Source organism: Salvelinus alpinus, chromosome 13 (assembly GCF_045679555.1).
Source record: "Salvelinus alpinus chromosome 13, SLU_Salpinus.1, whole genome shotgun sequence".
Classification (NCBI taxonomy): Eukaryota; Metazoa; Chordata; class Actinopteri; order Salmoniformes; family Salmonidae; genus Salvelinus; species Salvelinus alpinus.
In genome coordinates, this window is record NC_092098.1 from 19,930,705 (window position 1) to 19,988,321 (window position 57,617).

The 57,617-nt window shown below is 43.5% G+C and overlaps 4 protein-coding genes and 1 long non-coding RNA gene across 11 annotated transcripts; 3 read left to right on the forward strand and 2 right to left on the reverse strand.

The window, feature by feature from the left end:
- Nucleotides 1-3,071: 3,071 nt before the first annotated feature.
- Nucleotides 3,072-4,779, reverse strand: LOC139537297 (uncharacterized). 3 transcript variants are annotated; one of them, XR_011667499.1, is made up of 4 exons: nt 4,693-4,779; nt 3,925-3,995; nt 3,390-3,474; nt 3,072-3,295 (listed from the first exon to the last, which is right to left on the reverse strand). It is a non-coding gene; the product is annotated as an uncharacterized lncRNA (long non-coding RNA). The 3 variants fall into 3 exon arrangements; XR_011667501.1 differs by having other exon boundaries at nt 3,390-3,665; XR_011667500.1 differs by having other exon boundaries at nt 4,106-4,779.
- Nucleotides 4,780-4,785: 6 nt separating this feature from the next.
- On the forward strand, nt 4,786-12,294 carry LOC139537296 (RING finger protein 214-like). Of its 3 annotated transcripts, none has more exons than XM_071338444.1 (15): nt 4,787-5,047; nt 5,155-5,329; nt 5,425-5,484; nt 5,732-5,872; nt 7,530-7,663; nt 7,751-7,819; nt 7,930-8,026; nt 8,188-8,276; nt 8,384-8,474; nt 8,586-8,681; nt 8,799-9,070; nt 10,457-10,574; nt 10,916-11,065; nt 11,193-11,294; nt 11,515-12,294. In XM_071338444.1, the coding sequence occupies exons 3-15, from the start codon at nt 5,482-5,484 to the stop codon at nt 11,575-11,577; spliced, it is 1,425 nt and encodes a 474-aa protein (XP_071194545.1). In that variant the 5' UTR covers nt 4,787-5,047; nt 5,155-5,329; nt 5,425-5,481; the 3' UTR covers nt 11,578-12,294. The 3 variants fall into 3 exon arrangements, with proteins under 3 accessions (XP_071194544.1, XP_071194545.1, XP_071194543.1); XM_071338442.1 differs by having other exon boundaries at nt 4,787-5,038; XM_071338443.1 differs by lacking the exon at nt 10,916-11,065 and having other exon boundaries at nt 4,786-5,038.
- Nucleotides 12,295-21,474: 9,180 nt separating this feature from the next.
- On the reverse strand, nt 21,475-32,694 carry LOC139537299 (platelet-activating factor acetylhydrolase IB subunit alpha2-like). Of its 3 annotated transcripts, XM_071338445.1 has the most exons (6): nt 32,293-32,694; nt 31,660-31,741; nt 27,076-27,165; nt 24,240-24,356; nt 23,988-24,110; nt 21,475-23,307 (listed from the first exon to the last, which is right to left on the reverse strand). In XM_071338445.1, the coding sequence occupies exons 2-6, from the start codon at nt 31,738-31,740 to the stop codon at nt 23,029-23,031; spliced, it is 690 nt and encodes a 229-aa protein (XP_071194546.1). In that variant the 5' UTR covers nt 31,741; nt 32,293-32,694; the 3' UTR covers nt 21,475-23,028. The 3 variants fall into 3 exon arrangements, with proteins under 3 accessions (XP_071194546.1, XP_071194547.1, XP_071194548.1); XM_071338446.1 differs by lacking the exon at nt 27,076-27,165 and having other exon boundaries at nt 32,293-32,669; XM_071338447.1 differs by lacking the exon at nt 32,293-32,694 and having other exon boundaries at nt 27,076-27,203.
- Nucleotides 32,695-33,769: 1,075 nt separating this feature from the next.
- On the forward strand, nt 33,770-41,438 carry LOC139537300 (myelin protein zero-like protein 2). Its single transcript, XM_071338449.1, has 4 exons — nt 33,770-33,991; nt 40,168-40,337; nt 40,577-40,787; nt 40,960-41,438. Exons 1-4 carry the CDS (start codon nt 33,937-33,939, stop codon nt 41,316-41,318), a joined length of 795 nt encoding a protein of 264 aa, XP_071194550.1. The 5' UTR covers nt 33,770-33,936; the 3' UTR covers nt 41,319-41,438.
- Nucleotides 41,439-50,095: 8,657 nt separating this feature from the next.
- On the forward strand, nt 50,096-56,905 carry scn4bb (sodium channel, voltage-gated, type IV, beta b). Its single transcript, XM_071338450.1, has 6 exons — nt 50,096-50,298; nt 50,640-50,969; nt 55,506-55,669; nt 55,920-56,142; nt 56,350-56,479; nt 56,665-56,905. The coding sequence occupies exons 2-6, from the start codon at nt 50,891-50,893 to the stop codon at nt 56,759-56,761; spliced, it is 693 nt and encodes a 230-aa protein (XP_071194551.1). The 5' UTR covers nt 50,096-50,298; nt 50,640-50,890; the 3' UTR covers nt 56,762-56,905.
- Nucleotides 56,906-57,617: the final 712 nt, after the last annotated feature.

Genomic DNA, 57,617 nt, shown 5'->3' on the forward strand with positions numbered 1-57,617 from the left:
TTTGTTCAGTGTAGATACCGTCTGTAGAGGTGCTATCTTTATCATGACATCATCAGATATGGCTTGGTCACCAGGGAAACAGCAAACAACAGTAAGCAAAGCAGTCAGTGTCGGCTCCTCCTCTACATCTCCTTCATCTCTTCCTTCCCCTCTCTGGAGATCACTATCAGCATTTATTTTAGCCTATCACAGTAGAACCCCCCCCAAATGTATTTCTTCTGAAAACTACCTACAGTATGTCAATAATTTACATCTGATTTGTGGTCAAAAGATCTATATTCCATGTCAATCATTGTACGCCTATATCCTAAGCATATACTGTAGGCCTATCTACCCAACAGACAGTAGGCTATAACAGTGTTTTCCCCAATATTTAGTTAAGACACATTTTCCCAGAAGTGTTAGAACCGGGGAATGTGAAATAACATGAAACTAGCCAGAGAGGACACGAGAAGTTTTACTCTGCCCAAAATCTGTCCATGAACATATTTGTATGTAGGTCAATGACAGTGTTGAATTTGGTCAACAAAAATTATATTTGTAGAGATTATGATTTTCATAATCTAGGTCAGGACATGAGATTAGCACTGGAGTCAGGTGGTGTAAGGAGTGCCTGGCTGTCTATCAATCACTTGTTCATGGACAGCAGTGTAAGTGTTCACTATGGTTCATTCATTTTAAACAGAAGTCAGAGAAAATAAATGATTGACAATAGGTTATGCCCTCTAGTGGCTGTGAGGTTTGCTAGTTTCTTTTACGCCTGCTACGTTAGGTCAGAAAGGGAGAGGCGAAGCGAGACGTTTTACTCAGCCCAAAATCTGTCCACGAAAATAAGCCCATGAAGTGAGGATTTTTTGTATGGAGTTCAATGAGTGTCGAATGTGGTCAACAATAAAAAAAATACTTGCTAATTTCCTACGTGAGGCCTATTTGATTAAATATAAGTTTCGTAATGGTTTGGTTGTTACGAATGCACTGATATAAGTGGACGCACGTGGCATTTTGGCAACTGTATTGTTGTCATAGAGAAGATAGAGGGCTCATACTGGATATCAACCACTTTAGGTATGGACATTGCCATTGATAGCTTCCACAATTTTTAAGGAGTCTACTTGGTGGGTATTCTTATGCGTTGGGAGCAATCAGCCAATGAAAAAGAAAATGTATTACTTGAAAATTGAGGGCCTCAATGGCGCTGCCTATGCTGTCACAGACGCTATAGTATAATGGCACCGATACAAAGTTGTATGTATCTCTATGGCCTGTTGGTCACACATGTATCTGCCCTCTCATTGGCTAGAATGGTCCCACCTGATCTATCCTCCTACTGCCTGCCTTCCATCTTTGAGGACATGTATTTCCTTTGTTAGTGTGGTCACTTGACTATCTTGTCAATAGACAATATTTGGTTAGGTTAGCTGTAGATATGCCATGTTCAAATGCATGTTGAAACTATGAGACGCTGAAATTTCCGACTTGCTGATTCGTTGAACGTGACACGTGTATAATGACAACTAGTTAGCAAGTCGAACATTTCCGAGTTTCCTTGTTCTGACTACCACTTGAACGCGGAATTAGATACTAGACAGTGTTGTAGTCATCCAGGGCCCTGTTTCAGAAAGCGGGTTTAGTGAAAACTCAGTTAGTTGACTCAGAGTTGAAGGAAACTGAGTTTTCTGTTTCACAAAGCTAGTACAGCTTAACTCTGAGTCAGTTACTATGGCAACATACTCTGGGAAGCTAACCTGCTCCCTGTAAGGTTTTCGACTAACTTTAGCTAAAGCCTGCAGGAGGTGTCATACATGGTGTGTCCTTTTCTTGAAGAGCTAGTTGATATTGAAGCACAAACACTGCAGAAATCACCGTAAGGAGAGGGTGATCAGACCCTGCTTGGATAATTTATCATTCCCTGATGATTATCTGTTTGAGTGTTTCTGTACAATCGATCATTCATCTGAACAACATTCTCAGCCCTCATGTTGTTAATTTGACACATCGTAGACATGCTCTCAGTTCTGAACAAATTCTTTGTGTTGCACTTTGTTTTTTTGCCGACGGGAGTTTTCTATATGACATCGGTGACGCTGAGCATATTTCCAAGGCTGTCAGGCTGTCACACATGTGACTCTTGCAATGAAACATTTACTGTACACTTTTGTGGTGTTCACAAGTCACAGACCCACAAGAATCAACAAAGAAGAATTCCACAGAATTGCAGGTATCAGTCTAAGCAATAATTAATTTATTTAGTATGAAGCTTTGAGACATGAAGCACTAATCAGTTAATTTTATATATTTTAGGGTTTCCAGATGTGATTGGCTGCATAGATGGCACTCATATTCCTATCACAGCTCCTTCAGTAAATGAAGGAGATTATGTGAATAGGAAGTCTTTCCACAGCATTAATGTGCAGGTAGGCCTAAATAGTAGCCTTTCGCATTCCAAATGAGAGATACTTCACAATACAGCTACTGCAGCTAATTACTGTTCTGCACTGTGAAGATCATATGTGATGCAGCCCACATCATCAGCAACATGGAAGCAAAGTGGCCTGGGTCTGTGCATGACTCGCAAATTTTTCATGAGTGTACACGGAGTTATATATAGCTATATCCTATTATAATCAATATTTTGTTTCTTTCTATTGCAACTAAAAATTAACTGTATCCTCGTATTATCATAGGAGAGTTCGATGGTTACCTGCTCGGTGACAGAGGGTACCCATGCCAGCTCTATTTGCTGAGCCCTTACCCTGATCCTGAGCACGGCCCACAGCAACGTTATAACTTGGCTCACTGCAGGACACGAGCCAGGGTAGAGATGACCATTGGTATGCTCAAGGCCCAGTTCCAGTGCCTTCGTAGGCTCAGGGTCACCCCAGAAAGGGCATGTGACCTCATGTGTGATTCTCCACAATATTACCACAATTAGAGTAGAACAATGTCCTACTCAACCAGTGAACGATCCTGACCACCCCGCTGACACACAAGAGACAGTCAGAGACACAATATGCTACCATCATTTCTGATTGACCCATCACCTCCCCAATGTCAAATAAAGACAATATGCCTTTCTTTTTATGAAGTCTTCTTTATTTCCTGCAAGTACAAATGCAGTACAGTAGTTATTTTTTATGTTGTTCAAACAAGTAAAATCATCCACCTCACCCACAAAAGCTGATGTTCCAGCAGTTGTATTTCTATTTTGCATCTGCAGCCTTATGTGGTCAATTTCTAAATTACATTTTTCAATTTGTTTCTCTAAGGACGCCTTGTACAGCTGCTTCACAGGGAGCTATAGGAACACAAAAAAATGACATTGAATTTCACAGTGCCAGGTCTACTTAGTTTCATTCTAAGTCATGGGCCAATGCTGAACAACATCTTACTGAGGTAAATGGTGCTGTGGAAGTGGATGGACCCCCCTCTTCCTCATTGTAAATTCCAGCATTGCTGTTAGAGAAAAAGAAGGTTCTAGAAGAAAAAGAAACGCACACCTATTTAGGCGAGGTGCTGGCTAGCGGAGTAGGGGTTGGGTCAGATGAGCTTCCTACACAGATGCCTCCAGCAATAGGTCGCCCCCTGTTTTGACTGAGGGCCATCTACTCAGCCTCTGTGGTGTTGGACCCTCACCTGTTTTTCATCCCTCAGACTTGTTCTATTGGCTATAGTGGAAGTCAAATTTGAACATGTCCAGTAAGCACAAATTTGGAGACTTGCAAAAAGGCATTTAGGTGTTACTTTCAATAGACAATATGAAATAGTGGCAGTGTTGGGATGGCTGAAAAATTTTATTTTTTTGTTTAGGCAATTTCACTAACTACTTAAATATATCACATGTTGAATGTAGCCACTGAATGCTGTTTAATTAGGTAGGGTAGGCTAAACAACATCACAATTGCTTGTAATGAAATGATACCTTACCTGTTTGAAGTATATTTTTATATTTCATCTTCAGTTGCTGCCAAGTACGTTTTGTGCCTGTTGGGTTGCACCTGCATAAATATTAACACACACACACACACACACACACACACACTATATATAAAATGTTGAATAAGTGGAACACCCGAGATAAAATTTCCTTTTTTCAATTAATACTCACGCATTGACTCGGTCAGCAATTTTCTGCCACGCCAGCTCACGTTCTTTTTCTGCTGCTACTGTATTGTTTTTTTTCTTAAATATAAACTCATTCTGCATACGCATTCATTCATATTTCTAACTCCACTGGGGAGAAGTAGGAGGTTCAAGCCCTTTTTTCTCCTGTTGCCTTGATGAATCATGTTATTTGTGTTCCATTGATGAGGGCTTTTTATCTCCTCATGCACATGCTTTACTCAGGGTTAACTTAACAATTAGTTCAATCAACTCTGAGTTATCACCTGTTCTGAAACTGAAAACTCTTGAGTTTGACAGCTCAGAGTTAGTCAACCCAGAGTTCAGGTTTAAACTCAGAGTTTGTTAAACCTGCTTTCTGAAACAGGGCCCAGGATATGGATTCCATCAGTGGTCTACCAACTACCAATAAATACATTAAATGCATCCTATGCCATTTTCACATGTAGGCCTAACACTTTTTACTATGACACTTCTGTAGTGGTCATGTAGGAATTACAATTGACATCATTTGAAGCTACATTATTTGTCTACCAATCATACCATGTTTGCATACCTTCACGATAAACTCACCTCTCTCTGGACAACATGAATCACAAGCATGTCAAACATAATGAATAAACTAATGTGGACGGCGCTCGCGCAAGCGTAGCAATGATCTGCGTCTGTTTACCCGGAAGTGCACGTCATCAAACGTGCAATGTTTATAATTTTCCAACATGGGATGAGGAAACAGACAATTCAAAATATGAATTGGCCGTTTTTGATGACTACTAAAATGTACATTGTCATTTAAGTTTCAGTTTCCTAACAAGCTTACCGCTGTTTCATTTTCATTTGAAGTCGAATAAACTAACTAACTAACGCTAACGATGGACGACATCGACTGGGGATTGGCGCTGGAGGAGGACATGGCGCGGTAAGTGCAGTGAGTGTTATCGTAGGGGCTGTTGTTTATGAGGAGTGGGTGATGACATGCTGGTATATCAAGAGCAGAGTACCTCACGAAATATTTACCCTAGCTCTGTCTCCCAGCGAAACCTCCGCCACGGGAAACCCTGAGCAGCAATACAACCCCTGGTCCAACCAGTCCAACCCCTGGTCCGAGCCTGGCTACACCTCGGAATCTGTAGGGGAGCTGGACAAGCTGGCCTCGGGAGATGGACACCATGTCACTCACAAGAAGAAGCAGGAGGGCCAAGGCGTTCAGGTAGTATACGTTGGTATAGAACAGCAGTCATTTACCGAAAGTGAATCGTGAGCATATGTGACAGCAAGTAATCCTAAGTGTTTTGTATCTTGCAGACAGACGCCTGGACAGCAGACAAAGATGTTAACACAGATCTGGATTGGGAGTCACTGATGGTAATGTGTTCACTCTGGGTGCATACCTGGGGCATGGGGCAATTATTGTGGTAACACACACACAACTTCTATCTGTGTGTCATAGACGTTGTCAACCTCTTTCATTTTTACTCTTACATTTCTCCTCTCTCTTTCTCCTCTTTCCTCCCTCCCTCACTCTCTTTTTCCTATCTTTCCTCCCTTCCTATTTTTCTCAACCCTCTCTCTCCCTCACGCTCTTTCTCCTCTCTTTTCTCTCTCTCTCTAGCGGTCAGTGGATGAGTACAGCACCCACCTGGCCATGCAGTATGAGGAGCTGATGAAGCACCAGGAGGAGGATGAGGCTGATCATGGCAGCCAAGTAGACAGCCTGGTGCAGAAGAAGGATGAGGGGGTCCACCAGCAGCAGGTCTGTTCACACACACACGTCTCTGTGCTGTAGGCTACATACAGTGCATTCGGAAAGTATTCAGACCCCTTGACTTTTTCCACATTTTGTGTTACAGCCTTATTCTAAAATGTATTAAGTAAATACAAATGATCAATTTACACACAGTACCCCATAATGACAAAGCGATAACAGGTTTTCAGAAATGTTTGCAAATGTATTAAAAATAAAAAACAGATACCTTATTTACATAAATATTCAGACCATTTGCTATGACATTCAAAATTTAGCACAGGTGCATCCTGTTTCCATTGATCATCATTGAGATGTTTCTACAACTTGATTGGAGTCCACCTGTGGTAAATTAAATTGATTGGACATGATTTGGAAAGGCATACACCTGTCTATATAAAGTCCCACAGTTGACAGTGCATGTCAGAGCAAAAACCAAGCCATGAGGTTGAAGGAATTGTCTGTTGACCTCCGAGACAGGATTGTGTCAAAGCACAGATCTGGGGAATGGTACCAAAAAAGGTCTGCAGCATTGAAGGTCCCCAAGAACACACTGGCCTCCATCATTCTTAAATGGAAGAAGTTTGGAACCACCAAGACTCTTCCTAGAGCTGGCCGTCCAGCCAAAATGAGCAATCGGGGGAGAAGGGCCTTGGTCAGGGAGGTGACCAAGGACCCGATGGTCACTGCAAAGCTCCAGAGTTTCTCTGTGGAGATGGGAGAACCTTCCAGAAGGACAACCATCTCTGCAGCTCTCCACCAATCAGGCCTTATGGTAGAGTGTCTAGACGGAAGCCACTCCTCAGTAAAAGGTACATGACAGCCCGCTTGGTGTTTGCCAAAAGGCACCTAAAGAATCTCAGATCATAAGAAACAAGATGCTCTGGTCTGATGAAACCAAGATTTAACTTGTTGCCCTGAATGCCAAGTGTCACGTCTGGAGGAAACCTGGCACCATCCCTAAGGTGAAGCATGGTGGTGGCAGCGTCATGCTGTGGAGATGTTTTTCAGGGACTGGGAGACTAGTTAGGATTGAGAAAAAGATGAACGGAGCAAAGTACAGAGTGATCCTTGATGTAAAGCTCAGGACCTCAGACTGGGGCGAAGGTTCACCTTCCAACAAGACAACACAGGAGTGGCTTCGGGACAAGTCTCAATGTCCTTGAGGGGCCTAGCCAGAGCCCGGACTTGAACCCGATCGAACATCTCTGGAGAGACCTGAAAATAGCTGTGCAGCGATGCTCCCCATCCAACCTGACAGAGCTTGAGAGGATCTGCAGAGAAGAATGGGAGAAACTTAAATACAGGTGTGCCAAGCTTGTAGCGTCATACCCAAGAAGACTAGAGGCTGTAATTGCTGCCAAAGGTGCTTCAACAAAGTACTGAGTGAAGGGTCTGAATACTTATGTAAATGTGATATTTCTGTTTGTTTTTTTATATAAATGTATAAATATTTAAACTGTTTTTGCTTTGTCATTATGGGGTATTGTGTGTAGATTGATTAGGGGATAAAACAATTGAATCCATTTCAGAATAAGGCTGTAACGTAACAAAATGTGGGAAAAATAAAGCTGTCTGGACACTTTCCGAATGCACTGTATAAGCCTAATTGTGTCATTACGTCTTTGGGCTTATAACCTGTGAGTGGCAACATTAATATTTTTAGGTGCTGATGGACAAAATTGAGTCCCTGCATGTGAAGCTTCAGCTGAACTGCTGCAAGACCACCCGCAAGAACTTTGCGGTCAAGAAGCAGGAGCTCAGCGTGGAGAAAAGCAAAATGGAGGAGGAGAGGAACAGGTAAAGGAGAGAAAGTGAGAAGGAGGAAAAAGACAACTGTGACATTATGTCCTGTCAGCCATGTTCCTCTGTCTGTCCCTTTACCAGACTGTCTCAGGAGCTGGAGGAGACCACCAGGAAGCTGGCTTTGCTGATAGAAGAGCAGAACCAGGAGAAGTAAGACACTGAGCCACACTCCTACCCCTACACTTATAACCTAACTATAGACAACACATACTAGTCCACATTATATTGCTATACAATACACATATTGTGATCATCTCCAGGCTGATGTGGGAACGGGAGCTAGCAGACCTGAACACTGAGATGGAGCGTCTACAGGAGGAGTCAGAGGAGACCACACAGAGAGCTCTACAGGAGGAGGTCAGTCTGTACATATTTATTAACTCAATAAGTCAACCATTACAACCCTATGACCCTGAACGTTCACTCTCATTCACCTATCCACACTTGTCTCCATGGAGTTGGATTTAAAGACAATCAGAGATTAATGCTGATTTGTATTCTGATTTATGTTCAAACAGATTGCAGCTCTGGAAATGCAGAGAGATGTGACCATGTCTGAGGTGGACGACTGGCTGAAAGAGGCTGACCAATATATAAACACACTTGGGTACTGTACTGAGCATGACCTTATGACTAAAGCTGGATATTGTCTGTATATTGTAACTTCTCCCTGTGCTGTGCTTCAGTGATTGGTTGTGTTCCCTCTGTCTGCAGATTAGACCCCTCCCAACAGCAGAACATGCACCACAGGCTGGAGTGGGAGAATAATGTGGCTGTGGTTCACAGCAGTTTGGCGGGACTACAGGTGAGGGACAAGAGAGCGGCTAGACTGCGTTAAGAACTCGACTAGGGGGTTGAACTGCCCCTAGACAACTTTATTGACTGTCCCCTCTCATCCTCTCTTTCTCTCTCCCAGAATCAGTTCAAGGATTACCTTCACTTGCTGCAACAGGGCCAACCAATGGAAAGCCTCCCTGGAATCACATTACCACCCTTACCCCAGGTCCCCATGGTGTGTATGTGTGTGTGTGTGTGCAAGCAATTGATTCTGACGAAGACAGTCAATGTCAGGTGGACTTGTTGATGAGTCTGATGATATGCACCCTGCCCCCCTTTTCAACATTTCCAGATGGGCCCTCCTAAAGCCATGGGGATGACCTTCCCACCCCAGCAGCACCACCATGCTGCTTTCACAGCCCCAGCCAGAGTAACCCCCCCACCTGCCCCCTCCTCCACTCCCCCTGCCTCCGCTCTAGCCCAACACCCAGCCGCCCCACCTGTCTCCCAGTCCACCACTACCATGGCCTACGCCCAGTCCCTGCCCTCCAATAACCCCCCCGCTGCTGGCAAACTGGACAATCTGCTGAAGAGACTGGGAGACAGATTTCCACAGTGCAACAGGTGAGATCAAAGTCTGTCACTTACTCTGAATGTACTGGTCAGTAAAAGATCTTGCAGACTATAATCAATACGGAGTGGCTGCGGTTCCAGTTTTTCCGTAACCTGACTTGCCGTGGCTATTGATACAGAGATTACGTAGCTGATGCACACTCTGCTTCTGCTCGATTTCAGGTAATTTTTTCAGGAGGTGTGTTAGGCTACATGCAGCTATCATGTTGTACACAGAATACATGAGCGACATGTTCGTACAAACTTTTTTGTCTGTTGTATATTTAGGCAAGCATATCAAACAAAAGCAAGACATACAGGCAGTAAAAATAGTGATTATTTTCTCATTATCATTGCAAACATTGGCTAGTTCTTTTTTCAGCAACTCTCGCTACGATAAGGCAGCATAACTATGGAGATAATCATCAGAAATCGTAGGCTGTCTAAAGCGGTAGTTAGGAATAATAGCGTGTTGGGCGACGCTAAACAAACCCATTGTCAGACTCTGGTTTCCGGTCCGGATACACATGCTCGGGTTGCCTAGAACGTTCGGCGGCCCAGAGGTGGAACCGATGGGTACGTGCTTCTGCACCTGCATTGCTTGCTGTTTGGGGTTTTAAGCTGGGTTTCTGTACATCATTTTGAGATATCAGCTGATGTAAGAAGGCTTTATAAATATATTTGATGCATGATCGTTGAGAAGCCAAGTAGCAGTTAGTAGGACTGTGGTTAAAACGCACATCATTTTTGGCCCCAACGCAAAACTCAAGTGGAGAGTTGCATTGTTTTTTCAGGAGCTCTGGCTAGTGGCTACGAAATGGCAGCAACTATAAAAATGTTCCTACATTATCACACACAACGCTGATTGTTTTTGCTCCGTTGCAATGTGTAGGGACTAGGGCTGACCTCAATTATTTGACTGGTCGATTGTTTGATCGATAGGCTGTTCGTCGACCAAGATTATTATTTATTTTTTAGTTGAGCAGTAGCAAATATATAAAAAAAATGTATGGCACACGAGACACCTGTCTTATTCCGCCCATCTCAGTGAACTAATCCATTGCGGAGGCAGAGACCGCGGGGATGGTACAGTCAAAGAAGGGGAGTGTGGCTGCACAATGCACTTCTCTCTCCAGAATGCACTCTCTCCCACCAATTTGTGCACATTCAATGTTTCATAACTTTATTGTATGAATTGTTTGCATTTGATTGTTAGTGTATATCAATTCTCCATTACATATATCACCAGTAGTACATTTACCGCTAATTCCTATAACACGTGCGCAGAACGTGATCCGGATCCTTACCTTTGACAAAGTTTTCCGGGAGTGGACGAAAACTCGGTATTGGCAGCCATGGTCTCATTCTTTCAGTTTACCTCCCTCTCTCTCCCTCCAGAACCCAGCTTATGTCAGTTCTGCAGCAGATTAAGAATTCTCGGGGCACCATGGCTGGCATGTCTATTGATGACGTCACAAAGCAGGTGGCACAGAGACTGGCACAAAATGAGAAACCGGTAGGACAGTCATTAACACTCACACTGAGACATACACACTTAGGGAGCACACACCAACACAGTCTAAACCAGGGTTCCCCAACAGGCCTCCACACAATAGTCTTTTTTTTTGGGTGCATTTTGCTTATGTGATCATATACAAATGTAAGCAAGGTTTGAAGTGAATGTTTTAATTCAAATATTATATCTGTTTGGTCTTCTTGCAGTCAATCTGCAGTCATAAATTATTTACAATTATGGTCCGGCCCCCCTACCCATCCGCTCAAGAAAAAATTGGCCCGCGTCTGAATCTAGTTGATGATCCCTGGTCTAAACCTTAACCTAACCCTTATCCTCTAAAGGCTCCAGGGCCTATCAGGCCTCCCTCTGCAGACAGGGGCATTCCTGGCCACCCAGGCCCAATCCAGCGCCCTCCAGGCCCCATCCAGAGGCCCACACATCCCCCTCAGAGACCTGCAGTGGCCCAGGTCTTCCAGACCAGGCCCCCACAGGTACAAACCACTACCAACCTGCAGAGGGCACTAACAACCATAGTTTGAGAATTTTAGACTTGGGTGACGAGATGTACATAACTCATGTGTGTTTGCCTATTGATGTACTACTTGTCTCTCTCGCCAGCCTGTGGCTGTCAGTAATCGTAAGCTGTGCTTGATGTGCCAGAAACACTTGGAAGCAGACAGCCAGCACCCCATGAGCTGCGCACACACTGTACATAAGGATGTAAGTCCTACACTAAAAAAACACCTATATTACTGCAAATTGCACAGTGTTGATGAGGAGGTGAGGCCTACCCTAAGACTTCCTCATATTGTACACAATACTGGGCACAATAAGATGATGCTTCATTTTACATTGCTATAACCCTGACTCTACATTCTTAAACTAGTGAGGCACTTTTAGCTGATGGAAAGCTGATGATTTGCCTCTGTCTGTGTTTCAGTGCATCAGTGTCTGGCTGCAGTCGAGCAAGTACAATGCCTGTCCCTTCTGTCCAGCAAAGTGAAAGGAGTAGCAGATAAGACCGAACGGAGAACACAACAGAAGACATGAAGGGAAAGAGGAACACTGATAACGTTCTGGTCAGCTTCACAGAACTGAAGTGGGAGATGGTGGAATATAACGTACACAGAGCAGTCATGGTGACGTATTACTATTCACCTATGTGACACAATAAACAGAAGTCATTCATATTATTCATCCCTATATCTATAGTTGACTTTATGTAAATAATTTAGTACATCTTGTTAAAACAACTGCAGTGATAATCTGGCACCGACCAGACCTTTATTTTCTCACTTTTTTTAACATTCCTGATTTAACCCATAGGGATATCATGTTTGTTATGTATGCCCTTTTGAACAAGCAGTGTGTTTCTTGTCAAATATACCTCTGATACCCTTTGACATAATTATATCAACTGTTACATGTATGTTATTTTATAAGTATGTTATTTCTAACTACCAAGCATTTTCTATGTTTATAATGTTTCTAACTTCCACGATTCTGTGTAAAATGTTTTTTTCTATTTCTAAAAATACACTAAAGTGTTATGTTAATAAGTGCCTTACTAAAAGTCACATGAATTATGACTCATTGAACTTAACTTGTTTGAATGAGCAGGAAATACTTCAGTGGAAGGGAAATGGCAATAACTATTTGGACTTGTTTAATTAACATATGTGATGAAAGAGAACGATAAAATAAAACCATTACACCAGTATTTTGGGGACCTTTTGTATTTCATTGACAAGATGTCATCTCTGGAGTAAAGATCCAAGAGCAATATGTTATCAGGTACACCAAGTTTCTTTCACCAAGCATGACACTGACACAGGCCATGATCATGTGGATGGAATCACACTGAAGATGGCCACTACGTGGAGACAATCTACAGATAGTGTGTGCGAGTCTTAGCACTTCTTGTTGTGAGGAGAGTGTGTGTGTGTGTTATACAGTTGAGGGGAGGGGAAATCCTATCTGACCAGGATCCGAGGTTTTTATGCCTTCATGGCCGAGGAGACGGTATCATAGAAGGTCATGAACCTGCTCTTCAGGTCCTCGAAGTAGGGCTTCATATCCCTATATGCCCCAATGTTGAACATCACACCAGTCATCATAAAGAATATTTGTTAGATCCATATACAACATGTTTACTAAGTACATGTAAATGGTTATGTAATCCGACTGGATAGGAAACTTGTCATATAATTTGATATTTGCATTATCCTATTGACAATGAGACCAGAAGTAGCCACTTGTGGCTATCTGTCCACTGTGGCCTTTTAATATTTCTGGCTACTATGTGTGACCCATAAAGCCATCATATGGCCATTAGATCATTGCCTCTAAAACCCTAAGGCGTAAAAGAAACGCCTGAACTGCGTTTCTTCTTTCTGTTCCTGACGAGAGAAAAGGTTTTGGGTGAGATTCTCATCTGCACTGTTCAACCAATCCAGTAAATGTGGAGGAGGAGTTAAGAAGGACTGTCGCCTTGTTAACAGTGAGGTATACGTTAACACCCAAAAGCAGAAGTCGTGTCACAAAACACATGAGAGCATCCGGTTATGTCCGACCCTGCTGAGGGTAATCCAACCCTATTGATTGTATAAACCTATTAGCCACTACACCATGTAGACTGGCTCCAGCCCCAGTTTGCTCTCAGTAAAACTGTGTGTGCGCGTGCGTGCGTGCCCAGTCATTGATGATGCCTCAGACAATGCGTGTGTGTGTGCAGTCATAGACTAGCTGGCACAGGACATACAGCTAGCTATACGTTCTCATAAGCAGTAAACTGGAGGCATGCTGTAACTCAGCCAGAACAGTGCATCCCTTATCACACATAGCAACATGTTGCAAACCTTGTCCCTCCTGTCCCATAAACAGTAATCTTTCCTTTTGGGTCAATGGGTTTTCTTTCTGGTGGATTGATGAGTACCGGCATACATTCAGTTGGCACATTCATTCTTTGCCATTTCAGTTCATGGTAGTCTCTCTTGATAGCCTAATTGAATAGCTGGCCAGTGTGCACACAATATTTATTTCCAGGGGCCACTGCCGATAAGTTCATACAGTGGGGTCTGGAATTATGATATGAAATGAATATTACAAATACTGAGCTATATTGTATTCTATAAAATAAATGGAAATGTTTCTTTTATTTTACTACAATTGCCCAGAGAAAGAGATTTTGTTTAGCATTTTAGAAAAATGCTCAGTGTCGTAATCCTTTCAAGGTGAGGGTGCTGGAGTATTGAAAACAGGGGATCCAACCTTTTGACTGATAGATTTTTTAGATAATTTTTTTTTTACTTAAACAAAATCTCATTCTCTGAGCAATTGTATTAGTATTAAGAATATAATTGTTCTATTTTTTTAGCATACCAAACATTAGGAACACCTTCCTAATATTGAGTTGCACCCTCCCACCCCTTTTGCCCTCAGAACAGCCTCAATACATGGGGGATGGACTCTACAAGGTGTTGAACGCGTTCCACAGGGATGCTGGCCCATGTTGACTCAAATGCTTCCCAAAATGAAGTTGGCTGGATGTCTTTTGGGTGGTGGACCATTCTTGATACACACAGGAAACTGTTGTGTGAAAAACCCTGCAGCATTGTAGTTCTTGACACAAACCGCTGTGCCTGGCACCTCCTACCATACCCCGTTCAAAGGCACTTCAATATTTTGTCTTGCCCCTTCACACTCTGAATGGCACACAAACAATCCATGTCTCAATTGTCTCAAGGCTTAAAAATCCTTATTTAACCTGTCTCCTCCCCTTCATCTACGCTGATTGAGGTGAATTTCACAGGTGACATCAGTAATGGATCATATCTTTCACCTGGATTTACCTGGTCAGTCTGTCATGGAAAGAGCAGATGTTCATAATGTTTTGTATACTCAGTATTTGTATTCATTATTTTACTGTCTTTTTTGCTCATCTTTATCAAGGGATCCAATCATTCTGGACCCCACTGAGTATGCTGGATCCTTTTCTATTTAATCTGTCCTGTGTGATTGGCCTATCCCACCCGTGTGTACTGTACCATGCAACATAGATGTAAACTTCGCTTAAAACCCTGAGTCGGCACCACTGTGCTTTGCCACGGTCATAGTCTGTCTGACACACAGTATTGATTGGCTAAATAGGGACCATTAATGTAATATGGTACTCCTCAGGGACCACTGACTAGATCTGAAACACTACTCTCATCCTTGGTGAATGGATGCTTCCTCTGTCTTCTTCTCATCTTGACCTTCTGCCTCTCGTTTCCCCTCACCACCTCCCAATACCCCCTGTACCCTCGGAGTTGTGTTGAATTGTACATGGGTCTAAACATGGTGATGAGGTGGAAACATGGATATGTTTTCTTGGTATCACTGCTGTGTCATAGGCCTTGAATAAGGTTAAACCAAGGCCTTATACCTTTTAAAGGGTAAATCAATTGTGTTATGATAAACTGTAAGGTCTCCTCTTCAGGAGACCTATGTGTGTGTGTTAAAACCTGTTTTGAAAAGCCAACTGACATTTACTCCTGAGGTGCTGACTTGTTGCACCCTCGGCAACTACTGTGATTATTATTATTTGACTGGTCATTGCTGGTCATTTATGCTGGTCATTTATGAACATTTTGAACATCTTGGCCATGTTCTGTTATAATCTCCACCCGGCACAGCCAGAAGAGGACTGGCCACCCCTCATAGCCTGGTTCCTCTCTAGGTTTCTTCCTAGGTTTTGGCCTTTCTAGGGAGTTTTTCCTAGCCACCGTGCTTCTACACCTGCATTGCTTGCTGTTTGGGGTTTTAGGCTGGGTTTCTGTACAGCACTTTGAGATATCAGCTAATGTAAGAAGGGCTTTATAAATACATTTGATTTGATTTTGAGTGTTGTGGCCTTCAGACACTATCAGAAGGCGTCTACATTCAGACTCCTCCTGTCTGGATCCCACCGTGGTTATCTGTTTTCCCGAGGACACAAAGCTGCCACAGACCTGATGAAACCAGCCACCTGTCAGAAGATGCTTACACTCGTTCACATTGTTATGACTCTATACTTGTGATGAAAGGTCAAGTTTCGTTCAAACCCACTTCTGAGTTTTTACTTGCTGATAAGATTGTTCCTGCTCTCAGTGGGAGGTTAGATTTATTAAAATGTTGTTGCTAGGGAAAGTTACGTAAGGGGGATTGGGGATGCTGTATGAGTTACAGGATGCCTTAGACATTTTGCAGAACTTGGGGAGGACTATCATATACTGTTAAACTGTACTCTGCCTACAATTGTAATACTAAAAGGAGTATTTTAATACTTAAACAAAGAGTCTGTGTTTCCTTTCCATTACTAATGTATGTTTGATAATTATATAGACCTGATCATTTGTTGAGAAATTGACCAACCGTCCTGTATCCCTGTAGCGCTGTCTTAGGCGTCTCACAGTATGGACATTGCAATTTATAGCCCTGGCCACAAAGCCCTGGCCTCTGCAGTCCTCATGCCTCTTTGCAGCATGACTAAGGGACGATCACGCAGATAAGCAGGGACCCTGGGCATCTTTCTTTTGGTGTTTTTCATAGTCAGTAGAAAGGCCTCTTTAGTATCCTAAGTTTTCATAACTGTGACCTTAATTGCCTACCGTCTGTAAGCTGTTAGTGTCTTAACGACCGTTCCACAGGTGCATGTTCATTAATTGTTTATGGTTCATTGAACAAGCATGGGAAACAGTGTTTAAAACATTTACAATGAAGATCTGTGAAGTTATTTGGATTTTTACGAATTATCTTTGAAAGACAGGGTCCTGAAAAAGGGTTCAGTAGCTCCAGGCGATAATTCTTCTCCACCACCGACACCGGGTAGAATGTATCAAGAACTAGGAGAAATATGGAATGATGCCAAGACACAATCAACACCTCTCTATCCTAGAGTTACCACGGCAAAGGACCTCATGGCAGCTCAAAGAAAAGAAGGTGCAGAGAGAAATGGATAAAGTGTTGACAAAATCAGACGACATTGTGATGATGAAGACAGAGACAAAAGGATATGTGGAAGTAACTTAACAAAAGAAGAGAATAGGAGATAAGACGAGAGAGAGCGGAAAGTGAAGAAAGAGCAAGAAGTGAACAATACATAAGACAGAGGGAAGAAAAGAAGAGCAAGGAGAGAGAACGTGAACAATTGAAAGAACATGAAAGTGGAGCTGAAATTGAAGAAGGCGAGTTTCCCGATAGTCTGAAGGAATCTCATGCACGTGCTGCTGGTTCACAGAGTATGCAGCAACAGCTGGATCGCTCGAGGGACGAACTCAGGCGCCTGTCACACCAGGTGAAAAGTGACATTGCAACGTTGCGGGGTGAATTTAAAAACATGTAGCCCCAGACATCTTAGAGACTGCCGATGAAAAGGACTGAATGGATGAAGACACAGCCAGGTGAAGACGACCGTCCCGTGGGAACTTACCCTCTGGTGATAAAGACCTAACCATGGAGTTTTGGGGACTTGGACACAGCAGCGAAACAATTGCCCCACATCACTGCAGAGCCTGGAAAAAGATGAAGACTGAAGAAAAAGCAAGGAAGACTGGCCATGACACACAGCACAAGGCCCAGCTAGCCCAACTGGACAAAGGAAAAAACAACAATCTAATGGTGACTGTAACCCAAGCTGCCCTGCAGCAGCAGATATCCTCCACCACCTGCTACTCAGTTTCCTCCTCAACCATATGGGAACCTACAACAACCATACCTACCCACACTGAGACAACCACTGGTGTGCTGGTACTGCGTGTGGCAGGCCATATGAGAAACATGTGCCCTCACCAACCAGAGCAGCAGCAACACTGGCAGCAGAGGGGAAGAGGTCAATGGAAAGGAAATGCTGGCAGAGGGAACTTCCAAGGTGTTAGAGGTGGAAGACCAGTCTACACTGGACAGCCTCAACCTGTTTTCCCCAGACTCAACCCATGAATGGTTGACAATATGGATGGCCCCAACAGCCTCCTGTGACAAACCAGGCGTTGTTCCCACCGCAGAATAATCAACAATAGGGATGCCCTGACCCCTTTCTCCAGTGTCACCAGTACATATTTCTGGATGGTACCAAAGAACCAATCATTACTATGAAGGTCAACGATCAAGAGGTACCATTTTTAATAGAGACTGGAGCTCATACCTCCTGCATTGGATCAACAGGCCAACACCTCGGCCTGGGACTCACATTTAAGTCAATGAGGACGATGGGAGTCGCTGGGATATCTCAAAAGCTGTACTGGACTGAAGATACAACAATTGACCTGGAGGAAGGTAATACTATTAAGGCTCCCTTTCAGAACTCTCCGGCCACTCCCGTTAGCCTACTGGATAGAGACATTTTCCTGATCAAGTCCAACATGATTCAAAGGCCCAACCTGACCTTTATGATGAACCTCTTGAGCTCCCCGATGTTACCCTCTATGTTGATGGCTCTGCCTTTATCGATAATAGGGAGACTGTTAGGAAACATGCAGGGTTTGGTAAAGTCTGACTGGATAGGTCATTGTTGATTGAACAGCCCTTGCCCGAACATTGCTCAGCACAAGAAGCTGGGCTTCTAGTACGTACTGAAGCATGTAAATTAGGTAGTGGTTTGAAGGTTAACATTTATTCTGACGCTGCATACAACATTGGCATTTGCCTGTCTTAGATAGGTGTTTGGAAAGGTAGGGACTTTGTTAATGCGTCTGGTACCCCTATTAAACACCGTTTATAGATAGAAGCCCTGCTTGAAGCTATGTTGCTTCCTGCCAAGTTGGCTATTCTTAGGGTCCGTGCCCACACAGGCAACACTGACAGCGTTAGTTTGGGTAATGCAGCTGCTGATTCTGCTGCTAAGAATGCTGCTTCCCGCTGCCATACGCATGCTGTTCTGCTTGCCTCCCCGTGTACGTCTGAAATCACTGATCTGAACCAACACCAGGCTTCGGATGCACTTAATCACCCTTTGTGGGAGGCTAGAGGCTGCTCCAGAGACCCTGATGGCTTGTGGAGGCAATCACTCTCTAACAAACCAAACCACCTACACCCCCTCTAGTCTCCTCTGTGTGTCACGTGCCAAAGGGGGAGATGGTTAGACTAATATCTGACACCTGGTTTTGTCCAAATCTGAATTAAATTTGCAAAACACGTGTATAAATGTGCTACATGCATGCAATACAAGAAATATACGCCCCAGTATGGGTCCTTCCAGAGTCTTAGTCTAGGACCCGCCCTTATGTTTAGGGGTAGTAAGTATGCCTCTAAGTTATATAATGTCCCCTCTGCTATTGAATGTCCTAAATATCCCATTCATCCACTGCCTTTGGCAATTGGAAATAACAAGATAGAACCTGTCTTGAATAATTTGAGACCTGTAACCAAACCCCAACTTTGTCTTTGTGGTAGAGGTGGTATTACCATGGGCCATTCAGACAACTGTAGGAGTTACGCGAGTGTGCCACCAACTACCGAACCCTCCCTTAATATGAATCATGCATTAACCTTCTCTGACTCTTTAACTGGAATACCCATATCCATTATAGGGTCTGGATTGGGGCTCCTAATGGGCTGATGTTGGTTTGCGGTGAAAATGGCTACCTACAATTGCCTAATGGGTGAGATGGTTGCTGTTATTTAGGCCAAACTCAAGTTCAACCATACCCCTGCTGACCCTACTGGAGGCTAAGCGTATCTCCACAGTGCACCGCAGTAGCCGTGTGAAACAAGCAATGGCAAATAATGAACTGGCTGATGGCTTTTCTCTTAGCAATGGTGAGCTGTTTGGCTTGGCACTTTTCCCTGGTGTTGGGATTAAAGTACTAGGTGATTGGATTAACAACATCACCTATTCTATGCAGGCCCATATGAATTTGACTATAGCTGGTTTTGCCCTCCTTTCCACTGATGTTCAGAATCTTAAAGCTGTTTACAGCCAGGCATAGCCTGGCATTAAACTACATCCTGGCTAAGGAGGGTGGATATTGCAGGGCCCTAAATTCTATTTCCCCCACTGAATGTGTTATGCTTCTCCCTGACTCCTCTGATAATATGACAGAGATTTTGAAAGAATTAACACAGTTGGCTGACACCTACACCCCCACAGGAGAAGACTCCTGGTTCCCGTTTGGGTGGTTGAAAGATAAACTAGGACATTTTGAATTGAAGTTGTTTTCCATTTTAGTCCCATTACTGGCCCCTGTGCTTGTTCTGCTGATTTGCATTTGTGCATTCTGTGCAGCTGGCAAATGTGCACTTCATAAGGCTATGCCAGGCATGTTTATGCTTCATGTTCCTCATCCTCCAGACCCTTATTTCTATCCTCAATCTCCCGAGGATTGCTTGCAATCTAATACACCTTTTATGGATGATTCTTATAATTACTATGCTTGAGTTGCTTTGCTTTTGTTGAGGCCTTGTGGCTTCAAAGGGGGAATGAAGAGGGTTAAACCAAGGCCTTATACCTTTTAAAGGGTAAATAAAGGATGTTATGATAAACTGTAAAGTCTCCTCTTCAGGAGACCTCTGTCTGTGTGTTAAAACCTGTTTTGAGTGTTGTGACCTTCAGACACTATCAGAAGGCGTCTACATTCAGACTCCTCCTGTCAGGATCCCACCGTGGTTATCTGTTTTCCCGAGGACACAAAGCTGCCACAGACCTGATGAAACCAGCCACCTGTCAGAAGAAGCTTACACTCGTTCACATTGTTATGACTCTATACTTGTGATGAAAGGTCAAGTTTCGTTCAAACCCACTTCTGAGTTTTTACTTGCTGATAAGATTGTTCCTGCTCTCAGTGGGAGGTTAGATTTATTAAAATGTTGTTGCTAGGGAGAGTTACGTAAGGGGGATTGGGGATGCTGTATGAGTTACAGGATGTCTTAGACATTTTGCAGAACTTGGGGAGAACTATCATATACTGTTAAACTGTACTCTGCCTACAATTGTAATACTAAAAGGACTATTTTAGTTAAACAAAGAGTCTGTTTCCTTTCCGTTACTAATGTATGCTAATTATATAGACCTGATCATGTTGAAGAAATTGACCAACAGCCTATACGTCCTGTCTTACCTTAGACTACTGTATAATGCTCCATGAACTGTATCTCATTGACCTTCCTCCCCTCTTCTTTCAGTGGTTAGGGGACAGAGGAGTGATAAGACTGACTTCCAAGTACCAGGTTAGCCATAGCAATTTATTAGTTACAGTAAAACAGAAATGGTGTCTTCCTATTGTTGCAGTAATCTGAATGGTATTATTAACTTCTAGTCAAAGTGAATCCTTGTTCTATTGCTGATGTGCATTAACGGACACCAATATAATAGTTTTGGCAACAAGCTATTTAATTTATTTCTTCAATTTGACTACCTTTATCCTCTCATTTTTACAATTTCTGTTGTGAGCCTTAGTAACTGTTTCATCATAAATTGTGCAAACCAACACCACAGCATAGCAGCAGAGATATCCAACAGGTAACTCGTAATTGTCAGCCAGGGATAAGGGAGGGGGTTTATTCAAGGGTTCTTAAAACAGTAAGACAACCCTCGTCTCTCCCTCACAATATCACTGATAATTACCAGATTTACCTTCGTAACAGTTTTATCATAATTGTGCAAGTGTTTGCGTGACGTTTCCTATCCAATAACCTTGGAAAGGAAGTCATTTATTGAGACAAGCCATCAGTGTCTGTCCCATTGACAGTAAAAGAGGTCTGTCCCACTTGGAGAGAGCGCACATAAAAGGGCTCCCTCTAGAGGTTAAATGGGACTCCTGCAAGTTAATTATGCAGTGACAATCACAGATACTAATCTGTTAATCACAAACCTTGATGATATAATACCTTTTCTCCACATTTACACCTTAAATACAACTGAAATGAAGCAACACCACAAATCATGTACATCCATGGTCCTTTATTGGAATGCGCCGTCTTTTCAGCATGTGACAATAAGCCAGATATAGTGCACGGTTTGCACCAAATACAGATGCTCACTAATGGTCATTCTCTTACAAACACTACCACATTCGCAACACAAGGCCATCTATCCAAGCTTCACACACACATATATATGTATTATATACAAATGGGCCATTTCGAAACAGGTCATACAACCAATGCACAGACTCAAACATAAGTGACATACACACTTCTCACCTCCAGCTATGTTTAAGGTTTACTCACACACACACACACACGCTTATACAGAATGTAGATCAACATAGCGCAAGAAGAATACGTGTAGACGGTTATAACATGACAGCAGTCGATGCTCAGCAAGAGGACCTCTAACCACTTCAGTTCAACTGCACCAGGAAACAAAACAGGGTTGAAAGGTCAAACACATGACATTCTCTGTGACCTGTGGTTGGTTTTTAGTGTAGTAGACTAGTAATTCAATCAATGTTGTGTGTCAATAGCTTTATCATGATGCTACTGTTTAAGTCGTCCTGCGACAATATCATGTGTTAGGAGGCAGGTGGTAGTGTGGCCAGGGCTGGGTGGGGGTTCTGTATACTACACAACAAGACAAAATAAGGACAGAAATGAAGAGCGGCGAGAGAGTGAGCAGGAGAGAGAGAGAAAGTGCAGGGATTTTAGTTACACAGTTTTTTCTATGTGTAAGAGAGGCAGTGTCTGACAGTGTGTGTATGGCAGAAGGCCGTTACAGGAAGATAGCTTTGACTTCACTGCTGTGTGTGTGTCAAAGCAGAGAGAGGGGGAGGAGAGAAGATTTCCTAGCTGGTCCTCAGATGGCGATTAAGAGCTTTTAAGAAGTCTGTTGGGGCATATGGAGCCAACTCAAACTGATTTCTGAGAGAGAATGCATAGGAGTGCTTATTACTGTGCAGCTAAGCTGTGACCGAGTAGGAAGCTACTTTACATTTCATAATGGCAAAACTGACATTTTACAGTCTACTACAGTGTCTGTGTGTTTTTTTGGGGGTCTATGCATGTGTGCCATTGGCCTCTCTATAATGCTTGTGCAGGTGTACTTCAGAAATGTCCCATCTCTCTCTCTATCCTCCCACTATCAGATCTCTCTGACCGCAAGTGCTACTGTTGCTGCTACAGCATGTACGTATATCTCTCTGGAAGTTGTTGACTCTCTCCACACAGTCACCCCGCACACATGCACATGATCCCATGCACTCTCCCTCCTGCAGTTTCAGTTCCACTCACATGAGAGTGCCCATTCTCTCTGCTTGGCCCAGCCCCCTCATGTGAGTGACATATCTTGATCTGACCCCTTCCCAAGACAGGAGCATGCCTCACCCCTGACTATCCCCCCTCCCCTGTTCCCAGTAGAGACTCCAGGTAGAAGTCGCCCCTAACCACAGATCTAGGACCAGACCCTGGAATAGTGGTTTGGGGAAACTTCCAGCTACTACCCAACAGAAGGAGTGAGTCAGTGAAGCATGTCCCTGGCTGTGTGGCCCCTGGGGTGTGGCCCTCAGACCAGCGAGGCCCTCTTCTCCTCAGGCGTCTCATCCAGTATCTGCAGCAGTAGGTCACTGAGGGGCTTGGCGATGGCCCGGTAGCCTGCCGCCGTCAGGTGCAGGAAATCAAACATGTCCCGTGTGGAGATGGTCCCGTCAGAGTGCACAAAGCCCGCCCCCACGTCCAGGAACTGGGCCTGGCCCAGCCGCGGCAGCCAGGAGCGCAGGAAGCCATTCACCGCCGCGTTCTTCTCCCGCAGCGGGTTGGGCCCGTCACCCCTTGCCAACAGACCCTGAGATTTACAGACAGAAAGGGTTAGTTACTAAAAGGACAAACATCTGTAAATGCATACATCCTAAATCAGGGTTGGGCACAACTCAGAATTCAGAGTCAGTTTGCACTGTTTTGTGAAGGGAGAAGTACACAGCGTTGTATGAGATCTTCAGTTTCTTGGCAATTTCTCGCATGGAACAGCCTTCATTTCCCAGAACAAGAATAGACTGACGAACTTTTGAACGGTAGTGTATATATTTTGTTTTCCTTGATCATTCATTTTAAGAGTTTGTCCTGAAAATCTATTGTTTCAACAATATTTTATATGCATTTATATAACATGTTTGATGTTATGTAAAATATGTATATTTGAATAGACTACACATCCAATAGAATAGAAATTGTATTTTAATTTCATTGAATTTCACTGAAATCAATTATTTCCTTAAATTCAAACTCAAATTGCATATCTGTATCCTGTTTCCTGCTTCAATTCAACAAAATCTAATAAAAATGTAGATATATGAAGCATCCTCAATTAAATTCTGAATTGAGCCCAAGCCTGATTCTAATATACATGATCATATAGTATTGACACTGAGGTGATAATGCAAACTTTCTGAATGCAAACACTGCATGAGATTGAAATGTTATACTCCAGATACACTGTAGACAAAAAAAATGAAAACCTTCACTTACCAGAACAACAACCTTAGTCTTAGGAAGACGGGAGGTGAGCAGCTGTGCAATGGCAAGGATTCCCCCTGCAACTTGCTCAGCTGAGTGCTCGTGATTGTTGGTTCCTACCCACACCACTGTCACCTAGAGGGGACCAATGAGGTATTGATTAGGTGTTCTGATCTGGATGAAAAGCATTACAGGACCAAAACTGACCACCTGTGCTGTGCCCTTCTCCCTCTCAGGGCCTGTGCTGGCCCAGTTGAATCTCACCTTGGGCCTGATGTTGTCCAGTTCTCCATTCTGCAGCCTCCACAGCACATTACAGGTGGTGTCTCCCCCGATTCCAAAGTTGAGCGCGTGCAGTGGAGAGAAAAGCTCCCGCCAGATCTGTGGACACACACAGGTTTTTTTTCTGGAACAGAAAAGGGGCTTAGGGTGGCTATAGGTTTGGTCAGCCAGTCTGAATTTTAGAGAACATTTTAGAAGCCCCCATCCTGGCAGTGTAGGAGAAATGTTTGCAGTTTTAAAGTGAATTTCCCACAGTTCTACACATTTTGCCATAGAGCTCACATTTGACCTTTTTTCTCCCCAATTTCATGGCATCCAAATTGGTAGTTAGTTTTGTCTCATCGCTGCAACTCCTGAACGGACTCGGGAGAGGCAAAAGTCGAGAGCCGTCCGTCCCCCGAAACACAACCCAACCAAAGCCACACTGCTTCTTGATACAATGCCCGCTTAACCCGGAAGCCAGTCGCACCAATGTGTCAGAGGAAACACTGTACACCTGGCAACCGTGTCAGCGTGCACGCGCCCAGCCCGCCACAGGAGTCGCTAGAGCGCGATGGGACAAGGACATCCCTGCCGGCCAAACCCTCCCCTAACCCGGACGACGCTGGGCCAATTGTGAGCCGCCCCATGGGTCTCCAGGTCGCGGCCGGCTGCGACAGAGCCTGGACTCGAACCAGGATCTCTAGTGGCACAGCTAGCACTGCGATGCACCACTCGGGAGGCCCCAAAATGTTGCAGTTTCGCTATGTCTATGGTGTTCTTTTTGCTAAAACATAAAATCAATACTGCTACATTCAATATTATGGGAATGTTCAATTCTCCCCGTCTAGCTTTTATTATGGTGATTGTTAGTTCTCAAAGACTATAAAAAAAAATATATAGGTCCATTATCATTTCTACATACCTTATGTTTTTAGTAATTTGAGTTGATAGAATGTACATTACTATTTTATATAATTATACCCTCTTAGTATGAATAGATTGTTTTTATATATCCTTAAAGATTGAAAGTAGTGTTAGGTTTAAGCCCTTTGTGTATGAGAGGTGTAATTATTTAAACGAACTTCAGAAATGTGTATTCCCAATAGTTCAAGGCCTCTCCGGACTGATGCGAAGTCCTGTGATATGCACAGAGGAGCATGGAGAAATCCCGGGTCATGGAAAAGTACATCTTTGTGGCGTAGTTGACACCTCATTCAAGGGTTTTTCTTTATTTTTACTATTCTCTATTAACTAACACTAATTCCATGTACCGTAGTAATAAAACTTTTTTTTAAAGTGTTGAACAAATCCAAATATATTTTAGATTCTTCAAAGTAGCCACCCTTTGCCTTTACGACAGCTTTGCACACTCCTGGCATTCTCTCAACCAGCTTCACATGGAATCCTTTTCCAACAAGTCTCTCAACAAGTATCTCCCGGGTGGCGCAGTGGTCTAGGGCACTGCATCGCAGTGCTAGCTGCGTCACCAGAGTCTCTGGGTTCGCGCCCAGGCTGGGCTGGGTTCGCGCCCAGGCTCTGTCGCAGCCGGCCGCAACCGGGAGATCCGTGGGGCGACGCACAATTGGCATAGCGTCGTCCGGGTTAGGGAGGGTTTGGCCGGTAGGGATATCCTTGTCTCAGTATGTAAAAATGTAATAAAATGTATGCACTCTACTGTAAGTCGCTCTGGATAAGAGCGTCTGCTAAATGACTAAAATGTAAATGTAAGTCGGGGTATGCTCAGCACTTGTTGGCAGCTTTCCTTCACTCTGCGGTTCAACTTATTCCAAACCATCTCAATTGGGTTATGGTCAGATTATCTGATGCTGCACTCCATCACTTTCCTTCTTGGTCAAATAGCCCTTACACAGCCTAGAGGTGTGTTGGGTCATTCTCCTGTGGGAAAACAAATGATAGTCCCAGTAAGTGAAAACCAGCAGTTTTCCACCGGTCTAATGTCCATTGCTCGTGTTTCTTGACCTAAGCAAGTATCTTCTTCTTATTGGTGTCCTTTAGTCGTGGTTTCTTTGCAGCAATTCAACCATGAAGGCCTGATTCATGCAGTCTCCTTTGAATAGTTGATGTTGAGATGTGTCTGTTACTTGAACTATGTGAAGCATTTATTTGGGCTGCAATCTGAGGTGCAGTTAACTCTAATGAACGTATCCTCTGCAGCAGAGGTAACTCTGGGTCTTCCTTTCCTGTTGCGGTCCTCATGAGAGCCAGTTTCATTATATCGCTTGATGGCTTTTGTGACTGCACTTGAAGAATCTTGAAATTTTCCGGATTCTTGCCATAATATGGACTTGGTATTTTACCAAATAGGGCTACCTTGTCACAACACAACTGATTGGCTCAAACGCATTAAGGAAAAAAATTCCACAAATGAACTTTTAACAAGGCACACCAATTCATTGAAATGCATTCCAGGTGACTAACTAATGAAGCTGGTTGAGAGAATACCAAGAGTGTGCAAAGCTCTCAAGGCAAAGGGTGGCTACTTTGAAAACCTAAAATATATTTTGATTTGCTTAACACTTTTGGTTACTACATGATTCCATGTGTTATTTCATAGTTTATGTCTTCACTATTATTCTACAATGTAGAAAATAGTAAAAATAAAGGAAAACCCTTGAATGAGTAGGTGTGTCCAAACTTTGACTGGTACTGTTTTTGTTTAGTTTATTTTAACAATGTTTGGACTTAGTTGTAGTTATGAAAAACACCAGGGTCATAGCACAAAGACAAACAACTAACACATGCACTGAGGTCAACACACACAGGATTCTAAGTGATATAACACAGTATGTATACACAGGCAGCTGTCCTCTCTCACCTCGTATTGCTGCATTAGCTGCACCATGGAGTCTCCTATAAACAGCACCTCCGGCTCCGCGTCCTTACACTCCTGAACAAACCGTGTGTGCTGCACAAACACATGTCGTCATCACCAGGCAGACACTACTACACAACAAGATAATGTTACACAATGGTGGAGATAGAGATGAACATGACTCTGATTCAGCCATGTTAGGTTTCCTCTATGCTTGGGATCATCAACTAGATTCAGCCATGTTAGGTTTCCTCTATGCTTGGGATCATCAACTAGATTCAGCCATGTTAGGTTTCCTCTATGCTTGGGATCATCAACTAGATTCAGCCATGTTAGGTTTCCTCTATGCTTGGGATCATCAACTAGATTCAGCCATGTTAGGTTTCCTCTATGCTTGGGATCATCAACTAGATTCAGCCATGTTAGGTTTCCTCTATGCTTGGGATCATCAACTAGATTCAGCCATGTTAGGTTTCCTCTATGCTTGGGATCATCAACTAGATTCAGCCATGTTAGGTTTCCTCTATGCTTGGGATCATCAACTAGATTCAGCCATGTTAGGTTTCCTCTATGCTTGGGATCATCAACTAGATTCAGCCATGTTAGGTTTCCTCTATGCTTGGGATCATCAACTAGATTCAGCCATGTTAGGTTTCCTCTATGCTTGGGATCATCAACTAGATTCAGCCATGTTAGGTTTCCTCTATGCTTGGGATCATCAACTAGATTCAGCCATGTTAGGTTTCCTCTATGCTTGGGATCATCAACTAGATTCAGCCATGTTAGGTTTCCTCTATGCTTGGGATCATCAACTAGATTCAGCCATGTTAGGTTTCCTCTATGCTTGGGATCATCAACTAGATTCAGCTGAGGGAAAAAACATTATTTTGAGCGGATGGTCAGGGGGCTGGACCATAACTACAAATAATTTGTAGACTGCAGATTGACTGCAAGAGGCCCAAACAGATATAATATCTGAATTAAAACATTAATTTCAAACCTTGCTTACATGTAATCACATACAGTATCTCTATTATGCGTGGGAATACTTTGGAACAGATTTACAAAATGTTTATCTCTTGGAGTTGATTTGCTGGTATTTTTACAGTCTTATGCCCAACAACAATAATATAAATTAGGGAAGCACAATATAAATTGGTGAACATATCAGAATGGGCTGATATTAGCTAAAAATGCCAACATCGAGCAGTCATTTGAAAGAGTAAGACAATTTCAGCGAGGCAACTCAAAGGCGAAATCCATGAAAGCCAGGATAATGGAATTCATTCCCATTGACAATGAACCGCTCTCTGTCATGGGTGCTGTTGGCTTTCACCGACTTGTCAAGCACCAGTACAAATTACCAAGTGCGCTATTTTTCAGATGTTGCCCTACCGGAGTTACACAGTAATGGCGCCACTGCTATTAGCTTCACGACATACATACTATGGAATGCCGTTTGGGTCTTTGTGTGTCAAAAAAGACACAGTAGCACTGTCAAAGCTGTATATATATTTTTTTAACCCTTAACCATGTTGCCCAAAGCTAATGTTATAAGCAGCCAGCTAGCTTCATGGGCCGCCATATGGGACTCCCAATCACGGCCGGATGTGATACAGCCTGGATTCGAACCAGGGACTGTAGTGACGCCTCTTGCACGGAGATGCAGTGCCTTAGACCGCTGCGTCCATGTATGTGTGTTAACTATTTAACTGTACAAGAATGCTTAAAAGGCTGCTAAAAAAATTTAATATCGGTATCGGGTTTTTTTCAGGCAAGGAAAATATCGGATATCGGTATTGACCAAAAATGTTATATTTGTATTAGTGATGCACCGATATATATACATTTTTTTGCTCAGAAAACTTGGGGAACCCTGCTCTATACACACATGTATTACCAACCATCAGTGACCTCTGGGTCAGTTGCTGACAGGACAGTATGACTTGGTGTTCAGGTGTGATGTAGTGAGATATTGGGCTACCCTAATGCCTCTAATGGACTAAAGGAGCCTAACTCCTTATAGTCCAAGGACCTTCCGTCTTCTGTTTAAAGGTGAACTGGCTCTGATAGCCAAAATCTCCATCTAAACGTGAAACAATTCTCAATTGCGGTAATTCTAGAAACATAAATCCCTCTACTTTCGTATCAAATCAAAATGCAAAATTCACACTTACTGTACACTGTTTTAACAGTTGCAGCCGACAGTATTTTTCAGTAACAACACGTTTGTGTAGGGCTGGGCGATATATCAAATGAATTTATGTTTTAGCACAATGTTCCAAATGCCTGTATCGCAAGAATCAAGATACTTAAACATATATATATTTTTGGTCTCGCCTTCGCTCCTTCCATCTCACAGACACCAAGCCCCTCCCACTGTGTACCTTCCATCTCACAGACACCAAGCCCCTCCCACTGTGTACCTTCCATCTCACACAGACACCAAGCCCCTCCCACTGTGTACCTTCCATCTCATACAGACACCAAGCCCCTCCCACTCACAACAATAACAATGAAAGAACTTACTCCTCTCTGACAACAAGCAGTTTAAACTCGATATTTGCATTTGAGGATTGGTCCAACAGAATGGGTCATATGGACACCGAAATGCTTAGACATTATTTTACTGTAATAATGGAGAACTAAACCTTTCTAACAATACCCAAAATACAGAACACAGCAGACCCTACCAAACCAAGTATCAATGAACAAGATTGTGGAAAATGAATGCTCGGTTTCTGTCGCATGTGGCATTGCGGTACCACTAGCAGAATTTTAAACTTAAGTGCTAGCTGTCTAGTCTGTGTTTTAGAACTGTGCAATGAGCATAAAGACTCATTTATATCAGGAATTGGCAACTCGTTCTCATTCTGAGAACTGGGCATCTTCTTATCCGGGTAGGCCATTTGACATCAACATCTGGACAGGCTAGCATGCTGTTCAGTTGGAGACAGACAGGAGGGTGTATTCATAACAGTTCAACTGTTTTGCCTCGTTAGCAAGCAAATAGATTCAAGTTGGCTAGACTTTAAATACACTGAACAAAAATATAAAACGCAACATGTAGTGTTGGTCCCATGTTTCATGAGCTGAAATAAAAAAAGAACCCAAAAATTTGGCAGTACCTTCAACCAACCTCACAACTGCAGACCACATGTATGGTGTCGTGTGGGTAAATGGTTTGCTGATGTCAACGTTGTGAACAGAGTGCCACATGGTGGCGGTGGGGATATGGTACGGGCAGGCATAAGCTATGAACAATGAACACAATCGCATTTTATCAATGGCAATTTGAATGCACAGAGATACCGTGATGATATCCTGATGCACATTGTCATGCCATTCATCCGCCGCCATCACCTCATGTTTCAGCATGATAATGCACGGCCCCATGTCGCAAGGATCTGTTAAACATTTCTGGAAGCTGAAAATGAACCAATTCTTTAATGGCCTGCATACTCACCAGACATGCCACCCATTGAACATGTTTGGGATGCTCGGGATGGACGTATACGACAGCGTGTCCCGCCAATATTCAGCAACTTTGCACAGCCATTGAAGAGGAGTGGGACAACATTCCACAGGCCACAATCAACAGCCTGATCAACTCTATGTGAGATGTGTCGCCCTGCATGAGGCAAATGGTGGTCACACCAGATACTGACTGGTTTTCTGATCCACACCTCTACCTTTTTTTTTAAGGTATCTGTGACCAACAGATGCATACCAGTCATGTGAAATCCATAGATTAGGGCCTAATGAATTAATTTCAATTTTCTGATTTCCTTATATGAACTGTAACTCAGTAAAATCTTTGAAATTGTTGCATTTATATTTTTGTTAAGTATAGAAGATTAGCTTGCTACTCTGCTACCAGAAGTTGGCCATTGTTAGTGGATGTGCATAGCTCTGGTTAAATGTGTAAACAAATTAAATAGTACATTTTTTATAGACTTGAAAGCCTGGTTAAGCAAATTATTACATCATTAGTGAGTTATTGTTGTGGAAGGCTTATATTTAGCCTATATATAATTGTACAAGCACTGAATTCATTAGATTATTCCTGACTGTTTGAAATTAACTGTGCAACAAATCTTATTAGATTATTATTTTTTTAAACGAGATACTGCATCTCATGAATCGGCCATAAGTATATATATTTTAAAAAAAAGTTTAAATATCGCCCAGCATTATGGCCATATCCCCCAGCATTATGTTTGCGGCGTCCGTCTTCTGGTTTACACACAGGTGTTCGAGACGCAGATAGAAAATTAGCACAATAGTCCATTCAGTCTTCGGTAATCTAGCTCAGCAACATGGAAATATGGCCATGTGGGAACAATAACCCTATAAAAAAGGTGTGTATCAATCTAACCTTTTGTTTTTTGAAAATGATTTCTTGGGGATATGAAAGATAAGGTCCTTATTTTTCCAAAACCATACCGCAATGGATGTGTTAATGTTCAGACCAAGCGTAGGGCTCTTAAAAAACCTCCCCCGTACAGAAGAGGCCTTCGTCCAATAACTCTTATGTGTAATAGAACTGAGAATCAAAATCCAAGGCTAGCAGTAAGGTAGACTAACCTGGGACATCCAGCGGTCATCTCCCTGTACGTCCTCTACTGCCTGGGCCACTGCTGCGGGGTTAATCTCATCACCACTCATCCTATCAGAGACACATCAGAGGAGTTAAATCACACACACAATTAAAATAATAGCCATGTCCTTTAATATGCCCTGAAGAATAACGTCATCTGGTAGGTTATTGTCAAGACAGTTGATGAGGCTAGCGACTAGCTTTCAGTCCCCCTGCTGTGCACAGAGCGAGTGCTGATGGAGGTGGAGATAACAGCGCCTGCTCACTAGGGAGGCCCCACACAGACAGCCAGGCCAGGCCAGGATGCAAGTATCTAATGACAACACCTTATATGCAGCCAAAGGGCTGGCATTGAGCACAACAATATGAATCGACAACTGATAATAACTTTACAATCATGGGTTGTTGCTAAGTGCTAGCAATTCAGAAAGCTTAAATTGAGTTTGAATTGTGAAATCGTGGCAAATGCGCTTCATTTTCACAGCCCAAGCCAGACGACCAAGTAAGCACCAGTAATCACTGCGGACTGTCGCTGTTCTCTCTCCCGACCAACACACAAGGCACGCCCACTGGACAAGGGTCAGTCAGTCCGTGAAACCGCCAGTGCCCTACCCACTTACCTGGAGGTCTCTGATGATGGTTAATTGTTGCCAATATAACCAGAATATTCCCTCGCACACGGAGGCTGCACGGCTCCGATGTGCGTGTGCGACCAATGATGGTTTGCTAACGGAGTGCTTCGGTGCGGATGCTGCGGTCGGGGCGGACGCTAGTTAGCTACTAGCTGGCTAGCAACTCACCCGTATACAATCAACTCCTTGTTTTCAGTCAATAAACAACTACGATATAGCTTATATGTTGTTCTAACTCTAACAAATATCTGCAAAATAAATGTATCAGAAATGATTCTAAATGTGAAATGTATGGGTCGAGTCAACCCAACCTCCCGCTCTTCAGCATGCAACGTTTCCTCTCCCCTCCCTCCTTTTCTCTCTCCAGTCTCAATGGTCCACTTCCGCTTTGGAATTGCCCATCGAGATAAGTCTTCTTCTTTGGTATAATGGCGTTTGCAACAATTACATGTGCATTCCCCCACCTACTGTACAGGGGGATAATAAGGATACCATTTAAAAAATAAATAATAATACATATTTTAAATTAAACAATCCATACTATCAGCAACGAAATGTTAATTATACTAAATCAGCCTGCTTTTCTGTTTTAAATCAGGTCCCTACACAGGCTCAGAAGGATCCTGTGATGGCGGGACATTTCCTGGCGACAATAGTCGATGTTAAATGCTCTACAGCAAAGCTTTCTTAGTGTCCAACAAGCTTTCTCTACCCTTAACCTTGTTCTGAACACCTCCAAAACAACGGCCACGTGGTTTGGTAAGAAGAATGCCCCTCTCCCCACAAGTTTGATTACTACCTCTGAGGGTTTGAGATGAGTCGTGTATCTCCCATTGAAGCATGTTCCGCCTCTTGTGCTTTCATTTAATACTAGGTAGGTATCACATTTCAAATCATTAACTATTGACATGATTTCTGATCATTATTATATCAGTATCTTTATTAAGTGGGTTGGAATGTAAATTATAGATTGAAGATGATTTTCAGGTTTTAGTGTAATACAAAGAAATGTCCACCGAGTGGCAGCAGTCTCTGGCTGTATAGTGCACCCAATACAGTGCCAAACCTTTGCTTTAGTTGTTTTGAAAATAAACAATATGTTGTCCCAGAGACCTCATTAGGAACATTATACCTAAATGTTGTCCCAGCGTGGGAGATCGTACCTTTATATTGGTTCTGGCGCTTGGGACATAATACCTTAATATTCTCCCAGGGACATCAAAGGCCTAACTAGTGTGTGCATTGTTACTTCCTGCACATGCATGCGCAATTGAATGGAAATTACCGGGAGAAAAACAGATTTTGCCTGCGGGTAAAAGTAGGCCTGCAGCAGCAGTAGGAATACTTTACACGGAGTTTTGGTCAAACAAGTTTGACAAGACTGTACATCACCCGCCCTCCAGACTGGCAAAGGCAAAAAGTGTGTGATGCTGCCTATTTATGACGCCGCCTACAGTCCTAGTGCGCACATCGTCTGTGGTTTCAGACACCCGAGTCCATAGCGCTAAGATTCTTTATCAAAAACCTGTTGAGGTAATCCTTGCATGACACTTAAAACTTTCCATTTTGGAGGTTTCTAGTAACTGTTTGACATTTTGTCAGTCTTTAAGGCCTGAGCAAACTGCCAATCCGATGTATCGGACATGGCTACAGTTCCTCGCGCTTCTGGGTGGATTTGCAGTGCCAGGTGAGTTCGAAGTTACTTCCTTAATTTCTGATTTCAGTCCAATTAGTCACCATTTGGAGTTATACATGAACACTTGGGCCTAGTATTATTCTGTGAAAACATTGATTCCAGCAACTGTAGGGCTCAAATGGCTACAGTTCAGGTGAACAGAGCCCCTATCTAATTTCCATCATAATGATAATGAGTAACCTACTCTTGATTCTGTATACGTTTATCATTATAGAATAGCTTCGACATTGACATGTTTTTCAGGTAGACCAGGCCAAAGATCACGGATAATTATTAGAGTATTTTAAATAAGCACCCCCTCTCGCGCCCATCTACACTGAACAAAAATATAAATGCAACGTGCAACAATTTCAAAGATTTTCCTGAGTTACAGTTCAGATAAGGAAATCAGTCAATTTAAATACATTCATTAGGCCCTAATCTATGGATTTCACATGACTGGGAATACAGATATGCATCTGTTGCTCACAGATACCATTAAAAAAAAGGTAGGGGCGTATATCAGAAAAACAGTCAGTCTCTGAACACCATTTGCCTCATGCAGTGTGACACATCTCCTTCACATAGAGTTGATCAGGCTGTTGACTGTGGTATGTTGTTGCACTCCTCTTCAATGGCTGTGTGAAGTTGCCGGATATTGGCAAGAACTGGAGCACGCTGTCGTACACGTCGATCCAGAGCATTCCAAACATCCTCAATAGGTGACATGTCTGGTGGGTATTCAGGCCATGGAAGAACTGGGACATTTTCATCTTCTAGGAATTTTGTACAGATCCTTGCAACATGGGGCCGTGTATTATCATGCTGAAACATGAGGTATTGGCGACGGATGGATAGCACGACAATGGGCCTTAGGCTCTATCACGGTATCTCGGTGCATTCAAATTGCTGTTGATAAAATACAATTGTGTTCATTGTCTGTAGCTTATGCCTGCCCATACCATAACCCCACCACCAACATGGGGTACTCTGTTGACAACGTTGACGTCAGCAAAACGCTCGCCCACACAACGCCCGGTACAGTTAAAACCGGGACTCATCCATGAAGAGCACACTCCTCCAGCGTGCCAGTGGCCATCAAAGGTGAGCATTTGCCCACTGAAGTCGGTTACGACGCCAAACTGCAGTCAGGTCAAGATCCTGGTAAGGACGACGAGCACGCAGATGAGCTTCCCTGAGACTCTTTCTGACAGTTTATGCAGAAATTTTTCGGCACTGCAAACCCACAGTTTCATCAGCTGTGGTGGACATTCCTGCAGTCAGCAAGCCAACTGCATGCTCCCTCAAAACTTGAGACATCTGTGGCATTGTATTGCGTGACAAAACTGCACATTTTAGAGTGGCCTTTTATTGCCCCCAGCACAAGGTGCACCTGTGTAATGATCATGCTGTTTAATCAGCTTCTTGATATGCCATACCTGTCAGGTGGATGGATTATCTTGGCAAAGGAGAATGCTCACTAACAGGGATGTAAACAAATTTGTGCACAACATTTGAGAGAAACAAGCTTTTGTGCATAATATAAATATTATGGAAAACGTCTGGGATTTTTTATTTCAGCTCATGAAACATGGGACCAACACTTTACACGTGGTGTTTATGTTTTTGTTCAGTGTATAAGAACTAAGAATTCAGGTAGGTCCATCCCAGTTTTGTTCCTTGTAGCCCTTTTCTGCAGTCAAATTACCTAGTGGCCTCATGGGTGAAATGTTATTAATAACATTTTTTTTTTTAAACAGCAGAAAATCCAGTGTTTCTAGTGTTTCTATGTCAAACAGTTCTGTTAGTTTTCTGTAATGCATATAATGTGTAATATTGGGATGCAAACTCAAAATTGAATACATTTCAACTCTATATCTGACATGGTACATACAGGTGTCTTCTTTTTTTTAAGCCCATAACCATGTGTGTGAGGTGTTTACTTTTGTTTCAAAGTGGATTTGTTTATGACTAGCAAGAAATTCTGTGTGACCCTGATTTAGCCCACTGCAGTCAAAGGTTAAAAAACGTTTTGCAACAGAATTGGCGGAACGAATACTCCCCTGATCACCCGCACACACAGTTCACTTTCATAGCAGCCATACAAACAGCAGCATCACATCTATGCTCTCTCCTCCTCGCACATTTTCCCTTCGCTTGTGGAGTTCAGTGCACAACACAACATCTGTCTGTGATCAGGCGAAAAAACCTCTCCAAGGCAAACCTTCATACCATAACTGCTACACACAGCCTACATCGGTGTCACCATATTAGCTAACATCATATACATTACCAAAGGTATTTGAACACCTGCTCATCGAATATCTCATTCCAAAATCATGGGCATTAATATGGAGTTGGTCCCACCTTTGCTGCTATAACACTTTTCTGGGAAGGCTTTCCACTAGATGGAACATTGTTGCGGGGACTTCCATTCAGCCACAAGAGCATTAGTGAAGTCGGGCACTGATGTTGGGCGATTTAGGCCTGGCTCGCAGTCTGTGTTCCAATTCATCCCAAAGGTGTTCGATGAGGTTGAGGTCAGGGCTCTGTGCAGGCCAGTCACGTTCTTCCACACCGATCTTGACAAACGATTTCTGTATGAACCTCGCTTTGTGTATGGGGGCATTGTCAAGCTGAAACAGGAAAGGGCCTTCCCTAACTGTTGCCACAAAGTTGAAAGCACAGAATCGTCTAGAATGTCATTGTATGCTGTAGCGTTAAGATTTCCCTTCACTGGGACTAGGGACCCAGGCGGAAGCATAAAAAACAGCCCCAGACCATTATTTCTCCTCCACCAAACTTTACAGTTGGCACTATGCATTGGGGCAGGTAGCGTTCTCCTGGCATCTGCCAAACCCAGATTCATCCGTCCGCCTGCCAGATGGTGAAGCGTGATTCATCACTCCAGAGAACAAGTTTCAACTGCTCCAGAGTCCAATGGCGGCGAGCTTTACACCACTCCAGCCGAACCTTGGCATTGCGCATGGTGATCTTAGGCTTCAGCACTTGGCGTTCCCATTCTGTGAGCTTGTGTGGCCTACCACTTCGCGGCTGAGCCGTTGTTGCTCCTAGACTTTTCCACTTCACAATAACAGCACTTACAGTTGACCGGGCCAGCTCTAGCAGGGCAGAAATTTGACAAACTGACTTGTTGGTGGCATCCAATATCGGTGCCAATTTCAAAAGTCACTGAAAGTCAGTAAGGCCATTCCACTGCCAATGTTTGTCTATGGAGATTGCATGGCGGTGTGCTCAATTTTATACACCTGTCAGCAGAGTGCAACTTTCACATGCCCCCCCCTCCCACCCACCCCACATTCTGAAATAGCTTTCTTGCCCCCCCCCCAGTTTTATCATTTGAATGTGATACAAAACGAGGCAACGGTGTGCTTTAGGACCATGCGGACACCTCCGAGCAGTCGGGTAGGAGTGTTTATCCGACAGTTTGGAGTGTTTATCCGACAGTATTAAAAATATATATATATATTATGTTCCCCCCACTTCTAAAGCAGTGTGGCTGAAATAGCCGAATCCACTAATTTGAAGGGGTGTGCACATACCTTTGTATACATAGTGTAGCTACTAGAACTAAAGCGTTAGTAAACCAACAATCCAATCCATGTGTAGAATCATGCAGTAGTGTACAGCTAGCAGTTTAGCAGTTACACCGTCTGGACCCGGTGACGATAAATTGTTAAAATCAAAAGCTTGCCTTGAATTGGAAGAGTTGGCGTATTGGATAGCCTTAGCCTGCTAGCTAACATAAATATAATTCCTGTCTGTTAGAGTCAGGTCTTTGAGTAGGCTGCATGAGCTAGTATAAGTAAAACTGAAACTTGAGGAAAAAAATACAATTTCTCTCTCTGCTGCTTCTCCTTCATTTTTGAAGAAATTAATTTGTGCAACACTGTTCAACTATTGTCTTTCTCTCTTTTTGAGTCAACTACTCACCACCATAGCCACGGGGTCTTTATTACTCCTGTATAAGTGGACAAAAATACTCATCAGCATCACAGGGAGAAAAAATACTGCTATTGACACACTTGTTGAATTATGCAACAGAACGTAACAACAACAGTAATTTATGAGGCAGTCTAGACAGCGCAGGTGAGTACAGGTAGGCCTAGAGTGACAGAGCAAGGGTTTTGGTGGTGGCAGCCCTCTTCCTATTTATGTTTCATATATGCAAATACACCTGTTGTATTTATGCAAATGAGGCATATAATTTTCTTTATTTTAACACAAAATATATTTTTTAAATACAGTACCTCATACAATTAGAACATATATAGGCTATATCAGTGTATTCTAAGAAACAAATAGTTAAATTTGATAATAAATTGAATAGGCTACCTGAATTCCCACCAAAATCCCTGAATACCATTAATTATTTGTCCGCGCCAATGGGTACAGATGGAAGATTGAATGTTTGCCAGAACAGCTTTATCAGAATCTTTTAATAGTCCCTGGCTGGTTCAGTCTCCCGTAGGTGGACTTCTGGACTGAACACCTACAATCATTAACCACACACACACACACACACACACACACACAATATAACACAGTGAGGGCCTGGCACAGCAGTGGAATGCTGAATGAATCATTACAAGGCCATTCCACCTGCTTTCTAATTTTATTATTATTTTTATTTTATTTAACCTTTTTTTAACTAGGCAAGTCATTTAAGAACAATTTCTTATTTACAATGATGGCCTACCCCAGCCAAACTTGGACGACACTGGGCCAATTGTGTGCCGTCCTATGGGACTCCCAATCACAGCCGGATGTGATACAGCCTGGATATATAGTTTATTTGCTCTTTCAGTTTTCTTTGTGTTTGACTTAAGTGTGAATTAGAACTCTAGCTCAGCTTATTGTCGTGATTAGTTCACACTGGACTACATAAAGTACTGTAGGAGAGGAGACACGCTTGAAGAGTTTGACTGTGTACAAAATGCATAATTTAAGGGAGGGAGGGTACACTTTGTGAGCTACATTACAGCTCCAGTGATTTGAGGAGTGTAGTCAGTGTACCAATTGGTTCTTGGAAGTCAAGGCCATGTTTACTGAAGATACACTGTATAGTACTGTGTATACTGAAGCAAGTGAGCTAGGTTTAAACTGAAGATGCACTGTATAGTACTGTATATACTGAAGCAAGTGAGCTAGGTTTAAACTGAAGATGCACTGTATAGTACTGTATATACTGAAGCAAGTGAGCTAGGTTTAAACTGAAGATACATTGTATAGTACTGTGTATACTGAAGCAAGTGAGCTAGGTTTAAACTGAAGATACACTGTATAGTACTGTATATACTGAAGCAAGTGAGCTAGGTTTAAACTGAAGATGTACTGTATATACTGAAGCAAGTGAGCTAGGTTTAAACTGAAGATGCACTGTATAGTACTGTGTATACTGTAGCAAGTGAGCTAGGTTTAAACTGAAGATTCACTGTATAGTACTGTGTATACTGAAGCAAGTGAGCTAGGTTTAAACTGAAGATGCACTGTATAGTACTGTGTATACTGAAGCAAGTGAGCTAGGTTTAAACTGAAGATACACTGTATAGTACTGTGTATACTGAAGCAAGTGAGCTAGGTTTAAACTGAAGATACACTGTATAGTACTGTGTATACTGAAGCAAGTGAGCTAAGTTTAAACTGAAGATACACTGTATAGTACTGTGTATACTGAAGCAAGTGAGCTAGGTTTAAACTGAAGATGCACTGTATAGTACTGTGTATACTGAAGCAAGTGAGCTAGGTTTAAACTGAAGATGCACTGTATAGTACTGTGTATACTGAAGCAAGTGAGCTAGGTTTAAACTGAAGATACACTGTATAGTACTGTGTATACTGAAGCAAGTGAGCTAAGTTTAAACTGAAGATACACTGTATAGTACTGTGTATACTGAAGCAAGTGAGCTAGGTTTAAACTGAAGATATGTAAACAGACACTTTGTTTTAAAAACCACTATCAACCTTCTCATGGTCATATGCATCCTTGAAGCTGTGAAATACAGATTTCTGTGTTTAGTAGTGTGCTCTGAACGTTCTGTGAGGACTTTGATAAGGTGCTTGCTAATGCTGTTCTCAGGGTTATTTAAATGCATTTATTCTATATAGTGTATACTGCACTGTATATCTGTGCCCGCGTGTCTCATTGGGTCCATTCTTTGTGTCAGGTGTGCTGCGAGTCGGTGGGATGGAGGTTTTTATGTCCAATGAGGTGGAGGCAGTGAACGGGACAGAAGTGAGACTGAAGTGTACCTTTAAGTCCAAACACCCCGTGTCCCACTCCTCTGTGACTGTCTCCTGGAACTTCCGTCCCTTGGGCCAGGGAGACGAGGAGTCGGTGGGTGACCTTTCCACACTGGAAGCCGGACTAACAGTAGACATGCAGCGAATGTGTCTGAATTAGGGGGAAGACTGGGTTAGACATGGGAACACACCTTTGTAGTACAGGTTCTTAAATGAGTGAAATCAAAATCTAGTGAGTCTATTGAGTCATCACTTTAGGTTTCTTGAACCACTGTGAATGTGTGTCATGTTTATTCATGTATGTATTCTTTGAAACGTGTGTGTGTGTGTCAGGTGTTTTACTACCAGGAGATGGCATACCCCCCTACAGAGGGGCGGTTTAAGGGCCATGCGGTGTGGTCGGGGGACATCCTGAGACAGGACGCCTCCATCAGCCTCCAGGACGTTCCCTTCACCTTCAACGGTACCTACACCTGCCAGGTTCGCAACCTGCCTGACGTCCACGGCATCAACGGAGAGGTCACCCTCAGGGTCGTCCACAAAGGTCAGTCAGCCAGTCAATCAGCCTGACAATTAATGTAAGTTCACAAATAACTACTCAATGTTAAAATGTACTATATCAGTCTAGCAGACACTTGTAAAGGGTTATTGAGGAATGCCAGTCAGTGCTAATGTATTGCTGTGTGTGTGTGTGTGTGTTGTGTTGCTCCCTCCAGTCTCCGTCTCTGAGATAGGCATGCTGGCTGTAGCCATCGGGGCAGCCATCGCCATAGTCCTGGTGGTGCTGGGCATCTTTGTGGTGTGCAAGTACCGCAAACTCAACCGCCACGACAACACAGACCTGGAGCTACAGGGGAGGGAACTGCAGGAGAGAGAGTTAAATGCCAGGATCCTAGAGGAGAGAGAGTTAAATGCCAGGATCCTAGAGGAGAGAGAGTTAAATGCCAGGATCCTAGAGGAGAGCGAGCTAAATGCCAGGGTCCTAGAGGAGAGCGAGCTAAATGCCAGGGTCCTAGAGGAGAGCGAGCTAAATGCCAGGGAGAAGAAGGAGTGGAAGGACCCTACAGTGTGTTGAGGGGTCTAGGGGGGTCCAGGGGTCAGGGGCAAATCCCCTCCCTACCTCTGCTGGTGTGGGTGAGGTGTCCTGTTTGGATGGACTGGTCTCTGACTAGAGGGGCTGGCCAGTCCAGGTCCACTCTGTTTGGATGGACTGGTCTCTGACTAGAGGGGCTGGCCAGTCCAGGTCCACTCTGTTTGGGAGGACTGGTCTCTGACTAGAGGGGCTGGCCAGTCCAGGTCCACTCTGTTTGGGAGGACTGGTCTCTGACTAGAGGGGCTGGCCAGTCCAGGTCCACTCTGTTTGGATGGACTGGTCTCTGACTAGAGGGGCTGGCCAGTCCAGGTCCACTCTGTTTGGGAGGACTGGTCTCTGACTAGAGGGGCTGGCCAGTCCAGGTCCACTCTGTTTGGGAGGACTGGTGGGTCCTTCCACCCCTAGGGGGGTCCTGCTTTCTTCCACCCTCCGCTCATATGAGTCGCCAGTATTAGTGATCCCTTTACATTCCACCACTTTTTCAGGCACCATTTCATGTTTTTTAACAAACAGCTATGGTATTGTATTTTAACTATGTAGTATTATGACTACTAGTAGTCTATTTGAGTCAATTATTTTACTGAGTAATAGTCCAAGAGATGTTGGAGGAATTTTCTTTACCAAAATTGCTGTTCTTTGGAACTTTTTCACTAACATCAACTCACACTGGGACTGCTGGCCCAGCTGCCTGGCCTGGTATGTCTGTCTGTCTGTGCTTCTCTGCATTAACTCTTGTTAGATATGGCTGAATTGGCACCAGCTGCAGTCTCTTGATGTGGTGGCATCCAACTCAACTAGCAGACTGGTTCAGCAACTCTTTGCTCCAGTATGCATCTTCTTCTTCATCACATTTGGAATGGTAGCCATTTTACCACTTGAATAATCAACATTCCTCTACAGTTGAGCTAATGGCTCATATGGACATAATTCCAAAAGGAATGTTTTTGACAGCAAATTTGTGAGTGTGTTTTGTGGTTATGGTCAAGGTTACATGGTGAGTTAAGTCAGTGAAACACTTTTGTTAAACCTGTGGTATCTGGGGGTTGCTAAGGCAAGGGCTGGTGGAAGCCCTGTATCTGGCGGTGGCTAATGTTAAGGCTAAGGGCATTGGGCAGTAAGGCTTCTGGAAGCTTTCCTGGGCCAGGAGTTTTCAGTGACTATCTGCCATTTAGTTTTTCTGGCCAACGCTCTCCTGCTTCCTGCAAAAATGACAACTTAAATGACTGCCTATTACTTCTGGATATGAAAGGAACTGTGATGCATCTTTGAATGTAGAAGAAGAACCCCACCATTCCACGAGGAAGCCTGTTTTCTACGAGGAAGCCTGTTTTCCACTAAGAAGCCTGTTTTCCACGAGGAAGCCTGTTTTCTACGAGGAAGCCTGTTTTCCACGAGGAAGCCTGTTTTCTACGAGGAAGCCTGTTTTCCACGAGGAAGCCTGTTTTCTACGAGGAAGCCTGTTTTCTACGAGGAAGCCTGTTTTCTACGAGGAAGCCTGTTTTCTACGAGGAAGCCTGTTTTCTACGAGGAAGCCTGTTTTCTACGAGGAAGCCTGTTTTCTACGAGGAAGCCTGTTTTCCACTAAGAAGCCTGTTTTCCACGAGGAAGCCTGTTTTCTACGAGGAAGCCTGTTTTCTACGAGGAAGCCTGTTTTCTACGAGGAAGCCTGTTTTCTACGAGGAAGCCTGTTTTCCATGAAGAAGCCTGTTTTCCATGAAGAAGCCTGTTTTCCATGAAGAAGCCTGTTTTTCATGAAGAAGCCTGTTTTTCATGAAGAAGCCTGTTTTTCATGAAGAAGCCTGTTTTCTACGAGGAAGCCTGTTTTCCATGAAGAAGCCTGTTTTCCATGAAGAAGCCTGTTTTCCATGAAGAAGCCTGTTTTTCATGAAGAAGCCTGTTTTTCATGAAGAAGCCTGTTTTTCATGAAGAAGCCTGTTTTCTACGAGGAAGCCTGTTTTCCATGAAGAAGCCTGTTTTCCACGGGTTCTGTCATTTTTGTGAACTGATGTTGCCACCATGTGTCCATTATAGGAAGCAGCTCCATCTTTCTCCCTCTGTGTCCACACTGAGGATCATGGGTGTTGTGGTCTCAAAGGTTTCTCCCTCTCTCTTATTCTGCCTCTCCTGTTGTATTACAAAGCTGCCCATGAGCCAAATGAACATGTGAATCTATCCAAGACACTGCCAACACCCCAGTCTGCCGCTCACTCCTACAGTGTACACGAGTATGACTTTCCGTTTAGGAGAAACATGAAGATGTCACTGACCCAATCATGAGGACATCGCCAGTCCATTCTAGCAGGAGACTCTACATAACCCTCCCATGGGACTGGAAACGGTATTCTCCTGATAAAGAATTCCATGAATGATTCTATTGATTTATTTCATGCATGCGTTTGTAAAGATCAAAACTGTATATTTTATCATACGTTTTATAAGGTTGAGAGATGTATTTTATTGTGTGTTTTTCAATAAAGGAATGCTTGTTTTGATGGTTTTAACTCTAAAGATGGTTTTCATGACATAAGATATAGGTTGTAAATCTGCCTTACCTATAAGAGTAGAACGGTTTTATAGCAAGATAGATCCAGTCCTGAAATGGAGGCATGAAAGAGACAAAGCAGAGAGGTGGCTGCCTGTCATTGGCTGCCTATCACAATGCCAGGGTCCTATCATTGGCTGCCTATCACACACTTCACCAGAAGTATAATCTTTACTGTTTACTGTGCACATTAATATACGTTTTCAAGTGTGTAGCCTTCCTGCTGTAGAGACAGCCACACCAACACGGCCGGGGTCAGGCCAGGCTGGGTAGTGCCTGTGTGAGCAGGTAGGTGTGTGGTTTAAAGCAGAGTTTCCCAAACTCGGTCCTAGAGCTCCTCCTGGGTGCACGTTTTGGTTTTTGCCCCAGCACAACACAGCTGATTCAAATAGTCAAAGCTTGATGATTAGTTGGTTATTTGAATCAGCTGTGTAATGCTAGGGAGAAAACCAAAACGTACACCACCTGAGGGAAGCCCAGGACCGAGTTTGGAAACCCCTGGTTTAGAGTGTCTTGGACTAGCCCAGTGACATGTGAGGACCTGCCACTGGATGTGTGTTTTGCAGAGCTTTGTTGGGCTGAAATAAAAGCTGCCTCCTTGATAATCTAACTAACTCTGACTAAGGATGATAGATTACTCAGACAGATTAACTGGGGGTGGAACAGAAGACTTTATTCACACAACTCAAAAACCTTGATTCACCTTCACATACAGTACACACCCAGAAAGAGTATACACATTAAACACATATTACATAATTCTACACAATATACATATTAAACACATATTACATAATTCTACACAATTATACACATTAAACACATATTACATAATTATACACATTAAACACATATTACATAATTATACACATTAAACACATATTACATAATTATACACAATTATACACATATTACATAATTATACACATTAAACACATATAACATAATTATACACAATTATTCACATTATACACAATCACATTATACATACTTATACACATCATACAGAAAGACATGGAGATATTTGAATTAGTCTCGACTGGATATACATTTTAAAGATACAGTATCATTTGTTGGATTTACTGTGAAATATGTTTTCCCTGATATTGTGAGTTACAGTTTGTGGTTAGGTCATTGTGTTTGAGAACTAGATCATTTATAGAGTAAAAGTACATGAGACAAAATTATTTGAATATTTATTTTAGTCAGTGACCTTGACCTTGAATAAAGGGAAAAGAGAGGAAGAGAGAGCAGGAGACAGAAAGAGAGGGAAAGGAGGGAATCAGCAATATGTTGCAACAATTTAGGTCATGTATTCACTTTGCGAGAGTTTTGTTTAGCCTTGTCCCAGTCTGTTAATGGTTGTTCCTTACTTTAATGTTAACGCTGCAGGTACTTAGCTAGTCACTTTAGTGGTACTTATGCTTGAGTCTATGTGTGTTCACATGTGTGCAGCGGTGTACGTTTGCCTGTGTGTCCTCAAGATGGAATGCCTGGATTGCTGTCCTAAGCACAAAGTGATAAACTTAGTATGTGTAAGTGTCACGTTCCTGACCTGTTTTCTGTTGTTTTGTATGTGTGTGATGGTCAGGGCGTGAGTTTTGGGTGGGCAGTCTATGTTTGCTGTTTCTATGTTGGTTTTGGGTTGCCTGGTATGGCTCTTAATTAGAGGCAGGTGTTTTGCGTTTTCCTCTAATTGAGAGTCATATTAAGGTAGGTTGTTCTCACTGTTTGTTTGTGGGTGATTGTCTTCCGTGTCTGTGTCTGCGTACCACACGGGACTGTAGCGTTTGTTCGTTCGTTTGTTATAGTCTGTACCTGTTCCTACGTGCTTCGTGTTTTATGTAAGTACTCATGGTGTAGGTCAGTCTACATTCGTTTTTTGTTATTTTGTAATCCTTCCCAGTGTTTGTTTTCGTGTCTCGTCGATTGATTTAATAAATCATTATGTATTCAAAACCCGCTGCATTTTGGTCGAATCACTACTCCTCCTCTTCGTATGAAGGGGAGGAGGAACGCCGTTACAGTAAGTAGGTATCTAGAATGTGCTTATAATAGTGTGTGTAATAGTGTGTTTGTATACATGAGGGTGTGTGTGTGTGTGTGCGTGCTCTTGTGCTGCAGTAAATCAGTTTGTGCCCATCTCCTCCCGCTGGAGCAGATGCTGTGCTGCAGTAACTGCAGAGGACACCTACTCATTCAAGGGTGTGTGTATGTTTTAGAATGAGGGTGTCTCTTGTGGATGTATGGTTGTGAATATTAGTGTGTTGAATGTATATTGTATTAGTGATGAAGGTGGTGCTTCTGAGTGTGTGTACATCTGATGAGTGTAATTCTGGGACCACTGCACAGGTCTGCATCACCCTTCTCTTTCTGTTTTTTTCTCTCAGTTCTGGAAGCGTTCCCAACTCCGATGCAATTATTCTCTGGTGGAAGAGCAGTGTACCTAGTTACAGCACCTCCCATATGGGCCTCCCCCACACACAGACAGACACACAGACAGACACACACAGTTGCACACAGACAGACACATACACACAGACAGACAGACACACACACACACACACACAGACAGACACACACACACACACAGACACACACACACACACAGACAGACAGACACACACACAGACAGACAGACAGGCAGGCAGGCAGACAGGCAGGCAGGCAGACAGACAGACAGACAGACAGACATACACGCATACAGACATACACAAACAGACAGACACACAGACAGACATACACGCATACAGACATACACAGACAGACAGACACGCATACAGACATACACGCATACAGACATACACGCATACAGACATACACAAACAGACAGACACACAGACAGACACACAGACAGACACACACAGACAGACACACACAGACAGACACACACAGACAGACACACACAGACAGACACACACAGACAGACACACACAGACAGACACACACAGACAGACACACACAGACAGACACAAACAGACACACACAGACACACAGACACACAGACACACACAGACACACACAGACACACACACACAGACAGACAGACAGAACTGCAAACTATTTGTTCAGAATTCTAGACAATCTTGCACTTATTTTGTAGTTCTATTCTATAATTTACCAGTCGTGTGTGTTTGCTGTCCTGGTGCCAGGTCTGTTGCCGTAATGTCCTGCAGCCATATGCTGACTAGACACAATCTCATATTTACGTATTGACGCTACGGATGGAGGCAGACACTTTAATACACTCCACTTCCTATTGCATTGATTGATCATGATTTTAACTGGGGTGAAGTTAAAGTGTCTGGCACCACCTCTCAGTAGCCCTCTCTCGTCTCTATCCACGTCACGTTAGCTTAGACCAGGGTTTCGCAAACTGGGTGAAGTTAAAGTGTCTGGCACCACCTCTCAGTAGCCCTCTCTTGTCTCTATCCACGTCACGTTAGCTTAGACCAGGGTTTCGCAAACTAGGTCCTGGTACCCACCGTGAGGTGCCCACCGTGGGTTGCACGTTTTGGTTTTTGCCCTAGCACTACACAGCTGATTCAAGTAACCAACTCATCAAGCTTTGCTTATTTTAATTAGTTGTGTAATGCTAGGGTAAAAAAACGAAATCCCCAGGACCGAGTTTGAGAAACCCTGGCATAAACAACCTCTACCTGCCCTCCCTCTCCCTGTCCGTGTCCCAACACACTGCATCTACACACCATTTACAGAAAAACTATACTTCTAGTACTTCTTAGAAACTTCCCTGTTTTAACAGATTTTCAGAACATACAATTAGCAGAAACATTAGACCAAAAGCAGAGAGAAGTACTTAACTGACAGATGAAAGGCAAAAAACATACTTCATGTATCTGATTTAAATCAGTTTGAAAGAGAAATGTGCAGACGGCTAGTGAAAAGTTCTCCACGCCCCCTTAAAAAGACTATAAATAAATAGTTCACAACACAGGAAATAACCTTCCTTATGAATGACAGACCACAATTAACTTGCGACGGAAGCAGAAACATGCTTTACTGGCAGTTACCTCCAGCTGGCTACTTTTGAAAGTCCAGTCACAGTTTTCAAAGTAGAAGTCCTCTGCAGGTTAGTCAGATACCCATCCGGTTAGTTAATAATGACACTAATAAAGGTCAAATTGTGCCGAGCAGCTGAAGTAGAATAGTAGAATCCTGTAGGTCCACTCCTGACAGGAGCTGGGATGTCCAGACTTGTACTGATTCTCTCCACAATGCAATCAAAAAAGTATGAGAACATGAGAGGGGGAGAGGCAAAGGAGTGAGATAGAAAAAAGTGAGAAAAGGTGTGTGTAAAAGAGAGAGGGGGTGATAGCACCATCTCGTATCTTAATGCACTGCCAGCCACATTACCTTAGTGTCAGTGCAGAATTATGAGAACGTTATGCTATGTTCGCCGGTTTGACCTTCTGAGTGTTTACAGGGACAGGGACCGTTGCACAGGCATGCACTCTCACTCACACGCACATGCACACACACACACACACATCCCGTCCCTCACACACATTCCCTGGCTCCTTGTTTACCAGAGGGTATACTGGTGGCTATAGATGCTAATTATCCTGATGTAGGGGAATATAACACTGTCGTTAGACCTGGTCTGGCTGTGTAGGGCTGGGGACAGCAACTAATCCAGACCCCCACCTCCACCATATCAATATCATCATGTGAAAACCTGGGAAGGAGAGGGGAGGGGGCGAGGGAAATGCAGAGTCACAGGAAACTAAACTCTGTCAATCTATCATAGGGGGAGGATGAGTGAGGAGAGCACAGGAGGTTGGTGGCACCTTATTTTGGGAAGACGGGCTCGTGGTAATGGCTGGAGCGGAATCAGTGAAATGGTATCAGGGTTTCCTCAACCCTTTTGTTATGGCAAGCCTAAGTAAGTTCAGGAGTAGAAATATGCTTAACTACTCACGTAATAAGTTGCATTGACTCACTGGTTGAAATAATGTTTTAACATGATTTCTGAATGACTACCTCATCTCTGTACCCCACACATACAATTATCTGTGTGTTTGATGCCATTCCATCTGCACCATTCCAGCCATTATTATGAGGCATCCTCCCCTCAGCAGCCTCCACTGGAGGAGAGAGGGAGAGCTCCCAAAGTGACATTCACATTAAAGGTAAACACACCCTCATTCATTCAGGTACAGACCAGATATAACAGGAGTAAAATATGTTCACATGTTACAGTGTAACTCAAGGGAGTGATTGATGAATGTATAATCTTTATAATTGGGACATTGTCACACAGGTAACTGCAAAATAAAGGAAACACCAGCATACGCTGTAAAGTGTCTTAATAGGGCGTTGGGCCACCACAAGACACCAGAACAGCTTCATTGCCCCTTGGCATAGATTCTACAAGTGTCTGGAACTCTATAGGAGGGATGTGACACTATTCTTCCACGAGAAATTCCATCATTTGGTGTTTTGTTAATGGTGGTGGAAAACGCAGCTCCAGAATCTCCCATAAGTGTTGAATTGGGTTAAGATCTGGTGACTGACACACACACACACACACACACACATCATGTAAACCCCCTATGCTCCTTTGAGACCCCTCTTTCAAAGTCACTGAGATGTCTTCTAACCATGGTAGCCAAAATATTCACTGATCACACTAAGCATGTTGGGATGTTAACTTCTTAATTAACTCAGAAACCACACCTGTGTGGAAGCACCTGCTTTCAATATACTTTGTATCCCTCATTTACTCAAGTGTTTCCTTTATTTTGGCAGTTACCTATATATCAATGTTGGATCCTGTTATATCTATTTCTACATCCAGGGTGTTTATAAATACAGGGTAGTGCGTAGTGGTGAGCCTGTCCCGGGTCTGTATTACACCACCTTCTCCAACCTGCAGAACTCTCTGATCTCCATAAGCACTCTGACAAAATTGCCTGCGTCTGCATTCACACCCTGAGTCAAGAGAGGGGAGGGGGAGACAGAGGGAGACAAACAGGGAGGGAGGAGGGTTAAGAGGAGGAGAAGGAAGGGGGGGAGAGAAGGGCAGGAAGGCACTGAGCCAAGAGAGAGAGCAGGGAAAAGTTGAGAGAGCCAGAGGGGCAGGCAAAGAGAAGAAGAAACTGGGGCTCTGCTATTCAGGAAGAAGAGACAGGACCGTCCGATCCAGCAGCCATAAGTCACCGGGGATACTGCATCAGCACTCCTCCTGTCCATCCTCTCTCTCTCTCTGACTGGGGCTGCAGCCTGCCTTTCTCTGCAGAGGAAGTGCTGGCTGGTGGAATCTACTTGAATCCACCCTGACTGACTGGCTGTGCGCAGTGATTCTCCTCTGCTCTGCCGTGCGTTTGTCCTCACTGACTCAGCTGTGCTCTGTAGTCAGCCTGCTGGTCCAGCCTCTCGGGAACACAGCCACAGGAAGAGGTATGGTGCAGTACTGTCTCACACTGCGCACACAGTGTTTTACATCCACTTTACTCTCTCCCCCCTCTCTCTCTCTCTCTTCTCTCTCTCTTCTCTCTCTCTCTCTTTTCTCTCGTCTTTATCTCTCTCTCTATCTCTTAAATTCTCACGATTTCTGCTCCTCTCTCTCTATCTGTCTCTCTCTCTCTCAATTTAGGAGTGCTCTCTGAAGGATCATAGCTGATTGACTTAGTTTGTCTTGAGTTTGTTTTTAAGTCTGCATCCCCTTCCCTGACACCCTCCCCCACCCTCCCCATTCTCACTCTTCCTCTCTTTCTGCATGCCCTCTGTCTAACCGACAGTCCTTCTGACAGGAGTGTTGTGGGGCTGGCAGGCAGACGCACCACAACCAGGACTGGCTAACAACACAGTGGGACGTGGTACCTCGGTTGGGATCAGATCAGACACCCAGGCACAACACACAACCAGACCAGTGGGACTCTGGGTTACATCCACCTGACCACCAGAGGAGTTTTTGACGGGATAACTCCAGCCCAACGGACCCCGGGCTGGATCCCACAGCAGGGGCTGTTTTGGACGGGTTCAGACTGCCATGGACGTCCAGGGGAGTGGGGCTGAGCAGCCCAGGTCCAGGTGTCTGTTCTCCAGCCTGATCATCACTCTGCTGCTCAGTAAGACCTCTCTGTCTCAGTCATATATCTCCCTAGTGCTTATTTTTCATCCATTCCCTCTCTCTCTTAAGTAAAGTATGAAGCAATTTTCCCAATTCCGCAAGCACAACTGCCCTGTTGTGTACTATGAAACATTTACTGTATTTGCTGTGTGATGTCATTTTGTTGTTCCAAAGAGTGAACTCAACACGGGTAAAACCTTGCTCTCAGTGCAGAGTGATTTGCAATACTGTGGCAGCTGGCCTTTCACTGTGTGGATTGATTGGTGAAACTTGGTATCAGAGTTTTATTTGTGTGGTGGCTGGAAAACGCTGTCAGTTTGCGTGCTTAAGTATGTTTGATGGATAACTGGGCATACGTAACCACAGAATTACATATAGAATAGTGATTTTATAATCTCATTGTACATAACAACATGAATCCAAGTTTATCAAAGCTGCAGCAGTGGCCTAGTGTCTCTTCAGAGGTGTGTCACTAGATATGTCATCCACAGTATTATTATGCAGGGCCACAAGCAGTCTATCATAGCAGTAGTATTCATAAGAATTAAAAGGGCTAAAATGAATAAAGGACTTTATTGATGTCAGGCATTTAACACATCATTTTACTTTGCCTTTACTGCAAACACAAAACTAAGAGCTTTGTACAACATGGAGTTACTGCATAGATTTTCCTTTAGCTTTTATCTCGGAGTCAAGTTGTTTCCAGGTAACAATATCAGTGTGATGAAAGGAGTCAAGTAATTTTTAATTGTTTTATTTTTATTTAACCTTTATTTAACTAGGCAAGTCAGTTAAGAACAAATTCTTATTTACAATGACAGCCTAACAAAAGGCCTCCTCTGGGGACGGGAGCTGGGATTACAAATACATTCAATTAAAATATAGGAAAAACACACAACACCACATAAAGAGAGACCTAACAGCATGACTACACAGCATGGTAGCATTACAACACCACATAAAGAGAGACCTAACAGCATGACTACACAGCATGGTAGCATTACAACACCACATAAAGAGAGACCTAACAGCATGACTACACAGCATGGTAGCATTACAACACCACATAAAGAGAGACCTAACAGCATGACTACACAGCATGGTAGCATTACAACACCACATAAAGAGAGACCTAACAGCATGACTACACAGCATGGTAGCATTACAACACCACATAAAGAGAGACCTAACAGCATGACTACACAGCATGGTAGCATTACAACACCACATAAAGAGAGACCTAACAGCATGACTACACACATAAATAAGCATCAACCAGTCGGTCTTGCGGCGGGTATACGAAGTACAGTGATGTGTCCTATAAGGAGCATTGGTGGCAAATCTGATGGCCGAATGGTAAAGAACATCTAATGAAAGGAGTCAAGTTGTTTCCGGGTAACAACATCAGTGTGATGAGAGGAGTCAAGTTGTTTCCCGGGTAACAACCTCAGTGTGATGAGAGGAGTCAAGTTGTTTCCCGGGTAACAACCTCAGTGTGATGAGAGGAGTCAAGTTGTTTCCCGGGTAACAACATCAGTGTGATGAGAGGAGTCAAGTTGTTTCCGGGTAACAACCTCAGTGTGATGAGAGGAGTCAAGTTGTTTCCGGGTAACAACCTCAGTGTGATGAGAGGAGAAAAGTTGTTTCCGGGTAACAACCTCAGTGTGATGAGAGGAGTCAAGTTGTTTCCCAGGTAACAACCTCAGTGTGATGAGAGGAGTCAAGTTGTTTCCGGGTAACAACCTCAGTGTGATGAGAGGAGTCAAGTTGTTTCCCGGGTAACAACCTCAGTGTGATGAGAGGAGTCAAGTTGTTTCCCAGGTAACAACCTCAGTGTGATGAGAGGAGTCAAGTTGTTTCCGGGTAACAACATCAGTGTGATGAGAGGAGTCAAGTTGTTTCCCAGGTAACAACCTCAGTGTGATGAGAGGAGTCAAGTTGTTTCCCGGGTAACAACCTCAGTGTGATGAGAGGAGTCAAGTTGTTTCCGGGTAACAACCTCAGTGTGATGAGAGGAGTCAGGTTGTTTCCGGGTAACAACCTCAGTGTGATGAGAGGAGTCAAGTTGTTTCCGGGTAACAACCTCAGTGTGATGAGAGGAGTCAGGTTGTTTCCGGGTAACAACGTCAGTGTGATGAGAAGGTCCCCTGCAGACCCAGGTGAATAGAGTAGTAATGCAGTGGGGAAATGGGAACTGCTCTGAGATGAAGGGAGGGCATCATGGTAGCAGCATCTGTTATGTGAATTATCAGGGTAATAATATCAGGGTCATATTACCCTGTTCCTTCTAACAGACAGCTGAACAGATCAGGAGCTGTCTGCCAGGCTCAGTCAGGCTCTGATGTTCTCACGCTCTGAGCCAACAGGACCGCAGGATCAGTCCAGCATTACACCCCGCCCCTCCCTCTGTCCCCCTGAAGCCCAATTCACCATCTTAGCCAAATGATGTGCCTCGTTGGCTGCAATTAAACTATTTCATATGCACATGATTGCTGGGTCATGTAGGACATGAAGGCTGATAGTTTTGAGGATTTGCTGAATAAGTAAAAGGTTGGTCTAAAACGTGAGTGATGTTCTGGTTCTATGGATTGTATAGTTGTACAGGTAGGTCTATGAAGTGTCATGCTTGATGTGTTCTTGAAAGAGACAAATGTAGGTTAGGAAGTAGAGGGTATGGGAGAACCTCACAAATGACTGTTTGGAAACAAAGCCATTAGATCAGAAACTCAATGGAGACTGCTGCTGACACAATCCATAGGGGAGTCTAGGAGGGTCTTTTTCTGGGACTCACCACGTAAGATGTCCTGCTTTAGCTCTGAATGGAGAATGGCATGGGGTTAAGTCCTCCTTCCTGTATCTGTGCCTTACTTTCTTTTTCCTCTCTCAAAGTTAACTCACCCCTTTGAGCCATATCCTGTAGAACTTCAGTTACCACTATACAGTATGTTAATGGTCACCAAACAGCAGAGAAAGTATACAGACAGAGAGATGCAGAGGCAAGAGTAGAATCGCAATGCAGAGTATCAGAGAAAGAATATGAGCGAGAAAAAGGAGAGAGAACCAAATGACAGTGAAAGAAATGGAGAGTGAAGGACAAAAGAGAGAGTGAGAAAGAGAGGTGCATCTGCCCTGAGTGAGTTTCTGCAGAATCACTGTGCTGCATTGGGGCAGAGAGAGAGAGTGTGTGTGTGAGTCATTTCGAAGGAATTATGCATTCATACATATGTTCTCCCTCACTGTGCAGCCCACACTACATCCTTATATTGTCCCAAACTGCAGGGGGAGGGGCTTGTCCTAACCTGACCTTGAGTCGGTTATTGATGATGTCACACAGCTGAGGGGTGATGTAAAAACAGAGGGGGGAGGAATTTTGAGGAATGGGGGCTGCAGAGGGACAAATAGAGCAAGAGAAAATGGGACAGAAGGGACAGGACAGGTAATACTATTGTTTAGGGAATTGGAGGAGAGGACAGACTGGGCAGATGGAGAAAGTGTGGGAGCAGCATTACTGTATAGTCCCAGTGAGTGTATGTAACCAGACTAACCATCCATCATCTTTAGGTCCACTTGAGAAGTGTTGGTGTCGGCATTATCTGGATTGTGTTAAATGGGTGGTGGGACCTGCGTTATTTAGATTACCTTAAAGAGGGAGATGAGCCTGAACTTATTTGATAATTACTGAGTTTAATGAGCCTGCATTAAGTTAAATGGCCTCACAACATCCCAAATACTGTAATAAAATACCACACACACTTGTAGCTGTACATAACATACCTGATATAAATACAAACTCCTACATAATTGTACAATCAATCACAAACAGTGTGAGCATGCACATACAAACAATAATGGAAACTTTATTTAATACTTTTTACCAACCTACAGACAGACAGACAGACAGACAGACAGACAGACAGACAGACAGACAGACAATCTCACTCTTCCTATTTTATTCCCCCTCTTTCCCTTGTTCCCCTTCACCCTATATCTCACTGTGTCAGGTCTGTGAGTTTGTACCATAACATTACTGCAGACCTAAGTGTGTGTGGTCTGTGAATTGGGTAGACAGTGTTTGTACGTGTGTGTGTGTGAGTGCATGCGTGTGTGTTTGTGGCGGGGGTGTATGCAAATGCATGTATGGAAGTGTATATACTTGTCATATCTTACTGCAATATGCACAATATGCACTGTACAATAGTCAACTTACGTGTATGTTTCAGTGGTAAAATGGGTTATTGTTCAGATGTTTCGCTGTTCCTATCTTTCTGTCAGTAACTATCTGGGATAAGGTCAAAGGGAACGTCAGAAGCAGAAATGATATTGACCCTCTGTTGAGGTCAGACATAGTCTTCAAATGCCTGATAGTTTTCAGGGTCAGTTAAGAAGGGATAGGTTAGAGGGGTAGGGGATTATCACTCAATTGTTTTTGACAAGCTCTATGTCAATGGATGAGCTATAGTATTGTCTTTTCCCTCTCTGGATTTCTCAGGAGTATTGTGTACTACCTTATAGATTCTCCCTCCCTCCCTCCCAGGTGTGTGGTCTGCTCAGGGTCTGGAGATGTCCACAGGGAAGGTCCCATTCATGGAGGCGCTGAACGGAAGTACTGTGCTGCTACCCTGCACCTATGCCAGCTGTATCGGCATCAAAAACCTTTACTTCAACTGGCAGTACAATGACAACGGCACTATGCAGAAGGTGGGTCAAAACTGGCCTGGCCCACTAAAACACAGCAGCCACATAATTGCAGTCATTCATGTCAGCTCAGATGTCACACAGATAGGACCAGGGCTGTGGGGAGGTCAAATGTTCAACTGTTGTAATTTAGGTGGTGTAGACCAATAGTTTTCTGCATCACTAAGGGATATCTCTAATGTGAGTGTTTTGATTGGAGTTGTGGTCAGATATTGCGTGTGTGAGATGATTGATGGCTGCCTGGTCCTCTCAGGTTTGTGAGTCAGTGATTCCGTCAGATGGGATGGATCCTCATCCAGTGAGTATCTACCGGGAGCGGGTGGAGTTTATCGGCACCAGTGATCACAACAACATCTCCATCCTGCTATGGAACATCACCTTTGAGGACGAGGGCCAGTACACCTGCTTCGGACGCAACCCCAAAGAGAAGGGCAAGAACCACAGCGCTATCTTTACCCTTGTCGTGGTGGACGAGTGTGAGTATTAACTAGCGTTCTCTTTGCTTTACTCCAGGCAGGCAGTACAGGTGTTCTGGTGCTAAACTTGGAAATGCTGGGCGGGTAGTCGGGTACCATGAGCAACAATGTCTATATGTGTTGTGCTGTGTAGACGATGCACTGTAGTTAGCTAATGTCTGTCTGATCAGCGCCTACCTTCTCCCCTCCCTGGTTCCTTCTCGGCAGTACGAGTGGTGGACAACACTCTCACCATCATAATTGCTTCTGCAGTGGGCGGAGCCATCGCCCTGCTGATGACTTTCATGCTGGTGAAGAACTTCATCCTCTTCGTTCTCTTCAAAATCGAGGAAAGGAAGTGAGTAAGACAGATAGGGCCATGGAGACCAACTGGCCATCCACACAGAGAAACACCTTTAGCTCATCTCAGTGCGCCCAAACTGTAGTAAAGCATCAATACAGTCGGGCTACAATGATAAAATTACGTGGGAAAACAGGTGTCTCTTCTAACCCTCCTCTCTCCTCTGCTCCTCCCGTCCACAGAAAGATCGAGTGCCTAGTACAATCTTCCTCAGCTGATGAAACAAACAATGTCTCAGGATCCAAAACTTCAAAACCACTGACACCAAAGAAGAAATGAGAGTACTTGCATGTATGTACATCCATATATAAATATACAGTTATATCTATGCATATACTGTATTTTTATGCATAAACATGTGTATTGACATGTGACTCCATGGGCAGGTTTCTTGGGCAGGTTTTTTGGACTGAGAAGCACGTCTGATGGAGAGTCTTCATTGAAAGTGTTTGTTAGTCCAATAAACTTAGGCTGTGTCCGGGAAACCGCCCCCATACGTTCAAGTTGATATATCTTTTTTTTTTAAATTAAGACCTGAACCTCGGACTGTTTTTCATATGATATTAAAAAGAAAATACAGTGGGGAGAACAAGTATTTGATACACTGACGATTTTGCAGGTTTTCCTACTTACAAAGCATGTAGAGGTCTGTAATTTTTATCATAGGTACACTTCAACTGTGAGAGAAGGAATCTAAAACAAAAATCCAGAAAATCACATTGTATGATTTTTAAGTAATTAATTTGCATTTTATTGCATGACATAAGTATTTGATACATCAGAAAAGCAGAACTGAATATTTGGTACAGAAACCTTAGTTTGCAATTACAGAGATCATACGTTTCCTGTAGTTCTTGACCAGGTTTGCACACACTGCAGCAGGGATTTTGGCCCACTCCTCCATACAGACCTTCTCCAGATCCTTCAGGTTTCGGGGCTGTCGCTGGGCAATACGGACTTTCGGCTCCCTCCAAAGATTTTCTATTGGGTTCAGGTCTGGAGACTGGCTAGGCCACTCCAGGACCTTGAGATGCTTCTTACGGAGCCACTCCTTAGTTGCCCTGGCTGTGTGTTTCGGGTCGTTGTCATGCTGGAAGACCCAGCCACGACCCATCTTCAATGCTCTTACTGAGGG

Bases quoted from the DNA above. Each gene is read 5' to 3' on its own strand.
- LOC139537299 (XM_071338445.1), bottom strand. From the start codon at position 31,740: ATGAGTGGTGATGAGATTAACCCCGCAGCAGTGGCCCAGGCAGTAGAG. The intron at 27,166-31,659 runs GTTAGTCTACCT...GTGTTTGTGCAG, and splicing joins ATGACCGCTGGATGTCCCAG to CACACACGGTTTGTTCAGGA. The intron at 24,357-27,075 runs GTGAGAGAGGAC...GTGTGTCCACAG, and splicing joins AGCTAATGCAGCAATACGAG to ATCTGGCGGGAGCTTTTCTC.
- scn4bb (XM_071338450.1), top strand. From the start codon at position 50,891: ATGGACGTCCAGGGGAGTGGGGCTGAGCAGCCCAGGTCCAGGTGTCTG. The intron at 55,670-55,919 runs GTGGGTCAAAAC...TGGTCCTCTCAG, and splicing joins ACAACGGCACTATGCAGAAG to GTTTGTGAGTCAGTGATTCC. The intron at 56,480-56,664 runs GTGAGTAAGACA...TCCCGTCCACAG, and splicing joins TTCAAAATCGAGGAAAGGAA to AAAGATCGAGTGCCTAGTAC.
- LOC139537300 (XM_071338449.1), top strand. From the start codon at position 33,937: ATGTATCGGACATGGCTACAGTTCCTCGCGCTTCTGGGTGGATTTGCA. The intron at 33,992-40,167 runs GTGAGTTCGAAG...TCTTTGTGTCAG, and splicing joins GGGTGGATTTGCAGTGCCAG to GTGTGCTGCGAGTCGGTGGG. The intron at 40,788-40,959 runs GTCAGTCAGCCA...TGCTCCCTCCAG, and splicing joins CCTCAGGGTCGTCCACAAAG to TCTCCGTCTCTGAGATAGGC.
- LOC139537296 (XM_071338442.1), top strand. From the start codon at position 4,992: ATGGACGACATCGACTGGGGATTGGCGCTGGAGGAGGACATGGCGCG. The intron at 5,485-5,731 runs GTAATGTGTTCA...CTCTCTCTCTAG, and splicing joins TGGATTGGGAGTCACTGATG to CGGTCAGTGGATGAGTACAG. The intron at 10,575-10,915 runs GTAGGACAGTCA...TATCCTCTAAAG, and splicing joins TGGCACAAAATGAGAAACCG to GCTCCAGGGCCTATCAGGCC.